The following is a 61,004-nucleotide window of genomic DNA, read 5'->3' as shown; positions in this document are numbered from 1 at the left end:
TCTCCTTCCAGCTCTCTCCTTCTCACAGGTGGACTACCGTGTGTATTCACACTGTGGCGAATCTTTTGGGCCCAGGCATAAGAAGTCGTCGAGGTAATGGATAATATGTGCCCCCTTAGAAACGTCCATGACGACCCATTTGAGGAAGCAACTAAACGCCTTAAATGGTGAGCAGGATATGGAGCACCCCATGGGCAAACAGCGATCTATATAGTATGCTCCTTCCCAGAAGCAGCCCAATAGGCGGACACTATTCGGAGGCACAGGTAGTAAGTAACCGGAACGCCCCCACAATTTTTTGACCCGCCTGATTGCCTTGTCAAAGGAGGTACAGTATATACTACTGTACTAGGTTGTCGGTTATTGACCAGCCCCTTGGATATGACAAATGGTGGATTAGTCCGAATGTATTGGGTTCCGTTTTTGGCACGACTCCCAACGGGGATACCAGTACGTCTTGTAAGGAAAGTGTTCTGAATGGAACCATCATTCTACCTAAACATATTTCTTTTTTTTAATTTTCTTGTCACGACGTCTGGGTGTTGGTGGTCTGATTTTAGATTTTTACTCAAGCCTTTCTTGATTTTAGAAGGGCATGACATGCCTATATCTGTGTTTCCTCCTCCACCTCTTTTCGCATGACTATATGTACTTGTCACTTTTCCATGTGTTAGTTGTGTCTTCTGAGCAGTTTGTCAGCTTTTGGACACCTTTGAAGGTGTTTTCTATATGTTTCTATGTGTTTTTGTTTGCCTGCCATTCATTTTAACAGTGTTCGACGAACCGAACCGAACACTACGGGGGTGGTTCAACACTAGTCAGGACTCCTGGGACAAGTTGTTCCTCAGAGGTTCCAGTATGGTGCCGGCACATCCGTTCATCCAGGCCACCGGTATAGATTGCTATAATCATTTTACTTACTTGAGGTGAATTTGTGGTATGAGTTGCATTGCTGGCCATGCTCACCGTGTCCGCATTGGTGGATGTTTTTCTGGGACTGCTGGGACATGTTGTCCTTTAGTGTTTCCATCGCAGAGTCGGTGTATTTGTATGTAGTATTATGTGCCCCAAAAACGCACATGATACTACATGTTCAAATATGGTTCAAAGATGTTTTGGGGTTGTTTTGCAGCCTCTGGCACTAGGTGCCTTGACTATGTGCAGGGCATCATGAAATCTGAAGATTAGCAAAGGATTTTTAGGGCACAATGTAGTGCCTAGTGTCAGAAAGCTGGGCTGCCGTCCTAGGTCATCGGTCTTCCAGCATGACCCCAAACATACTTCAAGAAGCACCCAGAAAAGGATGGAAACAAAGTGCTGGAGATTTCTGACCCTCAATGAATCAGGATCTAAATCCCATTGAACACCTGTGGAGAGATCTTAAAACTGCTGTTTGGAGAAAAATATTAAAATTTGAGAGTCCTCAGTGGTTGATACCATCCTTTCAGTTAGCCATTAAAAGGTAAGAAATTTCAAGCTTTTGAGACTACTCAAGTCTGTTCATCAGGCATAGTATAACACAAAATCTGAAGAGTCACATATTTATACACAACAGGGCACAGGAATAATGCAATAGATAAGACAAGTGATGTGAAGCAGAACTATCAGTATGGGAAAGGGAGAAGCGGTTGTGGCCGTAAATATTGAAAAAGTTCAAAGATAAGGAGTATGACAGTTTTATCGTCCTGTGATTGAGGTCTGGTCCATGATTGTGATGCCCTCAAACGGTCTGAGGAGCACATTCCTTAGTTGATGTAAAAAGACATAAATCCATGAGACACATTCATTCCTGCTCTGAGTGTGTCAAATGTGTCATAACTTTGTCTCTCTCAGATTTGAAGTTACCTTTTAATACAAGTAATTTCATGTCCATGATGCTGTGATCAAGGATACAAAAATGTTAGGCCACAAGTAGATCTATTATTTTTTTCTTTTATTGTGTGGCGATGAGAATTCATCCTTGTTCTAAGTTTTTGCCTTGTCTCCCCTACATACCGACCCCAGTTGGACATTTGGTACATATAATTAAGTAACAATGAAAAAACAAGGGGAAAGGGAAAACGTATGTCAGCTCACCATGTAATAGCCAGACTCATCCAGTCCCAACGAAGTCTTGCAGCGGAGACGCCCAGGTCACGGGCTACCAAGGTTCAAGTAATGAGAAAGCAAGCAAAGAGGTCTCCAGCAGGACCAGGGTTGTATGTATCTTGTTAAAACTTCACTTTAAATTTCAAATTGTAAAAGCCAAGGATGAGTTACAGAATGAGCAATGTAGCGGCTCTTAGGTACAGCACATTCCAACGCGTTTCGGCTAAACCTTATTCATGGAATAATGTGAGAACTAAGCCTACTAGCTGAAGTTAAATAAAAAACACTTCTTGGTGATTGCTTCAGGTGTTGGACCACAGCCCAGAGGAGAATTAACCCATTATTGGCAGTTAAAATTAACTACAGCAAAAAAGCACAAAAACTACATAAAATTGGACATGAGATAGAATGGAATACAAAATTAGTGGAAATACAAAATGAGTGAGAGATACATGCAGAAACAAAAACAAAAAGATCTTTTATGCCGTGGGGCAGTAAAACACATAATAATGATCATAATAATCACTAAGCATCCTTTATGTCTGGTGAGCATGACTGTTTAAACACCATTAGAGTATAAATATAGTTAGTATATGTAGTCCCATAAAAAAAAAAAAAATATATCTTTGAGAAAAAAAAAATATATTTTTTTTTCTCCTTTTCTTTCCCTTTTATGGAAAAAGGATGCAAACGTCATAAATATAAGCATTGAACAATAAAGCAGTTAAACAGACAGTGCATTCTATTATGACCACAAAGGAAATATATTATCAAAGTACTGTCGAACATGAATACGTGAGACTAAGTGTATTGTAAAATGAGATCCTGTCTCACATTCAAACCTTGCGGAAATCTGGTACACAAGAGAAAAATCCAGAATGATTCTCGGTTCAGGATTTTTCTCCTGTGGTCACCACCTCTCTCCGGCTTAAAGACTGTTTCTATTGCTTTAAATCTGAAGTTATTTAGATCTCCATGGTGGACATTTGCAAAGTGTTTTGAAACTGCCGATTTGTTTAGGCCGTTAGGATTACATGCATCCGACATATGACGACGGATGCGTATTTTTAAAGGTCCTGTGGTACAGCCTACATACTGTAGCTTACAAGCAATACATTCTGCAAGGTATATAACCCCTTCGGAATTGCAGTTTAAGAAGGTGCTGATTTTGTATATTTTTTTGGTGATTTCAGACTGAAAGGAAACACTTTTGTGTGCGTATTTGCAAGAAATGCACCTACTATGGCCACAATTATAAAACCCTTTTAAAGTGAGCCAGGTTTCTGATGGAAAATGAGAATTTTTTGTACAAAAAAGACTCGGAGAAACCAGTGAACCTATAGTGGGAGCTTTTTTAGCTATATATTTTACGGAACAATTGTCCATGATTTTCACTAAAGTAGGGTCCTGATTTAGCATGGGTATATATTTTTTTATGATATTGACAATACTGTTGAACTGTGGGCTAAATTGTGTAGTAAACACAACCGTATTTTTCGTATTTTTAAATCTGCTTGGTTCTTTTTTGGATCGATTTTTCAATAAATCCTTTCTGTCTATATTAGCTACTATTTTTTCTGCTCTGTTTAGAATGCCTTTAGAGTATCCTCTTAAAGCTAGTCTGTTTTTAGTGCTGGAGGCTGCCTCTTGATAACTCTATTTTGTTGAGGAGTTTCTCTTTAACCTGATCATTTCTCCCACTGGGATATTTTTAATATTGTGGGGAGGATGGCAAGAAGTCTTTAAGCCGGAGAGAGGTGGTGACCACAGGAGAAAAATCCTGAACCGAGAATCATTCTGGATTTTTCTCTTGTGTACCAGATTTCCGCAAGGTTTGAATGTGAGACAGGATCTCATTTTACAATACACTTAGTCTCACGTATTCATGTTCGACAGTACTTTGATAATATATTTCCTTTGTGGTCATAATAGAATGCACTGTCTGTTTAACTGCTTTATTGTCCAATGCTTATATTTATGACTTTTGCATCCTTTTTCCATAAAAGGGAAAGAAAAGGAGAAAAATATATATATATTTTTTTTTTTCTCAAAGATATATTTTTTTTTCTCAAAGATATATATATATTTTTTTATGGGACTACATATACTAACTATATTTATACTCTAATGGTGTTTAAACAGTCATGCTCACCAGACATAAAGGATGCTTAGTGATTATTATGTGTTTTACTGCCCCACGGCATAAAAGATCTTTTTGTTTCTGCATGTATCTCTCACTCATTTTGTATTTCCACTAATTTTGTATTCCATTCTCTCTCATGTCCAATTTTATGTAGTTTTTGTGCTTTTTTGCTGTAGTTAATTTTAGCTGCCAATAATGGGTTAATTCTCCTCTGGGCTGTGGTCCAACACCTGAAGCAATCACCAAGAAGTGTTTTTTATTTAACTTCAGCTAGTAGGCTTAGTTCTCACATTATTCCATGAATAAGGTTTAGCCGAAACGCGTTGGAATGTGCTGTACCTAAGAGCCGCTACATTGCTCATTCTGTAACTCATCCTTGGCTTTTACAATTTGAAATTAAAAGTGAAGTTTTAACAAGATACATACAACCCTGGTCCTGCTGGAGACATCTTTGCTTGCTTTCTCATATAATTAAGTACACTACATTAGATGTGATGCAGCTGAAAGTCCCTGGGATCTTGTGGTCCTGATGTGAGTATCTTGTCCTGGTCATTATAAACGGACAGGTTTACATTTACAGTTGGTGAGGATGAATGTTGTAAGTTTCCCTACAAAGGTGAAACTATCCTCCCGGGCAGTTTGCTTTCCCTCACAGTACCTTTTAATTCTAACAATGTTAGGTTTCTGGGAGATTATACTTGTTCCTTTTATTTTTGCTTCTCCTTAGCTTGCCTTCTTTGCCCTATATGAATGTGTTTTTGTTTCTCATTCAGGTTTTTCGTATAATACTTCATACTTTCCTTTCCCCTTGTTGACAGTGTGTTGCGGCCTCCCCTCTGGTTCCTCAGGAGGCATGAGAAACTCCTCAACGGCCTATTTAGGAGTTAGGTCCATGGTGGCATTTTTAGTTGTGCAGCTAGAGCCTTTTTAGTTGGTACAGAGACAAGTTGGGTGTAGTTGCGGAATTCTCCCCTATGTGGGTTCTCTGGTGGCTATCAAGATGCGCTTTCTGGTTAAAACATTTCCCACATTTTGAATATGAAAAAAGTATTTCCCCCTGTGTGAAATCTCTTATGTTTATTAAGATGTTATTTCTGTACAAAACATTTCCCACAATCTGAACATGAAAAAGGCATCTCCTCTGTGTGGGTTCTCTGGTGCTTAACAAAATCTGATTTCTGGTTAAAACATTTCCCACATTCTGAACATGAAAATGGCTTCTCACTTGTGAGAGTTCTCTGATATTTGATAAGATTTGATTTCTCTGTAAAACATTTCCCATATTCTGAACAGGAAAATGGCTTCTCTCCTGTATGAGTTCTCTGGTGCCTAACAAGATCTGATTTCTGATTAAAACATCTCCAACACTTGGAACAAGAAAATCTATTCTCTGCTGTGTGAATTTTTTAATGTTTAAGAAAATACTTTTTGAGGGGAAAACTATTTGTATATTGTGGGAGATTATACTTGTTCCTTTTATTTTTGGTTAGCTTGCCTTCTTTGCCCTATATGAATGTTTTTTTTTCTCATTCAGGGTTTTCATATTTTACTTCATACTTTCCTTTCCCCTTGTTGACAGTGTGTTGCAGCCTCCCCTGTGGTTCCTCAGGAGGTACGAGAAACTCCTCAACGGCCTATTAGGGAGTTAGGTCCGTGGTGGCATTTTTAGTTGTGCAGCTAGGGCCTTTTTAGTCTGTACAGAGACTAGTTGGGTGAGGTTGCAGCATTCTCCCCTATGTGGGTTCTCCTGTGGCTATCAAGATGCGCTTTCTGGATAAAACATTTCCCACATTCTGAACATGAAAAAGGCTTCTCCCCTGTGTGAGTTCTCTGATGTGCGATAAGAGTTGATTTCATTGTAAAACATTTCCCACATTCTGAACATGAAAAAGGCTTCTCCCCTGTGTGAGTTCTCTGATGTGCGATAAGAGTTGATTTCACTGTAAAACACTTTCCACATTCTGAACATGAAAAAAGCTTCTCACCTGTGTGAGTTCTCTGATGTTTGATAAGAGTTGATTTCACTGTAAAACATTTCCCACATTCTGAACATGAAAAAGGCTTCTCCCCTGTGTGAGTTCTCTGATGTACGATAAGAGTTGATTTCTTTGTAAAATATTTCCCACATTCTGAACAGGAAAATGGCTTCTCTCCTGTGTGAGTTCCCTGTTGTCTAACAAGATTTGATTTCTGATTAAAACATTTCCCACACTTGGAACAAGAAAATCTATTCTCTGCTGTGTGAATTTTTTGATGTTTAAGGAAATACTTTTTGAGGGGAAAACTATTTGTATATTGTGAATGTGAAAATGGCTTCTTTGCTTTAGGAGCAATTTGCTTTTTAATGCTCATTTTGTGACCTTGATTTTCCTTAGTAGTCGGTAATGAATCAGAACAAAGGACGTGTATCAAAGGATCAGATGACAGATCTTTGCTGTGAAGGGTTGATGGTTTATCTGGAGTAATATAATTCACTTCAACTGTATCCTGTGTGATCTCAAAATCATCTGATTTAAAAATTGAAGATGTCAGCTGTTCCTCTGATCTCCTGGTACAGTCATCTGCCAAGAAGAAAAACAATTATTATTTTTTAATAAAAAAATCAATGAATTTTATATTTTTGAACATTTCTGCTTAAACTGTCTGTAAAAAAGGCAAGTTATATAAAAAAAATTAAATTATTCACCAGGACAATGACCATCTAATAGAAAACCTCATATAATGAACCAGTAGAGCGTGGTGTCCAACTGTTTGTTCATTCTCCCTCCCAAATATGGAATAAAAAGCCACCAATGTTATGTAGGCGAAAATAATACCAATAAAAACTTCTACTCATTTCACAAAAAACAAGTCCCCACTCAGGTCCGTCATCTGTCAGTGGAAAAACAGAGGTTTCCACATTATTAGTGGCTCAAAGGCTTTTGAAAAGCAACATGGCTTCCATAAACCAATCCAGCAATATCCACTCTCCCAAAGTCAGATCTCCCCCTCGCTTCTGCGCCTTGCAGTGCGCCCAAACCACATTCAGCATCCATGTATTTGACATTACTATAGTGAGAAGGACCCACTTAATTTACGGTGTGTGTCTCCTGGAGCACAATCTGGACACTATGTTTTGGGCAATAAAATGGTTCAGACCTCTGTGCTCAGCTCCCGGCTTGTGTATTTGTTTCCTGTTGTGACCCCGGCCCGTTTACTGATTACTCTTGTGTCTTCTGATTTTGTATTTTCTTTGACCTCCTGGTTCTGACCCGGCTACCTGACTATTCTTCTTCCCATCTCACTCCACAGAACAGCAGGTAACACCGTGGCCCAAGCCTAGGGGTCTCTGTGTAAGTCCAGATCCATGTAGAGGGGTTAAACGGTTATCACCACATAAAGTGATTTGAAAAATGGGGCCGGTTTAGAAACACAAAACTGTCTGCGGGAAGGGGTTAAATCAGAGGATTACTGAAGTCAAAAACTGACTATACACAATAAAACATCTACTGAAATGATCAAACTCAACAGTCTCCATCAGTAATAAATGAGTAACTAGTGGTGAAACCTCTCTGGGGTAATTAGAGTATGGGGCTCGGTGGCTCTTGGCAATCTAAACTATCGTAAGGGACAATATATTCTGTCAGATGAGTTTCAAGAAGAAATATTAGACATTTAAAGAGAACTTTTTTTTATAATACTGCAGAGATGAGGAGTCTTAAATTTAGATCTCGAGCATTTGGAAGAGGAAATGGAGATCTTTTTGAAAGACTATCAGGGAGTTACAGAGTCACATAAGTGAGGCCGGCCGATCCCACCACAATGAAACTATCATAGAGAGTGAACCTGTAAAAAAAAAAAAAAAAAAAAAAAAAGAATATTAAAACATGTAACATCTCCAACAACAACGTATGTATGAGGGGAGAAATCCAACACTAAACTGGAGTCGCACTCATTTATGGTGGAGCTTTGGAGCAACTATGAGTCCTGACCAGGAGAGTAGAGAAAGTATTAGCGCCCTCATTTCAGGAGAGATTGTGCAGTAATCTGAATTCCTTAGGATTGAAAACATAATGGAATTTATGACGTGGCGTGAATCCATGAAACCAGGGCTGGAGCCAACACATCTCCTGCAGACGTGAATAAATGTATATTACAGCCATCAGCCACGCACAGCTTAGAGATATATCGTGGCACAGGTGAAATGTTTTCTGTATAGTTTATCACAATCCTGTTTGAAGTTAGTTGGTTTTAAAAGAAATTGAAAAGTCAGGATAAAGGGAAACTCTGCTGTTATTGTACAGAAATTCACACTTGGTCTCACTGCACATTTAATGTTGTCGATCATAAAAGTGAAGTTTGGCCAGAAAGACTGGACCTGGTCTTGTAGGGACCATATGAGCACATTCAGCAGCACAGAAGGGAGAGAAGGGAGATTCATCCAATAAGATATCAGGGATCTAGGAAGCCAACAGCATCATTACCCTCCACTTTCTCTTACAGGCCCATCATAATATTTTTCTTCAAGTGATTTTCTCACTTGTCAGCACATTCTACGTACGCTGTCATTTGGCTTTGTAATTTACAGATCTGGGCAGGTAACGGTCAGCATCTTCTAATCCCAGGGGGTAGGTGGATCCTCCAGGTTGTAAGTTCTATAGAAAAGGGCTTTCACAATTTCCCAAAGTAAATTGAACATTTTCGGACGGAGGAGAATGTTGTGATCTAGCGGCAAAATGGTGATCACACGATTGTGATACAGCCGGTCTACACCACTGATAAAGCCACCACAGCCAGTGACTGAGAAGAATCTGTCACTTCTCTGCATTTAGTGGTTACTACTCACCTGGGTAGTCATATGTAGGAATCTCCTCTTTACACCACTCATCACCCCTCACATATGTCTCTATAGTATTAATATGGGTCAGATCTTCACCCTGAAACAAATATTGTAAAAGTCACAGACAGATGGAGAAGTCACATCTATGATCGGCTCTAATCCTGCCATCTCCACCGTTCTCATTACACAAATATAAAACATATAATACTGGTGGATAAAACAAGACTGAGCACAAGACCTTCACAGCCGTCTACACATCATAGGGGAGATCTCATGACACCTTCTCTCCATCTACCTGATGATCCTGAGGAACATTGGGATCTTCTTGTTTACAGTCCTGTGGAAGAAGAGGACGGGGACATCTCTCTGGTGTTGTCCTCTTACTGGATAGATCTGGAGGAAACACATACAGGGACTGAATTCATTCTTTACATACAGATAATTATAGTCCGTGTGTTTTTAGTCCTGTCTATTACCTGGTGATGTGAGGGGCTGGGGAACCTCCATCATGACGTCTTTGTACAGATCTTTGTGTCCTTCTAAATACTCCCACTCCTCCATGGAGAAATAGACAGCGAAATCCTGACACCGTATAGGAACCTGACAATTACAGTGATACAGTCATCCCCCCGATCCCTTCATAGTGTTACTGTAAAATGTCCCAGCATTCCCAGCAGTGTCACCTCTCCAGTCAGAAGCTCAATCATCTTGTAGGCGAGTTCTAGGATCTGGTCATTGATGTCCTCATGTATCAGGGGGTGAGGTGGAGGCCCCGTGATTAATCTCTGGTTATGGAGAGACACATTAATAAATCTCACTACAGACATTTCCAGAGTCCTCACCTCTCCAGTTCTGTCCATCTGTTATTCCCATAGATAAGAATGATGTAATGTGACGTCATCAGAATCTCTCACCTCTCCAGTAAGCCGGAAGAGGATCTCTAGGGTGAGGTGGAATATCCTCTCTGCCATCTTGTCTCTGTCCATATCCATCCTTGATGGATAAATCAGGAAAATTCTCTTATATAGAAGATCTTCACTGAGAGGATCTGATATTGTAGGAATCTGAATGAGAAGATGAGCTCATGTAACATCATAAAAATCCTGTGTAATAATACAATTACTGGAGATAATAAGGGAAAACATATGAGGATATTTATTATTTTACAGTATTTAGTTTTCTTCTTTACATCTAGTAATAAAACCTATATATCTTAGGCCATAGATAACAAGCAACTTCTTCCTTGGAGTCTGCAGCTGAATACGTTTCTCAGACTCAATGTCAGGGAAATATTGAGAAAATATTAACTATTTCTCCCAAACCCCTCCCCCCTTATCCACCATTTGGACTAACTGTTTCCACGCAATTAAACACACACAGCAGAAGTCACTTGTAGACAAATGCAGCACAAAAGGTGCTACTGACCCACTTAACATACGAATGCATCTCCTCTTAGCACAGACTTGGGATAGATTGACACCTTTCAGCAGGGGCAGAGATTGAAGGAAAACTGACTTAGGCTTTAAAGGGATTTAACACAAACTCCAAGATGTCTGGAGCTAATACAAAATAAGGAATATTGGAAGTTCCATAACTCCGCTAATAATGGGACCCATATTTTTAGTGGCAGGGTCAGCCAAGGAATAATATGCTTATTTGTTCGTAGCTGTGAGCAACTGCGGGTAGCTGGGGTGTAAAAATAACAAAATAACATACTGAAACTATGTCATGTGTGGTCTCTAAATGAAGGTAAATTCATAACGGAAAAAACAGTATTACTTCCGGGCTTCTGCAATCAACAAACAATAAGTTATCGCAAAAAACAGATATTCCAATAAAAATATGGAGGCTGGAGACCAGCCCACACAATGTCATCCTAGTTGCTGTGTGGGCATGTCTCCCCTTAGGCATAAAAGAATCCACGGAGGATGGATGAATATTCATTGCCAAGGGGGTATAGAGACTATAATAAACGGATCTTGTTCAATAACAGTCAAATCAATAAGTGGGGTGCCCCCCTCCAGCTAAATGGAATTGTCTTCTTTAATCCTGTTTATATTGTGTAACTGTATATTCTGTACTGTATTCTCCGCTTTGTAAAATCCTTGTATATTTTTCATAACACTGCCTTCCTTTTGGATTAAATATAAAATGTAATAGTCCTGTTTCTTTTGCTCTGCAATCGTTCCCTCCCCAGAAGCTATATACGCTGCCAGAACGCAGGCGTCCGACCAGGCCTGTATTATATTTCAAATCTGGACGGTGGTGGCAGCAAATAATAATAATTTTGTTATCGTGAAGCTGACAGTGACCGTACGGGGGCGTATACACATAGCCCGACAGAGTGACGGCAACGGTGAGAGATTGTGTGATCTCCCCGGTGTCGTCTCTTTGTGAGTTCCTGACACTCACCTTCCATAACGCTAATTCTCGTCTCATTTTCCGACACTGGAATTGGCATTAGCAATACTGCAGGAGATATTCATTACAAGTGACATGAGAACTAACTACTTCGTGATGAGGAAACATCTTCTACTACGTCTCTAAAACCATATTTGGCCAGAGTCCGTCACTGACTACTGCACCACTGGCCGTCTATATAAATGTTTCCCGTCTTCCCCAGACTGTAATCTTTTATCAAGTTAGATCTCATGTCTGATTCACACACAGAAGTTTGAGGCTTTTATAAAAGCTGTTTAGTTTGCACAAACACCGCAGACAGAAATGATTTGATATTAAAGTCTACATGTACAGTGTATTATGGGGTTTACTTCTGGCCTTAGGCTTTCCTATATTACAAGAAAAAACCCCAGAAAAAAAAGCAGATATTAAAATGTTTAAAAAGAAAATTGGCCCCAACAATTCTTGTAAAAAAACAACAACAACATGCAAAAAGCAGAAGACACATTGTCATTTTTTAACATGTTAAACACTTGTGTTTGTTCTTATATGAACTCTTTTGGGCACCAGAACATAGATGTACACTGCAAGGCTGGCACAGTTGCGGCTGCCATAAAATCCCTGGCAGTTTAACCACTTGCTACTGCAAAAAGCAAACATGGCATCTAAGAAGGTTTGACAGAGTTCGGCTGAATGCCCTTCCTCCCCCAAGTGCTCAATAGTATGGGGCTGCCTAGTTCCTACAATACTAATGCCTAATAATGGTGTCTGGGCCTGCAATGTACGACAGTCTATTAGGCCGGGCCAAAGGAAGCATTCAATAAGTTATCTTTTAATGGCCCCAGACACATTAGACTAAAGCTGTATGAAAGCACTGATTTCAGGGGGTTTGGTCAACTATATAATGTATTTGGGGGCCTCCTGGCAGATAATGTCAGGGCAGAGAAGGATCTGGGATCCTGAATTTCGGAGGCTAAAATGTTTGTTCTTCCTGTAGATAATCCTCCGCTAGAGAAGTCTGGAGAAGACTCTCTCATACAGATCACAGGAAAGCTGGAATATTTGTGTGTATGGGGGAGTCGAGAGAGATAGCCGTCTGCCAAATGACCGTTCAGTCAACACTTATCTCATGTTTATGGGGCAGTTAGTATTACACTAACAGGCAGTGATAGTACACGGCACTACAGTAGTACAGTGCATCAGCGGAGCGATCAGAGGCTTCTGTGTTGTATGATCGCACTAATGGGAGTTGTTTAAAAAGGTTTATAAAAAAGGTTTAAAAAAGTTTGAAAGTGAAAATATCACAGTTTTAGCAAAAATAAATATTCATCACTATAGAGAAAACATGCATATAATGGGAAAATGGAGAGGGAGGTCAGCTCACTGTTTATTCAATGTATCTTATCTGACGATCACCGCATGGAGCCGCCCTGGTCAGGGACATTTCAAGGTTCAAGTAGAGAAATGAGGAGAGCTGGATTCTCCAGCATTGTCTATATTGTTAAAACCTCACATTTATTGTGAATTCATAAAAACTGTTGTGATGGCATACCACCAAGTGCCCACATACCAAACCAATGCTTATTCCTGATTTACAACATGTGAGTCTCCGTGATACTTTTATATCCTTCCCTTTCCTGGGTGTCCATTGATTACTGAGCACTTCTCAGACAATTTAACCCTGTATTGTATGGAAGAAAAAGATAATACACAAATACAACTCATGCATGAGACATTCAATAAAATCACTGGAAATCAAAAGCAAATACAATTAATTGTACTGTAATATTAATCCTGTCTGATGTTCATTCCCTGTGGGGCTCTAGTGTGTAATTTAAATATCCAATATGACTTTCTATTTAAGATTTTTCTTTTCACATCTCCACCTCTTAATAATTTATAAACCTTTTCTATTCCTAATATCTGAAGGATCTGATATCCCCTTTATGTTTTTGTGAAAAGCGTCTTGAAACCACAGACAGGTTTAATGCTGTGGTATGGATTGCGTCAGATAAATGTCTTCTAATACATGTTTATAGCGGATCTGACGTCCATCCCACATATTGTAGTTAACTCTCTATACAATCTATTAAATAGATGACCGCTATAGTGTTACAACTGATGAAATTGTGTATTGCAAATTGTTGTCCAGTTAGGTTTTCTTCAAATGTGTCGGTTTTATTAACATAGTTGCATGCTTTACAGGGTGTATCTCCACATTTATATATATACTAGCTATTGAACCCGTTCTACGCCCGGGTGGCGAGCATTTTTATTGGTATATGGTCTCCCATGCTGGTATAGTGCTGCCCCTATCCTGGTATTTGTGCTGCCCCCATCCCAATCCTGGTATGCATGGCACCCCTCACCCCCAATCCGGGTATGCATGGCACCCCTCACTCCCAATCCGGCTATGCATGGCACCCCTCACTCCCAATCCGGCTATGCATGGCACCCCTCACCCCCAATCCAGCTATGCATGGCACCCCTCACCCCCAATCCGGGTATGCATGGCACCCCTCACCCCCAATCCGGGTATCATGGCACCCCTCACCCCCAATCCGGCTATGCATGGCACCCCTCACCCCCAATCCAGCTATGCATGGCACCCCTCACCCCCAATCCTGGTATGTATGGCACCCCTCACCCCCAATCCTGGTATGCATGGCTCTCCTCACCCCCAATCCTGGTACAGTACAGACCAAAAGTTTGGACACACCTTCTCATTTAAAGATTTTTCTGTATTTTCATGACTATAAAAATTGTACATTCACATTGAAGGCATCAAAACTATGAATTAACACATGTGGAATTATATACTTAACAAAAAAGTGTGAAACAACTGAAAATATGTCTTATATTCTAGGTTCTTCAAAGTAGCCACCTTTTGCTTTGATGACTGCTTTGCACACTCTTGGCATTCTCTTGATGAGCTTCAAGAGGTAGTCACCGGAAATGGTCTTCCAACAATCTTGAAGGAGTTCCCAGAGATGCTTAGTACTTGTTGGCCCTTTTGCCTTCACTCTGCGGTCCAGCTCACCCCAAACCATCTCGATTGGGTTCAGGTCTGGTGACTGTGGAGGCCAGGTCATCTGGCGTAGCACCCCATCACTCTCCTTCTTGGTCAAATAGCCGTTACACAGCCTGGAGGTGTGTTTGGGGTCATTGTCCTGTTGAAAAATAAATGATGGTCCAACTAAACGCAAACCGGATGGAATAGCGTGCCGCTGCAAGATGCTGTGGTAGTCATGCTGGTTCAGTAGGTCTTCAATTTTGGATAAATCCCCAACAGTGTCACCAGCAAAGCATCCTCACACCATCACACCTCCTCCTCCATACTTCACGGTGGGAACCAGGCATGTAGAGTCCATCCGTTCACCTTTTCTGCGTCGCACAAAGACACGGTGGTTGGAACCAAAGATCTCAAATTTGGACTCATCAGACCAAAGCACAGATTTCCACTGGTCTAATGTCCATTCCTTGTGTTCTTTAGCCCAAACAAGTCTCTTCTGCTTGTTGCCTGTCCTTAGCAGTGGTTTCCTAGCAGCTATTTTACCATGAAGGCCTGCTGCACAAAGTCTCCTCTTAACAGTTGTTGAAGCGATGTGTCTGCTGCTAGAACTCTGTGTGGCATTGACCTGGTCTCTAATCTGAGCTGCTGTTAAACTGCGATTTCTAAGGCTAGTTACTCGGATAAACTTATCCTCAGAAGCAGAGGTGACTCTTTGTCTTCCTTTCCTGGGGCGGTCCTTATGTGAGCCAGTTTCTTTGTAGATATTGATGGTTTTTGCAACTGCACTTGGGGACACTTTCAAAGTTTTCCCAATTTTTCACATTGACAGACCTTCATTTCTTAAAGTAATGATGGCCACTCATTTTTCTTTACTTAGCTGCTTTTTTCCTGCCATAATACAAATTCTAACAGTTTATTCAGTAGGACTATCAGCTGTGTATCCACCTGACTTCTGCACAACACAACTGATGGTCCCAACCCCATTTATAAGGCAAGAAATCTCACTTATTAAACCTGACAGTGAAGTGAAAACCATTTCCGGTGACTATGTCTTCAAGCTCATCAAGAGAATGCCAAGAGTGTGCAAAGCAGTCATCAAAGCAAAAGGTGGCTACTTTGAAGAACCTAGAATATCAGACATATTTTCAGTTGTTTCACACTTTTTTGTTAAGTATATAATTCCACGTGTTAATTCATAGTTTTGATGCCTTCAGTGTGAATGTACAATTTTCATAGTCATGAAAATACAGAAAATCTTTCAATGAGATGTGTCCAAACTTTTGGTCTGTACTGTATGCATGGCACCCCTCATCCCAATCCTGGTATGTATGGCACCCAATCTCTCATCCTGGTATGCATGGCACCCCTCATCCCCAATCCTGGTATGCATGGCACCCCTCATCCCCAATCCTGGTATGCATGGCACCCCTCATCCCCAATCCTGGTATGCATGGCACCCCTCATCCCCAATCCTGGTATGCATGGCACCCCTCACCCCCAATCCTGGTATGCATGGCACCCCTCACCCCCAATCCTGGTATGCATGGCACCCCTCACCCCCAATCCTGGTATGCATGGCACCCCTCATCCCCAATCCTGGTATGCATGACACCCCTCATCCCCAAACCTGGTATGTATGGCACCCCATTGCTCATCCTGGTATGCATGATACCCCTCACCCCCAATCCTGGTATGCATGGCACCCCTCATCCCCGAACCTGGTATGCATGGCACCCCTCATCCCCAATCCTGGTATGCATGGCACCCCTCATTCAAAATCTGGCATACATGGCACTCCTCATCCCAATCGTGGTATGCATGGCTCCCTCATCCCTAATCCTGGTATGTATGGCTCCTCATCCCAATCCTGGTATGCATGGCTTCCTCATCCCCAAACCCGGTATGCATGACTTCCTCATCCCCAAACCTGGTATGCATGGCACTCCTCATCCCTATCCTGGTATGTATGGTACCCCTCATCCTGGTATGCATTGCACCCCATCCCTCAACCTGGTATGCATGGCTCCCTCATCCCCAATCCGGGTATGTAAGGCTCCTCATCCCTATCCTGGTATACATGGCACCACATATTCCTATTCTGGTATGCATGGTGCCCCTCATCCCTATTCTGGTATGCATGGTACCCCTCATCCTGGTATACATGGCACCCCTCATCCCCAATGCTGGTATGCATGGCACCCCTCATCCCCAATGCTGGTATGCACGGCACCCCTCATCCCCAATGCTGGTATGCACGGCACCCCTCATCCCCTAATCCTGGTATGCGTGGTCCCCTCACCTCCCAATCCTGGTATGCATGGTCCCCTCACCTCCCAATCCTGGTATGCGTGGTCCCCTCACCCCCCAATCCTGGTATGCGTGGTCCCCTCACCCCCCAATCCTGGTATGCGTGGTCCCCTCACCCCCCAATCCTGGTATGCGTGGCCTCCTCACCCCCCAATCCTGGTATGCGTGGCCTCCTCACTCCCCAATCCTGGTATGCGTGGCCCCCTCACCCCCAATCCTGGTATGCATGGCCTCCTCACCCCCCAATCCTAGTATGTGTGGCTCCCTCATCCCTTTCATGCTGCACACATACAAAAAAAAAAACAAAACACAAACTCACCTTTCTTCCCTATGCTCCAGCGCTGTGGTGTCCTGTTCTGCCGGGGGAGGAGTGTGGCGCCGGAGTACGCACGTGCCCATACCGTGCTGTCCGGTGCCATTTTGCTGAAGACACACTGCAAAGGTGTCTTCAGTAAAATGGCACCTGATAGCGCTATGCACATGCGCCGATTCCGACGCCTTCACTACTGCCCCAGTCTCCGGCGAGAAGAGAGGCGCTGTGGCAACGCTCCTCCCGGTCAGGTAAGTATGGCGCCGGAGATCACGGTATGTGTTCAGTGCCTACACACTCCTCTTACCTGTAAGAGCCAGACTGTGCAGGCGTTTCGCGCTTGCGCAGTCTATAGAGGATTCAGACAGAGGGACGCTTGTACGATTATATTATAGATATATTCTTTATTTTTATACAGCGCTAACATATTCCGCAGCGCTTTAAATACATTATCATCACTGTCCTCATTGGGGCTCACAATCTAAATTAAAAAAAAAACTAACCAAGGATAACCAAGTCGCATTGCGTTTGATATTTATTTCTTAAAAAAACTAGGTGAAAGTTTTCTGCCAAGTGTAGAAGCCTTTTTGAATACAAAACTCAAACAAAATATGTAAAAGAATTTACAAAGTCTGGAGGATGGATCTCCGACATCAAAAAAACTAAGTTTGAAAGAGATATCAAAGACAACGAGTCAAATTCAATTTACACATGGAAATGAAACAAACCAAGAGCTACTGTTCTGAAATACAAGTCACACAATAAATTCAAAGGAAATAGAGGAGAGCGGAGGTCAGCTTCACAAATCCTAATGTGTCCATGGGTTCCTCTAATTATAATTCTCTGAGGACTTATCTGATGCATCAGTGGGATCAACTAAAGACAGATGGAACAAAAATAAATTCTCAGGTACTCTCCACAATTCAGCACAAAACAACAGGCTGGAAGAAAGCTCAAACGTGCCCGGACATGTGCGTTCCATGCCGGAGTGCATCACGGTCTCCTATCTGCGAATGCTCATGTCCGGAAGCATGCGTTCCACGCCGGATCGCATAATGGTTTTGGATTGCATACCACCAACATAGGATTTTCTGTCTCTGAGATCAGCGTCATGGGAGACTAAAAACAAGTATTGCACATCCTCCCATCATGCAATAGGCATGTAGATCTACTTTATCACTACATAAGATATGGGGTGATGGCCCACAGTATATTCCTAAATGGTCAAATTTGACCTCTATTGCACAATTCGAGATACATAAGGATCACCACACTTGTTAATTACAAAATAGTATAAGTGGAATAATTGATAAGAAATAATTCTGATATAGAAGCTCAGATATCTCGATGAAGTACAACAATATGTGAACCTCATTCACAGGGAACTGAGTAGCAATGGGTAGAGTATACAATCCAAAAATGTAATCCAGAATGGGGCTGTATTCACTCAAAATAGGCATAAGAAATTTGCTCATTGAGTCCCTTAGGGGCCAGTGAATCCAGTTTGGAAATCCACTGACTTTCTTTTTTGAGGATACATCTATTGTGATCACCTCCTCTCACATTGGGTTTAACCATCTCAATGATACAAAAGGAGATGTCTCCGGTTTGATCTCAATGTATACTGTACATGTGTCTCGCTAATGGCGTGTCTCAACCATGGCGTATACTGCCCAAATGCCGTTGACCCAACTTGCCCCCCACTCTGACCGAATGGAGATCCAGCTTTCCGATCACCCTGACTGGTTCGGGGTACATTTTCCCCCACCTCTAACAGGCTATGGGTACCTTCCTCCCATACTCCTGACAGACAGGGGGACACACCTTTCTTTTACCTTGCCCAGTTGTGGGCTCTACCCTTCCTGCCATCATTTTTACCTTGGGAGCCATGCTCACTAGGGGGCAGCTACGACCGGCCATGTCACAGTCCGTCGTGACACTGGTCAGCGGCACGGAACCACTTTCCCTATGATCCCCATATTTCTCCCCATCCCTGCTCATCACCTCTGGAGCTGTGCTAGTCAAGGGACAGCTACCATTGACCATGTCACTATCTGGAGTGACACTGGTCACCCGCACGGGATAACCTGCTTCCTGGTGTGTCCGTGCCTGCTCCCCTTGCCTATAGCACTTATGCTGGCTCGCTTTAGGGGATCCTCAGCAGCATCACCCCACAGGGTGAGGTGGCTGAATTCCCTTTAACACAACATACATTTTTATTATGCATGAAATTGACATTATTGTCATTACCGTCAATTGACATTATTGACAGTGGCAATACATGACATATCAGATCTGGGAGGGTGGTCAGGGATGTATCGGGCAATCAACCGTCCCAGATCAGTTCCCAATAGCACATTAGTGGGGAGAATCTCCAACACCCCCACTTCCCTTAACCCCCTCCCCGCACCCAAGTCCAGAAAAACTCGGGCTATCGGCAAACACCCCCAAACCCGGTGACAGTCAGGGTCTTCCCAGCAATGAGTTCCTCTGGTAACACGAACTAAGGGTGGATGATGGTACATTCTGCGCCAGTGTTCTTAAGGTCAACAGTAACGGTGTTGTCCACAGTAACAGGTTTTAAGTTTTCCCGGGCGCTGCCAACCGCCCCACTCACAAAAAGAATGGCTGCAGTAGGTCCTGGGGCCTCAGGTGTGGTGTTCATCTTCTGCCTCTCCGGGCAGACAAGGCTTGTGTGACCCGTTTGGTCACAAACATAACACTTATGGGAGTCAAATGCAGGCCAGGTGCTGGAAGATGGGGCAGAACCCGCTGAGGGCCAGCTGGCTGGAACACTGGGGGTGGTTGAGGGCTTACCCCCTTTCCAGCTGGCGGCGGCTGACTTCCGCACCTCTGGTGTGCGGTTGGCCTTATAGGCATCTGTGATCTGGGCGGCTTTGGCAGCCTCCTTTGGCTCCCGGTCAAGCTCAAACTGTCGAATTTGCACTGGGCAAAGAAGAACAAACTGGTCGTTCGCCATCAGATCCTTCAGGTCCTCGAAGGTGGTAAATGACAGTCCTTGGACCCACTGCTCAAAGTTGGTCCTGAGCCCATCCACCACGTCACTGTAGCTGTCATGTGTTCCACGTTGGAGGGCTCTGAACTTTTTCCAGTAAACCTCCAGAGTCAGCTGGTACTTTTTTTATCCCAGCCTGCTTGACGGCCTCAGTCTCAATCTTGTTTTCGAATTAGAGAAGCAAACACCTCCAGAGCTTTTCCTTGGCGCCCTGGGGTTAAATACCTGGCCCACTGGGCTTCAGGCAGCTGGTACTGTCTGCAGGCTTTTTCAAATCCTCGGAGAAATGTGTTCAAGTCCCCGTCCTTTTCCATTACAGGAAAATGCTCCGGACGGGGTTTAAAGCAGTTCGTGTTGCCGGTCTCATTGCCCGATGCGGTGGATTTCGGCAGCTGGATTCGGGCTAACTCCAGCTGGTAGCGCTGCTCATCTTGCCACTTTCGCTCAACAGCTTCTCGTTCAGCTTGGGCCTGTCGCTCAGCAGCCTCTCGGTCAGCTTGGGCCTGTCGCTCAGCTCTCTCAGCCTCAGCCTGTCGCTCAGCAGCGTCTCGATCAGCTTGGGCCTGTCGCTCAGCTCTCTCAGCCTAAGCCTGTAGCTCAGCAGCCTCTCGGTCAGCTTGGGCCTGTTGCTCAGCAGCCTCTCAGTCAGCTTGGGCTCGTTGGTCTGCTCGCTCCTGGAATTTCAGAACCAGCTGCAGTTGTCCATCACGATTGTCTGCGGTGAGCAGCTCCAAGGCCATCTGCAGGTGGGGGTCCACACTACCCTGGCTGCGGGTCTGGCTGGCAATCACAGGTGGGAACCCTGCAGCAGCACTATCCGAGTCTTGGCTGGCCACCCCATCATCCGAGCTCTGCAGCACCTTGCAACAGTTCAGCAATCATTTGGTGCCTGGCTTTGCCCGTGGGGTCAATCTGTCTCAGCTCACAGAGAGCAGTGAGAGTCTCCTTTGACTGCTGGTGATACCAGGTCTCTTCACGTGTAGCCATCATTGCCAAATAAAAGTTAAAGAAAAACAAGAGAAGGGGAGGGGATGCAACTGCTATACGTACAGTAATGTCACAAATAAAAAAATATTAAAACACTGACTCTTATTTCTTAAAAATCTGCACAGTATTCTCGCAAGAACCGTGCAAGTTTTCAGTGACAGGAATGATTGCTCAATCCAGCCACTGATGTTCTGTAATATCCCACCGCTTCCCACCAATTTGTCAGGGTTCAGCAGCGACGACACCGGGGAGATCACACAATATCTCACCGTTGCCGTCACTCTGTCCGGATTTCGTCAGGGAGTGGGGGCTACATAGGTATCGGCAAGCGACCAGTGAGCGTATGGCATCACATCTCCGGATTCCAACGCATGGAATATGTGTATAAGCCCCTGTACGGTCACTGTCAGCTTCACAATAGCCCAATTAATATTATTCGCTGCCACCACCCTCCAGATTTGAAATATAATACAGGCCTGGGGGGACACCTGCGTTCTGGTAGCGTATGGCTTCGTGGGAGGGAACAATTACAGCACAAAAGAAACAGCACTATTAAATTTTATATTTAAACCAAAAGGGAGGCAGTGTTATGAAAAATATCCAAGATTTTACAAAAGGGGACAATACAACACATAAGCAGTTACACAAAATAAACAGGATTAAAGAAGACTTACTATAACGATCACTGAGATGATTCAATATAGGTGGAGGGGAGACACTCAGCAGAATCTGTTGCTATAATAAATATATACTCCCGCAATGAATACTACTCTAACCTCAGCAGATTATTTTATGCTGCTGAAGGGAAAGACCTGCCCACACACCCCTTGGATGACATCATGGGGGCTGGTCTCCAGCCTTCATATCTTTATTAGATATCTGATTTTTGTGATAACTTATCGTCGGTTGATCATAGAGACCTGAAAGTGATACAATTTTTTCCGTTATGATTTTACCTTTCTCCAGAGACCTCACACGGTATAGCTGCGATCTGTTATTTTGGGACTTTTGCACCACAGCCCCCCAGAGGGGCTTACAGAGACAGGAAAATATCCATATCGTTCCCTAGCTGACCCGGTCACTAAAAATATGGGTCCCATCATTATCAAAATTATGAAACTTTAGTTATTTCACATTTCGTTTTGACTCCGAAGATCCTGCAGTTTTCCGTGACCACCCGCTTGCCTAGAGACTCCTATCCTGCTGTCACTAGCTGTGACCACCTGCCTGTCTAGAGACTCTTTCCCTGCTGTCACTTGCCGTGACCACCCGCCTGTCTAGAGACTGTCCCCGTCACTTGACGTGACCTCCTGCCCTTCTACCCAGAGACTGTCCCTGTCACTTGCCGTGACTACCTGCTCGCCTTCCCTGGGAGCCACCCGCTTCCTTACAAGGACTGCCCCTTTGTATAGTTGCTCAGAGGTTCCACCTCCCAGACCCGTTACAGTTTGCTCGGGCCATGGAACCCGGTGGCACCCAAGCTCCCTCGCTCTCGGACCTATGTGATGAACTTTCCCGTCAGAGGTCCCAACAGGAGTCCATCCTGAGTCACCTGCGTAGTGTTAACTCCCGCCTGGACACACTGACTGCCTCATCGGGAGCTGCCTCCACTCGCACACTTACTACCCCGGCTCCGCTGCTGCCCATCAATACCATGGCATCTCTCCCCGGTCCCCGCCTCGCCTCGTTTTGGCGGAGATCCCATCCAGGCACGGGGCTTCATTAACCAGTGCACTCTGCATTTTGAACTGTTGGCACACCAGTTTTCCACCGACCGAGCCAAGGTAGACTTCATCAGGTCCCATCTCACAGGGGAGGCACTGGCTTGGCTAAATCCTCTATGGGAGAGAGGAGACCCCCTGGTGTCCAACCTGCCAGCCTTTCTCACGGCTTTCCGGAAAGTCTTCGACGAACCAGGACGGAAGACTTCATCCGCCTCATCTCTGCTACGCCTCCGTCAAGGAGGTCTCACCGTGGGCCAATATGCCATACGGTTCCGTACCCTTGCTTCAGAGCTTGCCTGGGATAACGACGCCCTGGTGTCCGTCTTCTGGGAGGGTCTGTCCGGCTGTATTAAAGATGAACTCGCCGGTCGGGACATTCCTACCACTCTCGACGATTTAATAACACTTGCCACCCGGATTGACATCCGGTTCCAGGAGGGCACCAAAGAGGTCACCCGTGAGAGGAGGTTTCCACGCCTTACCCCTACCTTCCAGAGACCCGTCACTTCCTCCGTTACTCCCCAGGCGCACTCACCTGAGCCTATGCAGGTCGACCAGACCAAGATGGTCAAAAACCGTCAAGAATTACGCCGTGCCGAGGGGAGCTGCTTCTACTGTGGCAGTAAGGAGCACCGGATCCGTTCACGCCTAGGATCGCTCAGATAGGTCGCCCTAGACAAAAGTAAACCCTCTCCATCTCTGATGCTGTCGGTCTCTATCATCTGCGGAGAGAACCGTTATTTTGAACTGGCTCAACTTGACTCTGGAGCTGCTGGAAACCTCATTTCTCAATCCCTGGTAGAAAAATACCGCATTCCCACCAAACCTCTGGCTGTACCCTTATCGGTCGCCGCCGTGGATGGGGTCTCTTACCACATCCCATCCAACTCATCACCGAATCTCTAACTCTACAGGTGGGAATGCTACACTCTGAGAGCATCTTCTTCCATGTTCTGCCTGGACTCTCTCACGCCCTCTTCCTAGGCCTACCTTGGCTCCAGAAACATGCACCCGTGCTTGATTGGCAGACCGGAGAAGTCCTTCGCTGGGGACAGGACTGCCATAAGACTTGTTTAGTTCCCGTTCATCCTGCCCGTCCTTCTCCTACCCCAGCCAATCTACCCGGTCTACCGGTTCCCTATTGGTCTTATGCGGATGTCTTTAATAAAAAAAGAAGCAGAGACATTACCCCCTCATAGACCATATGACTGCCCAATCGACCTGATAACCGGCGCTACTCCTCCCCGTGGGCGTATTTACCCTTTGTCCGCTGCTGAGACCCGGTCCATGTCTGAATATATTGAGGAGAATCTGGCCCGGGGATTTATCCGGAAATCTACCTCCCCGGCGGGAACAGGCTTCTTCTTCGTCAAAAAGAAGGACGGCTCACTCCGTCCTTGTATAGACTATAGAGGCCTTAACCAGATCACAGTGAAAAATAAATACCCCCTTCCGCTCATTCCTGAATTATTTGACCGTCTGAGGGGGGCTAGAATCTTCACCAAACTGGACCTCCGTGGGGCGTATAACCTGGTCCGTATCCGTCAGGGGGATGAGCGGAAGACGGCATTCAACACCCAGGACGGCCACTATGAGTACCTTGTAATGCCCTTCGGTCTCTGTAACGCTCCCGCCGTCTTTCAAGAGTTGGTCAATGACATCTTCCGTGACCTTCTCTACTCCTGCGTGGTGGTGTACCTGGACGACATCTTGGTCTTCTCTCCGGATCTCCCCACTCACCGGAGGGACGTTCGTCAGGTCCTGCTCAGGCTCAGGCAGAACCACCTCTACGCTAAATATGAGAAGTGCCTCTTTGAGCAAACCTCACTTCCGTTTCTGGGCTACATAATCTCTCAGACCGGCCTACGAATGGATCCTGAGAAACTGTCTGCCATCCAGAAGTGGCCCCGACCAGAGGGGTTGAAGGCTATTCAGCGGTTCCTGGGCTTCGCCAACTACTACCGCCTCTTCATACCGCACTTCTCTTCCCGGACTGCCCCTATCTCTGCGCTCACCCGTAAGGGCGCTAATCCCAGAGAATGGCCGCAAGAAGCAGAGGAAGCCTTTCTTTCCTTAAAACAGGCTTTCTCCTCCGCCCCGATGCTGCATCGTCCGGACAGCAACAAACAATTCTTCCTAGAAGTTGACGCTTCCTCCTCTGGAGCCGGAGCGGTACCTACCCAAAAGTCGTCTTCCGGAAGAATGGTAACCTGCGGCTTCTTCTCCAAACTCTTCTCCTCTTCTGAGTGCAATTATTCTATAGGAGACCGAGAATTATTGGCCATTAAGCTGGCACTGGAGGAGTGGCGTTACCTGCTTGAGGGGGCTCTTCACCCGGTAATAATTTACACGGACCACAAGAACTTGGCTTACCTCCAGAGCGCACAGAGACTTAACCCGCGCCAAGCCCGGTGGTCCTTGTTTTTTGCCCGCTTTGATTTCATTCTTCATTTTCGCCCGGCAGACAAAAACATTAAAGCTGATGCCTTATCCCGATCCTTTCTGGTCTCTGACCTAGAGGAGGAGCCTAAGCACATCATCGACCCCACCAGAATAATGCAGGTGGCCCCAGTAAATCTAAATCGTCTTCCTCCCGGTAAGACGTTCGTAACAGTACCTGATCGTGAGAAGGTCCTACACTGGGGTCACTCGTCTAAGCTAGCTGGCCACGCTGGTCAGAAAAAGACCCTCCAGCTTATTACCCGGCATTACTGGTGGCCTACCCTGCACAAGGACGTAATAAACTTTGTTTCAGCCTGTGTGACCTGCGCCCGTAACAAGGTTCCGAGACACCTGCCAGCCGGTCGCCTTCTTCCTCTTTCTGTACCTGCTGCCCTGTGGCAGCATATAGCTATGGACTTTATAACGGATCTCCCTGTCTCTGCCGGTTGTACGGTCATTTGGGTGGTCGCTGACCGCTTTTCCAAGATGGCTCACTTCATTCCTCTGCCGGGTCTCCCGTCTGCATCAGAGTTAGCTAAAGACTTTATCCATCATGTTTTCCGTCTTCATGGTCTTCCTCTCCACATTGTATCCGACCGAGGGGTCCAATTCACCTCTCGCTTTTGGCGAGCCATGTGTAAATTGCTGGGGGTCACCTTGGACTTTTCTTCTGCCTATCACCCACAGTCCAATGGCCAAGTAGAGCGGATCAACCACATTTTAACCAGTTTCCTCCGGCACTTTGTAAATGCTCACCATTCCGACTGGGTGGATCTTTTACCGTGGGCCGAATTTTCTTACAATAATCACGAGAGCGAATCTTCCTCCAAATCACCGCTTTTTGTAGTCTTCGGTCAGAATCCTCAGATCCTGTTTCCCGTCTCCACCTCGGTGGACAATCCGGCTGCGGAATCTCCACCATTTGGGAGAGTACCCGATCCGCACTTCTTCGGTCATCCGAGCGGATGAAAAAACAGGCTGACAAAAGACGTCTGGATCCACCACAATTCCGTCCTGGAGATAAAGTCTGGCTCTCGTCCAAATATGTCCAGCTCAAGATTCCTTCCTACAAGTTAGGGCCTCGGTTCATCGGCCCACTGGAGGTTATAAAACAAATTAACCCGGTGGCCTATAAATTGAAACTCCCGGCCAACATGCGGATTCCTAACTCCTTCCATGTATCTCTACTCAAACCCGTGGTACTTAACTCTTTTTCCAAGTCTACAGGTACGCCTCCTGCTCCGGTTTCCGCTGAAAACGAGTTTGAGGTAGAGAACATTCTGGCCACCAAAAGGGTAAGAGGAAAGATCTTTTTTCTTGTGGATTGGAAGGAGTTTGGTCCTGAGGAGAGAACGTGGGAGCCCCGGGAGAACATCCATGCCCCTCTCATCCTTGATAAAATTTCTCTCTGGCCTAAAAAAGGGGGGGCCTAAAGGGGGGGTACTGTAGCGTCGGCGTCCCTGCCTCCTGCTAGGCAGGGACGCCGTTCCTCTCCGCTCCGTGCCCGGCGTCTTCCTCCCGCTCTGCTGGCAGCGCGCGCTGCTTCCCGGCCACTGTGCTTAGGGCGCGCGCGCGCTCCCCCTCTCTTAAAGGGGCCGCGCGCGCCGTCCTAAGGAGTCCCCGGCCAATGGCCGGAGGATCTCACCATATATAAGGCACCTCCTCCAAAATGGAGGTGCCCGAGCAATGTTGTTGCAAAGCCTCTCAACTCTGCTTCAGCCCTCAGGTCCCTTTACCAGATACCTGCCAGTTACCTGCCAGATTCCTATCTATCTGTGTGCTTTCCACCTCCCAGACGCGTTACATAATGGGGGCATTGCACTGTGTGGGGGCATCATACATACTGCATGAGGGGCATAATGGGGGCATTAAACTGTGTGGGGGACAGCATACATCCTGTATAAGGGGCATAATGGGGGCATCATACATACTGACTAAGGGGCATAATGGGGGCATTAAACTGTGTGGGTGACAGCATACATCCTGCATAAGGGGCATAATCGGGGCATTACACTGTGTGGGGCATCATACATACTGCCTCTTGATAAAGCTTCTCTGCGAAACGTGCGTCGAGGCTCGTTTGGTCTTATCTTGGGCTGCCTCTGCTGTGCTCCCTGACCCCTTTCTTAGTGGCCTCCAGTGGCTTTGATTGGTGAGTGTATCTTTTTATTTTAGTCTTCATTCACCATGCCCTCATTTGGGCGAATAATGGGACTTACATCCATTGCCATCTTATGTATGTTTTTTCTTTATAGAGGCCTCTCCCTCTCTGTTTATTTATGCATATGATGTTCTTGGGCTGCCCTGTTTTCTTTTCCCTCCCCTTCCCTCTTCTTTGTATCTACTTTATACTATTTTATCTAGTGCCCCCTTGTGGCTCGGATGGGTCAGTGCATCACGAACTATGGTCTCTATTTATTCTGCCCCGACGTGGGCGAATAATGGGACACATGTCCATTATTACTTCTTTTTCGAGACCTTGTCATAGATGCATCCCCTCCCTTGCCATTGCCTGCACATGTGATCTCGGACTGCTCCTCCTTTCTTTCTTTTTATTTTTTATACTCTTTTCTTTTGTATAACTATGACTAGCTGCTACATGCCCCCGTCGCTCTGTACTACCTCCCTTGTATTTATTCATTCATTGGTATGATAATACTGTACACTTTTATCTTTACTAATAAAGGTTCTTTTTATATGCTATATACTCAGTTGCTCTTGTGTTTTTACATCTATCTTTTGAGTTAAGCAATTTTCTTTTCACGACTATGGGGTGTGAGTTGTGGTTCCTCCACACCCCCTACTCGTGATCATTTTTATGTTGGCCGAAGTGTTTTCTTATACTGCATAAGGGGTATAATGGGGGCATTGCACTGTGTGGGGGCATCATACATACTGCATAAGGGGCATAATGGGGGCATTAAACTGTGTGGGGGACAGCATACATCCTGTATAAGGGGAATAATGGGGGCATTACACTGTGGGGGCATCATACATACTGCCTAAGGGGCATAATGGGGGCATAACACTGTGTGGGGGCATCATACATACTGCATAAGGGGCATAATGGGGGCAGAACACTGTGTGGGGGCATCATACATACTGCATCAGGGGCATAATGGGGGCATTACACTGTGTGGGGCATCATACATCCTGCATAAGGGGCATAATAGGGGCATTACACAGTGTGGGGGCATCAAACATCCTGCATAAGGGGCATAATGGGGGGATTACACTGTGTGGGGGGCATCATACATACTGCCTAAGGGGCATAAAGGGGGCATCATACATACTGCATAAGGGGCATAATGGGGGCATCATACATACTGCATAAGGGGCACAATGGGGGAATAACACTGTGTGGGGGCATCATACTTACTGCATAAGGGGCATAATGAGGCATTACACAGTGTGGAGGCATCATACATACAGCATAAGGGGCATAATGGGGGCATTACACTGTGTGGGGACATCATACATACTGCATAAGGGACATAATGGGGACATCATACATACTGCATAAGGAGCACAATAGGGGCATTACACTGTGTGTGGGCATCATACATACTGCACAAAGGGCATAAAGGGGGCATTATACATCCTGCATATGGAGCATAATGGGGGCATTACACTGTGTGGGGGCATCATACATACTGCATAAGGGGCATAATGGGGGCATTACAATGTGTGGGGGCGTCATACATACTGCATAAGGGGCATAATGGGGGCATTACACAGTGTGGAGGCATCATACATCCTGCATAAGGGGCATAATGGGGGCATTACACAGTGTGGAGGCATCATACATACTGCATAAGGGGCATAATGTGGCATTACACTGTGTGGAGGCATCATGCATACTGCATAAGGGGCATAATGGGGGCATCATACATCCTGCATAAGGGGAATAATGAGGGCATTACACTGTGTGGGGGCATCACACATACTGCATAAGGAGCATAATGGGGGCATTACACTGTGTGGGGGCATAAAACATACTGCATAGGGGGCATAATGGGGGCATTACACTGTGTGGGGGCATCATACATACTGCATAAGGGGCATAACACTGTGTGGGGGCATCATACATTCAGCATAAGGGGCATAATGGGGGCATTACACTGTGTGGGGGCATCATATATCCTGCATAAGGGGCATAATGGGGGCATTACACTGTGAGGGGGCATCATACATACTGCATAAGGGGCATAATGAGGACACTACACTGTGTGGGGCATCATACATACTGCATAAGGGGCATAATGGGGACATTACACTGTGTGGGGCATCATACATACTGCATAAGGGGCATAATGGGGGCATTATACTGTGGGGGCATCATACATACTGCATAAGGGGCATTACATTGTGTGGGGGCATCATACATCCTGCATAAGGGGCATTACACTGTGTGGGGGTATCATACATACTACATAAGGGGCATAATGGGGGCATTACACTGTGTGGGGGCATCATACATACTGCATAAGGGGCATAATGGGGGCATCATACATACTGCATAAAGGGTATAATGAGGAAACTACACTGTGTGGGGCATCATACATACTGCATAAGGGGCATAATGGGACATTACACTGTGTGGGGCATCATACATACTGCATAAGGGGCATAATGGGGGCATTACACTGTGTGGGGCATCATACATACTGCATAAGGGGCATAATGGGGGCATTACACTGTGTGGGGGTATCATACATACTACATAAGGGGCATAATGGGGGCATTACACTGTGTGGGGCATCATACATCCTGCATAAGGGGCATAATGGGGGCATTACACTGTGTGGGGGCATCATGCATACTGCATAAGGGGCATAATGGGGGCATTACACTGTGTGGGGGCATCCTACATACTGCATAAGGGGCATAATGGGGGCATTACACTGTGTGGGGGCATCCTACATACTGTATAAGGGGCATAATGGGGTATTACACTGTGTGTGGGGCATCATACATACTGCATAAGGGGCATAATGGGGGCATTACACTGTATGGGGGCATCATACTGCATAAGGGGCATAATGGGGGCATTACACTGTGTGGGGGCATTATATATCCTGCATAAGGGGCATAATGGGGGCATTACACTGTGTGGGGGCATCATACATCCTGCATAAGAGGCATAATGGGGGCATCATACATCCTGCATAAGAGGCATAATGGGGGCATTACACTGTGTGGGGGCATCATACATCCTGCATAAGGGGCATAATGGGGGCATTACACTGTGTGGGGGCATCATACATCCTGCATAAGGGACATAATGGGGGCATTACACTGTGGGGCAGTAAAGGGGTCCTGTACTATGAGAACAATACGTTTCCTCCTTCCTGTCTCCATAGTTGGGTCGTATGTATCTATTACAGGAAACAGAACAAAAACCTTATGATTCTTATAAAGGGGCAACACAAGACCCCAAAAGAGTCTCCGTGCTGAAGGGGTTAATGCCCCCTGCGCCCAGTAATGGGGGGTCTCCACATACCTCCACCTGCAGAGCCGCCACCACATATATGGCTGCTCTGTGCGCACAGGAGCTGTGATGAGGTCACAGGAGGGGAGGAGTCAGGGGTCACATGATCAGTGGCCTCAGTGGATGCAGGACTCTGCTGTGTTGGTTGTCATGGTGCTGGATGAGCTGAAGTTTATGTGTGGGGTCAGGAGGGGTTTACAGTGTGGATGTAGCAGAGCCGCGTGTGTACGAGGTGTACGGAGCAGAGCCGCGTGTGTACGAGGTGTACGGAGCAGAGCCGCGTGTGTACGGGGTGTACGGAGCAGAGCCGCGTGTGTACGAGGTGTACGGAGCAGAGCCGCGTGTGTACGAGGTGTACGGAGCAGAGCCGCGTGTGTACGAGGTGTACGGAGCGGAGCCGCGTGTGTACGAGGTGAGCGGAGCCGCGCGTGTACGAGGTGTTCGGAGCAGAGCCGCGTGTGTACGAGGTGTGCGGAGCGGAGCCGCGTGTGTACGAGGCGTACGGAGCAGAGCCGCGTGTGTACGAGGTGTATGGAGCAGAGCCGCGTGTGTACGAGGTGTACGGAGCGGAGCCGCGTGTGTACGAGGTGAGCGGAGCCGCGCGTGTACGAGGTGTTCGGAGCAGAGCCGCGTGTGTACGAGGTGTGCGGAGCGGAGCCGCGCGTGTACGAGGTGTACGGAGCGGAGCCGCGCGTGTACGAGGTGTTCGGAGCGGAGCCGCGCGTGTACGAGGTGTACGGAGCGGAGCCGCGCGTGTAGGAGGTGTTCGGAGCAGAGCCGCGCGTGTAGGAGGTGTACGGAGCGGAGCCGCGCGTGTAGGAGGTGTACGGAGCGGAGCCGCGCGTGTACGAGGTGTACGGAGCGGAGCCGCGCGTGTACGAGGTGTTCGGAGCGGAGCCGCGCGTGTACGAGGTGTACGGAGCAGAGCCGCGCGTGTACTAGGTGTACGGAGCAGAGCCGCGCGTGTACTAGGTGTACGGAGCAGAGCCGCGCGTTTACGAGGTGTACGGAGCAGAGCCGCGTGTTTACGAGGTGTACGGAGCAGAGCCGCGTGTGTACGAGGTGTACGGAGCGGAGCCGCGCGTGTACGAGGTGTTCGGAGCGGAGCCGCGCGTGTACGAGGTGTACGGAGCAGAGCCGTGTGTGTACTAGGTGTACGGAGCAGAGCCGCGTGTTTACGAGGTGTACGGAGCAGAGCCGCGTGTTTACGAGGTGTACGGAGCAGAGCCGCGTGTGTACGAGGTGTACGGAGCGGAGCTGCGTGTACGAGGTGTACGGAGCGGAGCCGCGCATGTACGAGGTGTACGGAGCGGAGCCGCGCTTGTACGAGTCGTGCGGAGCCGCGCTTGTACGAGTCGTGCGGAGCCGCGCGTGTGCGAGGCGTGCGGAGCGGAGCCGCGCGTGTACGAGGTATACAGAGCGGAGCCGTGTGTGTACGAGGTATACGGAGCGGAGCCGTGTGTGTACGAGGTGTACGGAGCGGAGCCGCGTGTGTACGAGGTGTACGGAGAGGAGCCGCGTGTGTACGAAGCGTACGGAGCGGAGCCGGGCGTGTACGAGGCGTGCGGAGTGGATGCTGCCCCTCTCCAGGAGCGATCACAGCAGCACGGCATGAGACATTCTTGTACTACACGGACTGTCCTGACAGAACACAGCTCGTCAGGACGTAGCCCCGACCTCCAGCGACAGCCGGACAGTCCCATTGGATCGGGGACGGTTGGGAGGTTTCTGTATATAAGTTGTGTGTAATAATTGTAGAATTATTAATGTCTTACATAAAAGGATGTGCCTGAGTGTTTGTGCCGGGGTCCACATTCATGGAGGGGTTGAGGCGGTGCTGGCTGTATTATGCAGACGGCATCTGCCTGTAACAGTAGTAACCAGAAACTACTAGAAACTCTGCACCAAAATGAAGCAAATCCTTATTCTGGGACCTTCGCCTTGTACGTAACACCCCCGGATCCGGTACAAGCCGGGCAGATGTTCTCATTCATGTCATTTTCTGCTTAAGGTTCTGCGGTTTATAAAAAAGAAAAAGCGTAAAACAATATTTGTTTCTGCTGCATTGACATAAGTACAATCTTTCATTATATATAAATCTATTAGGGTATGTGCACACGATGCAGAAATGAAGCAGAAAATTTCTGCATCATTTCTGCATCTCCCTGGCAGAAAAAACGCATGCAGATTGTGCATGCGTTTTTCCTGCAGAATACATGCGGATCCACATGCATGTTGCAGATTCACATGCGTTTCCCCATGCAGATTGACAAGCGCTTTCCAGGCGATTTTAGCATCACCTGGAAAGTGCTTGACAACTAGGTCACACTATATAAATCCATGCAAACAGCATGGATTTATATAGTGTGACCCGAGAGAGTGTATATACTTACCTCCGATGGCCCGCGCTGTCCTGCTTTACAAAGTTCCCGGCTGCCGGCAACTTTGAATTGAAAGACCTGCCGACGTCAGCGTCACGTGACCCGTCACATGACTCTGACGTCAGCGCAGGTCCTACAACTCACTGCAAGTGCCGGGAACCAAGCGGGAGCGCTGCGCGGGCCGCCCGAAGGTGAGAATACATTTATTTTTTATTTTATTCTTTTTTTACAGCTTTTTTAATGGTACCTGGGTGTGGATGAGACTCTCCTCTCCTCCACACTCGGGTACCATCCGCATATTAGAACGCGCCAATAGCGCAAGTACAGATGCTGTCTTGCGGAATTGGCGTGTTCTAATGCAAGTCAATGGCGGCGAAATCGCCGCGTTTCCGCAAAATTAATTGACATGCTGCGGATTTTTGACCGCAGCGTTCACGCTGCGGAAAAATCCGCATCATGGGCACAGCACATGCGGATTTCCATTGGGTAACATTGCTGCCCTTCTATCATGCGTTTCCGCGGCGTTTACGCAACTGCAAAAACGCCGCGGAAACGCATGAAATACGCATCATGTGAACTCAGCCTTACACGTCGGGTCAATGCTGTAAAGGACAGTAAAGTGCCATGGTTGTGTTTGTGGTTTTTGGGTGACTCTACTTCCCTCCCAAAAATGCAATCAGAAACTTGTAACTACTGATCTCTCCACAAGAAAAAGCCGACAACTCCATCAATGAAATCATTTTATAAAATTAGGTCTTCGCAAGATGAAAATGGTCTCACAAACCACATTTTTTTTAAATGTTCATAAAAAACAAACAAACAAAAATAATAACCTTACTTTGATTTTTCCCCCATTTTTCAATACTTTATGTGCTAAATTGAATGTTGTCATTCCAAACAACAACTAGTCCCACAAAACACAAGCCCTCCGTCTATGTGAATGAAAAAACAAAGTTATATTTTTTGGGAAAAAGGGGAGGAAAAAAACCAAAAATTGGTCTTGTCAGAATAATGTAATTGCTATATATATATATATTTATTTAAAATTGAATAACTTTACCCCAAAATTGTGATCTGTTATAATATTCTCATTCTTCATGCGAGATTAATCATTAGTCTGTAAATAAATCCAAACATCTGGAAGATGTAGAACAATATATCTGTGATTCTCTTCTGCCAGGATAAGCGCCTCCTTTCTGTCCTTTCTGTGATTGAGAAAACGCTTGAAAGATTCAGAAAGTCCGATGAGTTTTTGGAGCTTATTGTAAAGGGCCTTAATGACGACCTGGGAAAGAAACCACCAGAAACAAAGGATCCAACCAGGTAAGGTCTAATGATCCCATCTGATAAAATGATCAGCTTTATTTCCATGGGATTGTTCTGTAGAAGAGATGGGACCTGCAGCATTTTGATCCTGAACTTCACTATGTATAGATGTAGCAAAGCTTAATGTGACAATTCACACACTGCATTGATAAATTGTCTCAGAAGGTTAGCTCTCATAACAGAATTAACATCACTTATAGTGGAACTAAATTTACAATTGTTTTCAGAATTGTGAAAATTATGGCACTTTGCAAAGCACTTCATTAGTTTCTTTGGTGTCATATCCATAAAATGATGATATTAAAGTGGCCTCCAGACCCTGCTTTTCCCCAGTGCAGGAGCGTTGCTGGGGTCCTAAGAGATCAGGGACCCCAGCCCCAAAGTACATGTTTCCCCATATAACCCCCCTGCCACTTAAAAGAGGATTTATACATATACAATTACAGTATACCACTGTTACTAATCTAAAATACACTATACAAAGACCAATATTCCCAAAATTACTACTATACAAGGCCAAAATGATCCTGCTACACAATGTCCTCTACCATCACCACCACACAGTGAATCCATATATGAAAGAAAACCCCGCAGGGTAAAAGACCATCAAAGGAGTCCAGGGAGTATAAAATCTATCATATTTATTCACAATAGAAAAATAGGATGATGGGGGAAGGGACACAACATATATGTGATTGTTAGACATGTAAGCGAAAAAAGGAAGGCACGCAAGGAAGGGGCCATTCCAGGTATAATGGCTGTCTATAGTATCATCATGGGTATACTAAAATATCCCAAAATAGACACCGCATATATTCCACTGGGGGCAACAGTCATCATATGCAGGTGCATCTCACTAAATTAGAATATCATCAAAAAGTTATTTTATTTGAGTTCTTCAATACAAAAAGTGAAACTCCTATATTATATAGAGTCATTACAAACAGAGAGATCTATTTCACATGTTTATTTCTGTTAATGTTGATGGTTATGGCTTACAGCCAATGAAAACACAAAAGTCATTATCTCAGTAAATTAGAATAATTAACAAAAAACACATGCAACGGCTTCCTAAGTGTTTAAAAATGTACCATAGTCTGTTTCAGTAGGCTCCACAATCATGGGGAAGACTGCTGACTTGACAAATGCCAAGAAGGCAGTCATTGACACCATCCACAAGGTCCCAGAGTTCCAATTTTCCTTTGGAAATCAAGGTCCCAGAGTCTGGAGGAAGAGTGGAGAGGCCACAATCCAAGCTGCTTGAGGTCTAGTGTGAAGTCTCCACAATCAGTGATGGTTTGGGGACCATGTCATCTGCTGGTGTAGGTCCACTGTGTTTTATCAACACCAAAGTCAGGGCAGCCGTCTACCAGGACATTTTACAGCACTTCATGCTTCCCTCTGCCGACAAGCTTTTTGGAGATGGAAATTTCATTCTCCAGCAGGACTTGGCACCTGTCCACACTGCCAAAAGTACCAATAACTGGTTTACAAACAACAGTATCACTCTGCTTAATTGGTCAGCAAACTCGCCTGATCTTAACCCCATAGAGAATCTATTATAGAGAATCTATGGGGTATTGTCAAGAGGAAGATGAGAGACACCAAACCCAACAATGCAGACGAGCTGAAGGCTGCTATCAAAGCAACCTGGGCCTCCATAACACCTCAGCAGGGCCACAGGCTGATCGCCTCCATGCCACACCGCATTGATGCAGTAATTGATGCAAAAGGAGCCCCGACCAAGTATTGAGGGCATTTACTGAACATACATTTCAGTAGGACAACATTTTGGATTTTAAAACCATTTTTCAAGCTGATGTTATAAAGTATTTTAATTTACTGAGATAATGACTTTTGTGATTTCATTGGCTGTAAGCCATAATCAGTGGCGTACCGCCAATGGTGACAGGCCACACCACTGCTATGGGGCCCGTGAGCCTCGGGGGAGCGAGGAGGATAGGTGAGTATTGGGGGGGTGGGAGGTTGCGGCGGCGGAGGAGCGGGCACACGCAGTAGCGGCTGCTGTAGCTACCACGTGTGCCCGCTGCTAAAGGGAGGGACATGAATATTCCCTCTTCTCCACTTCCATGGGCGTGGAGAAGAGGGAATATTCATTCTCTTTAGTAGCGGGCACGGAGGAGCGCTGAGCCGTGGCTCCTGCTTACAGTGCCCGCTACTAAAGAGAATGCATATTCACGCTTGTCAACGCTCATAGTCCCGGCGTGGAGAGGAATGAATATGCCGGCAGCAGCAGCTCACCTCGGCAACTGAGAGCGCGTCCTGCTCAGATACCAACATGAGCTGCTGGCAGACAGAACACAGCAGCTCTGGAGCAGAGGTGAGGAAGGAAGGTGAGTATAAGTGTTTATTTTTTGTGTGTGCAGTGATGGGGCCACACATACGAGGATTGGGGGGTGAGGAGGCCATACATACCAGGATTGGGGGATGAGGGGGCCATGCATACCAGGATTGGAGGATGAGGGGGCCACACACACCTGGATTGGGGGATGAGAAGGCCACACATACCATTCTTGACCCCATTTCTGGCGATTGGATATTTCCCTGGATCTCGCTGATTGCTGAGGGTGTTCACTGCCAGACCCCCGACTATCAACTGATCGCCTGCGAGTCCTGATTTGGGGACAGGAGTTGTTCACACTTGGCATATTTTGTGATTCATGAGGGGAGGACAGTAGCCGGATATAGACTTTTTCTATAAAGTCAGATTAAAGGGGTTTTCAGGAATGTTTTTATGTAATATATAGGAGGTTCCCAGTGGTAGAGAAAACACAGAGCTTTACTTTCTCCTGCTGCTTCAGCTCTGGATCTTCAGCGCTTCCTGTGGTCTATTTTGACAGGCTGCAGGGGTAATGGCTCAACTTCAGCACACATCATTGCTGCAGCCAATCACTGAGCTTAGAAGCTCTGTCAGCATGGGCCACTGAGCCAAGTGATTGGCTGCAGAACTGCAGTCATGATGTCACCCTTGAAGCCAGTGACTAAAGATCAGTGGCAGCGGTGAAGTGCTGGAGCTGGAGCAGGAGGTAGTAAAGCTTCATCTGTTCTACTTAAGTGACGATTTATAGGATTTATATTTAAGTGATGAAAAAAAATTCAGAAATTTGTAAAAAAAAAAAATAAAAATAATTTGCTTGTGTCACCACTTTCCGAGATCCGAAAGCCGTGGCGTTTCCATTTTTCGGGAATGGGGTTGCGTGAGGGCTATTTTTTTGCACCACAAACTGATGGTTATATTGATATCATTTTGGGGTATATACAATGTTTTGATTGTCTGTTATTATATATTTTTTTCTTGTTGCAACGACTGAAAATCTGTAATTCTGGCATTTTATTTAATGTTCTAATTACGCCGTTTACTAAATGGATTAATTTATTTTATATTTTGATGGATCTGACTTTTACAAGCGCAGCGATACCAAATATGTGTATTTTTTAAATGTTTTATATTTCTTAATTTTTAATGGGGGGAAAACTGGGATGATTTGACCTTTTATACTTTTTTCATTTTTTTTTTTAGTTTTCACTGTATTTGTTAGTCTCTTTAGGGGGCTTGAACCTGCAATCACCTGATTGCTTGTGCTATATACAGCATTGCTATATATAGCAGAAATCACGATCTCCTATGAACACTAGCAACAGGCTGGCTGTCACAGGAATACAGTGATGACAGACAGTGTGCAGTGATGGGGCCACACATACCAGGATTGGGGGGTGAGGAGGCCCCACATACCAGGATTGGGGAATGAGGGGGCCATGCATACCAGGATTGGGGGTTGAGGGGTCCACACATACCAGGATTGGGGGATGAGAAGGCCACACATACCAGGATTGGGGGATGAGGAAGCCACAGATACCAAGGTTGGGGGATGAGGAGGCCATACATACCAAGATTGGGGGATGAGGAGGCCACACATACCAAGATTGGGGGATGAGGAGGCCACAGATACCAAGATTGGGGGATGAGGAGGCCACACATACCAGGATTGGGGGGTGAGGAGGCCACACATACCAGGATTGGGGGATGAGGGGGCCACGCATACCATGATTGGGGGATAAGGGCGGCACGCATACCAGGATTGGGGGATGAGGGGTGCCATGCATGCCAGGATTGAGGGGGACCATATATACCAGCAATGGGGGATGAAGAGGCCATGCATGTCAGGATTGGGGGATGAGGGGGCCATGCATACCAGGATAATAATAATAATATTTTTTATTTACAGAGCGCCAACATATTCGGCAGCACTTTACAGGATTGGGGGATGAGGGGGCCACACATACCAGGATTGGGGGGTGAGGAGGCCATACATACCAGGATTGGGGGATGAAGGGGCTATGCATACCAGGATTGGGGGATGAGGGGGCCACACATACCAGGATTGGGGGATGAGAAGGCCACACATACCATTCCTGACCCCATTTTTGGCAATCGAATATTTCCCTGGATCTCGTGTATCCTGCTGCATATTGCTGTATATAACATAGGCTTACGTCATGTGAACAATGGCCAAATAGCTGTTGGCTGAGAACTCGTCCTGTCTGATAAAATCTGCAATGGAGGTTCCTAATACAGCTTCCAACGAAGATGTGACATCATCCAAATGTGTATAAGAACTAGCGAGTGATAAAGGAGACAATGGCTGGTAGGTAATAAGTCATTACCTGTCTGCCAATATCTTCTTCTGGAAGACTTCAAGATATCATGTATTACATATTACATATTATTGTGAAAGAGCACCATGTAATACCACATGTGTCCTGGAGAGGCCACTACGTCCAGCAAAACACAGCTGATTGCTGAGGGTGTTCACTGCCAGACCCCCGACTATCAACTGATCGCCTGCAAGTCCTCATTTGGGGACAGGAGTTGTTCACACTTGGCATATTTTGTGATTCATGAGGGGGGGACAGTAGCCGGATATAGACTTTTTCTATAAAGTCAGGTTAAAGGGGTTTTCAGGAATGTTTTTATGTAATATATAGGAGGTTCCCAGTGGTAGAGAAAACACACAGAGCTTTACTTTCTCCTGCTGCTCCAGCTCTGGATCTTCAGCGCTTCCTGTGCTCTATTGTGACTGGCTGCAGGGGTGATGGCTCAACTTCAGCACACATCATTGCTGCAGCCAATCACTGAGCTTAGAAGCTCTGTCAGCATGGCCCACTGAGCCAAGTGATTGGCTGCAGAGCTGCAGTCATGATGTCACCCTTGAAGCCAGTGACTAAAGATCAGCGGCAGCGGTGAAGTGCTGGAACTGGAGCAGGAGGTAGTAAAGCTTCATCTCTTCTACTTAAGTGACGATTTATAGGATTTATATTTAAGTGATGAAAAAAAAATTCAGAAATTTGTAAAAATAATTTGCTTGTGTCGCCACTTTCCGAGATCCGAAAGCCGCGGCGTTTCCATGTTTCGGGAATGGGGCTGCGTGAAGGCTAGTTTCTTGCACCACAAACTGATGGTTATAGTGATATCATTTTGGGGTATATACAATGTTTTGATTGCCTGTTATTATATATTTTTTTCTTGTTGCAGCAAATGAAAATCTGTAATTCTGGCATTTTATTTAATGTTCTAGTTACGCCGTTTACTAAATGGATTAATTTATTTTATATTTTGATGGATCTGACTTTTACAAACGCAGCGATACCAAATATGTGTATTTTTTAAATGTTTTATATTTCTTAATTTTTAATGGAGGGAAAACTGGGATGATTTGAACTTTTATACTTTTTTCATTTTTTTTCTTTTACTTTTCACTGTATTTGTTAGTCTCTTTAGGGGGCTTGAACCTGCAATCATCTGATTGCTTGTGCTATATACAGCATTGCTATATATAGCAGAAATCACGATCTCCTATGAATACTAGCAACAGGCTGGCTGTCACAGGAATACAGTGATGACAGACAGTGTGCAGTGATGGGGCCACATATACCAGGATTGGGGGGTGAGGAGGCCCCACATACCAGGATTGGGGGATGAGGGGGGCATGCATACCAGGATTGGGGGTTGAGGGTGCCACATATAGCAGGATTGGGGGATGAGAAGGCCACACATACCAAGATTGGGGGATGAGGAGGCCATACATACCAGGATTGGGGGATGAGGAGGCCACACATACCAGGATTGGGGGATGAGGAGGCCACACATACCAGGATTGGGGGATGAGGGGGCTACGCATACCAGGATTGGGGGATGAGGGGGGCCACTCATACCAGGATTGGTGGGGGATGAGGGGGGGCACGCATACCAGGATTGGGGGATGAGGGGTGCCATGCATACCAGGATTGGGGATGAGGGGGGCCATATATACCAGGAATGGGAGATGAAGAGGCCATGCATGCCAGGATTGGGGGATGAAGAGGCCATGCATGCCAGGATTGGGGGATGAAGAGGCCATACATACCAGGATTGGGGGATGAGGAGACCATTCATATTAGGATTGGGGGATGAGGAGACCATGCATATCAGGATTGGGGGATGAGGGGGGCATGCATGCCAGGATTGGGGGATGAGGGGTGCTATGCATACCAGGATTGGTGGATGAGGGGTGGCCATGCATACCAGGATTGGGGGATGAGGGGGGGGCTCATGCATACCAGGATTGGGGGATGAGGGGTACCATATGTTCCAAGATTGGGGGATGAGGGGTGCCATACATACCAGGATTGGTGATGAGGGAACCATACATACCAGGATGGTGAAATTTTCCAGTAGCTGCTGCATTTTCCACCCTAGGCTTATACTCAACTCAATGCGTTTTCTCAGTTTTTTTGTGGTAAAATTAGGGGCCTCGGCTTATACTCGGGTCGTCTTATTTAAAACATACAGTATTTTAAAATCAGTGAGTACGTGGTGCACATAATACTGCAGGACTGTGTGGTGCATTATACTATATGGGGGCTGCATTTTACCCTTTGGGGTGTGAAATATACTGTATGGAGGACTATGGGGAGTGCATTAAATTCTATCGAGGACCATGGGAAGTTCATTATACTATATGGAGGATTATGGGGGGTGCATTATACTATATGGAGGATTTTGGAGGGTGCATTATACTATATGGAGGATTATGGGTGGCATATTATACTATATGGAAGTCTATGTGGGGCCATTATGATATTTTGAGGGCTATGTGGGGGACTGTTATACTGTATGAAAGCAATTATACGGTGTGAAGGTTTGTGTGGGGTCCATCATACTGTTTGGAGGGCTGTGTGGGGCCATTATACTGTTTGGAGGGCTAGTGTGGGCCATTATACTGTATGTAGGCCCATTATACTGTACTAGATGGTGGCCCGATTCTAACGCATCAGGTATTCTAGAATAGGTATGCGGCCGACCGGGCGCAATCAGCAGAGCGGTATTTAAATTTGGCGCCAAAATCGCTGATTGGTCGAGGCCGGCAACCGCGACCAATTAGCAAAGCGGTGTTAAAATTTGGCGCCTATATCGCAGATTGGTCACGGCGGGCGGTCGCGACTAATCAGCAGAGCGCGGTTTAAATTTGGCGCCAATAATGCTGATTGGTCACGGCCAGCGAACGCGACCAATCAGCAGAGCGTTATTTAAATTTGGCGCCAATAATGGTGATTGGTCACGGCCGCGACTAATCAGCAGAGCGGTGTTTAAATTTGTCGCCAATAATGCTGGTTATTCGTGACTGGTAACCGCGACCAATGAGCAGAGCGGTGTTTAAATATGGCGCCAATATCGCTGATTGGTCGCGGCCGGCCACCACGACCAATCAGCGAAGTGGTGTTTAAATTTGGCGCCAATATCGATGATTGGTCACGGCCGGTGGTTGCGACTAATCAGCAGAGCGAGGTTTAAATTTGGCGCCAATACTGCTGATTGGTCGCGGCCGGCGACTGCGACCAATCAGCAGAGCGGTGTTTAAATTTGGCGCCAATATTGCTGATTGGTCACGGCCGGCCACCGCGACCAATGAGCAGAGCGGAGTTTACATTTGGCGCCAAAATTGCTGATTGGTTGCACCCGGCGGTCGCGACCAATCAGCAGAGCGTTGTTTAAATTTGGCGCCAATCTCGCTGATTGGCCGCGGCTGACAGCTGCGACCAATCAGCAGAGCGTTGTTTAAATTTGTCGCCAATAATGCTGGTTGTCGCCAATACTGCTGATTGGTCACGGCCGGCGACCGCGACCAATCAGCAGAGCGGTGTTTAAATTTGGCGCTAATATTGCTGATTGGTCGCGGCCGGCCACCGCGACCAATCAGCAGAGCGGAGTTTACATTTGGCGCCAAAATTGCTGATTGGTCGCGGCCGGCGGTCGCGACCAATCAGCAGAGCGGCGTTTAAATTTGCCGCCCATCTCGCTGATTGGTCGCGGTCGGCCGGCCGCCGCGACCAATCAGCAGAACGGCGTTTAAATTTGCCGCCTATCTCGCTGATTGGTCGCGGTCGGCCACCGCGACCAATCAGCGTCGTATTAGTGTGGGCCCGGGAGCGGCGCTGCTTGTGCGGCTCTGCATTAGCGAGGACCGGGGCGCGGCGCTGCGAGAAGCCGGGAGATGAGCGGCTGCTCGCAGCAGAAGCATCCCAACCGGCGGCGCCGCTCCCCGGTCCTCCGTTCACACTGGCTGTCGGGAGATCAGCGGGCAAAGCCGCTGATCTTCCGACGTTAGCCGCATGGAGGTCAGCGGCGCCGGTCGGGGTAGTTGTGCTGCTAGCACCGCTCATCTCCCCGCTGCATCGCCGCTGACCTCCGTCCGCCAGATGAGCCGCTAACGGCCGCCATCTTTTTTCAGAAATCCCGCGGCGCTGATTGGCCGCTGCCGGACCAATGAGCGACGCGGAATTTCCAGGACAGACAGAAAGACAGACAGACAGACGGGATAAGACAATTATATAGTAGATGGAGGGCTGTGTGGGAGTCACAGTTGGGGGAATCATACTGTGTTAGGGTCACCATACTTTGCCTTGGGAGTTGAAGTGGGGTACAATAAGGTCATTATACTGTTCATGTAGAGGCTAATGTGGAGGAATGCACCATGGGGGTATCATACTGTGTTTGGGGGGCACTTTTATTGGCATCATACTTCATGGGGGCAATGAAAGAGGGATCTAGGACTTCAGTTGGAGGAAAATTAGAAAAACGAAGTACACTGTGTTCCAAATTATTATGCAAATAATATTTTCTCAGATTTTCCCAAATTACCTATATGAATTGCAGTCATTGTAATTTTCCAGTCAAATAAATATTAGAGTACAGTTGAAAGGTTTTTGTACAAACTGCCTATGATAACAGTATATTTTTAAAAAAAATAAAAAACTCAAACTGCACTCAAAATGCATGTTCCAAATTATTATGCACAGCAGAGTTTTCAACCTTTTCATTTTAATAAAGAACATAGGACCCCATCTCATGCTGCACATAACACATCTGCATCTCTGGCTGCTATGGGCATAAAAGGGGACAAACTTATGGTGTGGCCCCCATGCTCCCCTGACCTCAACCACCCCATTGAGAACCTCTGGAGCATCATCAAAAGGAGTGTCTATGATGGCGGGAGGCAGTTCACATCTAAGCAACAGCTCTGGGAGGGTATTCTGTCCTCATGCAAAACAATTGAAGCAGAACACATCCAAAACCTGACAAATTCAATGGACGAGAGAGTTCAGAAGCTCTTTTCGAACAAGCGGTCCTATGTGCAAATGTAACATCACCTAGAATAAAGTTTTGAGTTGAAAACTGTTTGATTTCAGTTTGTAATAACCTGCTAATGATTATAATTTCAAAAATGACCATTTTTTTGTTGTTTATTAAAATGAAAAGGTTGAAAACTCTGCTGTGCATAATAATTTGGAACATGAATTTTGAGTGCAGTTTGAGTTTTTTATTTTTTTTAAATATACTGTTATCATAGGCAGTTTGTACAAAAACCTTTCAATTGTACTCTAATAGTTATTTGACTGGAAAATTACAATGACTGCAATTCATATAGGTAATTTGGGAAAATCTGAGAAAATATTATTTGCATAATAATTTGGAACACAGTGTAAAGGCTGGAAAGTTGTGAGATCGGCTCTTCTGTGACACAGACAAATATTTCTTTATTTTTTTGGTGGGGGGGTCCAATTAGAGCTTCTGCTATGGGGCCTCATGATTTCTATGTGCGCCCCTGGCCATAATCATCAACAATAATAGAAATAAACACGTGAAATAGATCACTTTGATTGTAATGACTTTATATAATATGAGTTTCATTTTCAGCATTGAAGAACTAAAATAAATAAACTTTTTGATGATATTCTAATTTAGTGAGATGCACCTGTATATATAAGGGGTGTGGGTGCCATCATACAATAAGGGGCTATGGGAGTCATCATGCTATATATAAGGGGCAGTGGGGCCATCATATTATATAAAATGGGGAGTAGGTGCCAGAATACAGTTTATAAGGGGCCGTGGGGCCATCATACAGTGTAAAGGGAGCTGTAGGGGCCATAATATAATGTACAAGTGGGTGTGGGGGCCATAATACAGTATATATTGAGCTGCGGGGGCCATCATACAGTACTGTATATATGGGGCTGTGAGGGCCATTATACAGGATATAGGGAGCTGTAGAGACCATCATAGAGTGCATAGGGAGCTGTGGAGACCATAATACAGTGCATAGGGCACTGTGGGGACCATCATACAGTGCGTAGGGAGCTGTGGAGACCATCATACAGTGCGTAGGGAGATGTGGGGACCATTATGCAGTGCATAGAGAGCTGTGGGGACCATTATGCAGTGCATAGGGAGATGAGGGGACCATCATACAGGGCATAGGGAGCTATGGGAACCATTATGCAGTGCGTAGGGAGCTGTGGGGACCATTATGCTGTGCATAGGGAGTTGTGGGGACCATCATACAGAGCGTAGGGAGCTGTGGGGACTATCATACAGTACATAAGGAGCTGTGGGGACCATCATACAGTGTATAAGGAGCCGTGGGGACCATCATACAGTGTATAAGGAGCCGTGGGGACCATCATACAGTGCATAAGGAGCTGCGGGACCATCATACAGTGCGTAGAGAGCTATGAGGACCATCATACAATGCATAGGGAGCTGTGGAGACCATCATACAATGCATAGGGAGCTGTGAAGACCATCATACAGTGCATAGGGCACTGTGGGGACCATCATGCAGAGCATAGGAAGCTGTGGGGACCATCATACAGAGCATAGGGAGTTGTGGGAACCATCATACAGTGTCTAGGGAGCTGTGGGGACCCTCATACAGTATCTAAGGAGCTGTGGGGACCATCATACAGTGTGTAGGGAGCTGTGGGGACCATCATACAGTGTATAGGGAAGTATGAGGACCATCATACAGTATCTAAGGAGCTGTGGGGACCATCATACAGTGCATAGTGAGCTGTGGGGACCATCATACAGAGCGTAGATAGCTGTGGGGACCATCATACAGTGCATAGTGAGCTGTGGGTTCCATCATGCAGAGTGTAGATAGCTGTGGGGACCATCATACAGAGCGTAGGGAGCTGTGGGGACCATGATACAGTGCATATGGAACTGTGGGTACCATCATACAGGGCATAGGGAGCTGTGGGGACCATTATGCAGAGCATACGGAGCTGTGGGGACCATCATACAGGGTATAGGGAGCTATGGGGGTCATCATACAGTGCATAGGGCGCTGTGGGGATCATCATACAGTGCGTAGGGAGCTGTGAGGACCATCATACAGTGTCTAGGGAGCTGTGGGGACCATCATGCAGTGTATAGGGATCTGTGGGGACCATCGTACAGTGCATAGGGAAATGTGGGGATCATCATACAGTGTGTAGTGAGCTGTGGGACTATCATACAATATATTGGGTGCTATGGGGGCACTCAGGACATTATTTCTTTTAAATGGGTGCATCATCAGAAATGTCTTCTTTCACCACCCCGAAATCATCGTCCATACCCTTGAAGAAGAACTTTGTAGTTGGGTGTAGTTTGATTGTGGCTTTAAGGGGGCATTATTACTTAAAGGATATACTCAACAGTATTTGTTGCTTGGAGGGAACACTTCAGATATTGAAACTTTCATACGAGCATATCTGGCATTATTACTTGCTAGGTAGCACAGTGGGGTCTTTACTACTTTCTATGGGACGCTATTATTTTTATAGGTCCACTCTATCTGGCACAGTCTTTGTAGCATTAATTGGTGGAGGGTAATCATAGTAATGACATAATTTTTTAAGTATTGAGGTTCCTATTCCACGTCGGAAGAGCAGGCAGCATGGGGAGGTTGTGCAGGGTGGGAATAGATGGGGACGGTGCTGGAAATGTGAGAAGTCAGATGGTCTTTGTACAGTGTGTTTTTTTATGTAGAGGTAATGGTCATATCATAATACTATGTACTCACTGTGTAGTGTTGATGGTAGAGGGCATTGTGTAGCGGGATTATTATTGCCTTGTACAGAAGTCATTTTGGGAATATTGGTCTTTCAGTTGTGTATTTTAGGTTAGCAACAATGGTGTACTGTAATTATATATGTATAGGTCGTCTTTTAAGTGGCTGGGAGGCTGTATGGGGAAACACCTACTTTGGGGCTTTGGCCCCTGATCTTTTAGGACCCTAGCAACGTCCCGGCATACAAGGGATATCGGGGGGCACAAAGTGTTCTGGCCATTTCCTTTACAGTATGAAGCATTTTCCACACAGTATCCTTTCTCTGTAATATCCTCCAGGACTGGTGAGGCGCACTGTCGCTCCCTATTTCACCATAACTCGGCCTCAGCACTGCAGTGCTGATCAGCAGGTCAGCTTACTTGTTCTTCGGTTTCGCGCACTATGTCTTCCACTACTGGTGCCCTTGAACCCTTGCACTCGTGACTCCCACTAGTACATCATATTCAGTGCTGCTTTGGGGTCCGTAACTTGGCGTCCAATCCAAGGACCCTTCTCTGTAAGGCCACTCTGTCTCATCGGTCCAAAAAGTCGGGCGCACTTCATGGCCGCCTCATATAGAATGAATGGAGCAGCATTTTAGCATGCGGACCACCGTTCCAATCTAAAGGGGATGAAGGTTCCTGTAGATTGGAGCTTGTTTTCCTTGGACAACCCCTTTAATTTTTCACACACTGTTTCTGCATTTAAGTCTATTTTTTGGTAAATATTCGGTGACCTGGTGTAATTTGTGATGTGTTGTTCTTCACCTGAGGTTGTATTGGCCTCATTTTATAACTTCTAAGGACCAGACTTTTTTAATGTATCCTGAATAGAACACAATAGAATTGTATGGAAAACATTATTGTGTTCTTCACAATTCAAGGCAACGTGTCCTTATGAGATCTTTTTCTTGAAGGTATATGGCCCTCAGGTTCTTTATCACCATGCAATCTGAAGAGCCAACTTAGACTAAGAGTGGCCTCCACTGGGCATACACCATGGTGCAGCAAGGGCTAGCAATCTGTCCCTCCAATTGTGTGGGTACTTATTGCTTAGGGAATGTCAGTCCAATTCTTCTTTTTAAGAGGGTTCACTGTCTGTGCATCTCTGTGCCCGAAGAATATTAACCTGGTGTTACTGTATTACTGCTGTTCCAAGTGGCAAGCACATGGTTCTCTTAGAGACAGTGCCCTTGTATAAACCCAAGTAGACTTGAATTGGAAAGGCCACTGGTCGGGACCAGGACTCTGGTTGTGGACGGTGATGGCGGCATGCACGGTTTCTATGTACGTGTCTGTGTGTAGTCAGAAAAGCATTTCAGTGGTGGCCTAATAACTGCAAGGACCGACGGAGGTGTTGGACAAAGGTAAACGAGTGGCTGCAGAACGGTTGGTAAATGTGGCCACTTCATGCGAATATTGGCCACTGATGACTGAGGCCTCCCTCCTGGTTTGGTCCTGGAGCCCCCCGGCCACTTGTTGAACATCTTTCCTGTTTTTTACTGTTACACAAGACCCTGTGTCTCCTGTATTCTGCGGCTGCGTCCCATTCTTCAGTCTTCTTTCTGTAGCATGGTGTGTACGACGTCCTGGATACAATGTTACTGCTCCATCACAGACTGAACCCCAGAACAATTGTCATGGAATTTGGTACCAGAGTTCTCTCTGTGTATGGAGCCCCGTATTTTGTGATTACTCTTATCATTCTCACTGTGTAAGGTGAAATCCAGGAAAAAAAACACACAAAACAATATATATATAATTAATTTTTTTATTGAAATAGCAATAAGCAACATTGTAATGAAAATATTACTGGTTCTTTAAGAAATTAAACTATGGTCACAGTCACTCTCAGATTGGCCCCGGTGGAGACCACAAAACGAGCTGCGGTCATTGGTGACCACCTGAGAATCATTGGGACCCAAAGATCCAGAAGAAGGCAAAGAAACCCCCCCAAAAGAATTCTGATTCAGGGGGGAAAAAAATTCCTTCCTGACCCCATTTCTGGCGATCGGATATTTCCCTGGATCTCGTGTATCCTGCTGTATATTGCTGTATATAACATAGGCTTACGTCATGTGAACAATGGCCAAATAGCTGTTGGCTGAGAACTCGTCCTGTATGATAAAATCTGCGATGGAGGTTCCTAATACGGCTTCCAACGAAGATGTGACATCATCCAAATGTGTATAAGAACTAGCGAGTGATAAAGGAGACAATGGCTGGTAGGTAATAAGTCATTACCTGTCTGCCAATATCTTCTTCTGGAAGACTTCAAGATATCATGTATTACATATTACATATTATTCTGAAAGCGAACCATGTAATACCACATGTGTCCTGAAGAGGCCGCTACGTCCAGCAAAACACAGCTGATTGCTGAGGGTGTTCACTGCCGGACCCCCGACTATAAACTGATCGCCTGCAAGTCCTCATTTGGGGACAGGAGTTGTTCACACTTGGCATATTTTGTGATTCATGAGGGGAGGACAGTAGCCGGATATAGACTTTTTCTATAAAGTCAGATTAAAGGGGTTTTCAGGAATGTTTTTATGTAATATATAGGAGGTTCCCAGTGGTAGAGAAAACACACAGAGCTTTACTTTCTCCTGCTGCTCCAGCTCTGGATCTTCAGCGCTTCCTGTGCTCTATTGTGACAGGCTGCAGGGGTGATGGCTCAACTTCAGCACACATCATTGCTGCAGCCAATCACTGAGCTTAGAAGCTCTGTCAGCATGGGCCACTGAGCCAAGTGATTGGCTACAGAGCTGCAGTCATGATGTCACCCTTGAAGCCAGTGACTAAAGATCAGCGGCAGCGGTGAAGTGCTGGAACTGGAGCAGGAGGTAGTAAAGCTTCATCTCTTCTACTTAAGTGACGATTTATAGGATTTATATTTAAGTGATGAAAAAAAATTCTGAAATTTGTAAAAATAATTTGCTTGTGTCGCCACTTTCCGAGATCTGAAAGCCGCGGCGTTTTCATGTTTCGGGAATGGGGCTGCGTGAGGGCTGTTTTTTTGCACCACAAACTGATGGTTATATTGATATCATTTTGGGGTATATACAATGTTTTGATTGTCTGTTATTATATATTTTTTTCTTGTTGCAACGACTGAAAATCTGTAATTCTGGCATTTTATTTAATGTTCTAGTTACGCCGTTTACTAAATGGATTAATTTATTTTATAGTTTGATGGATCTGACTTTTACAAACGCAGCGATACCAAATATGTGTATTTTTTAAATGTTTTATATTTCTTAATTTTTAATGGGGGGAAAACTGGGATGATTTGAACTTTTATACTTTTTTCATTTTTTTTTTACTTTTCACTGTATTTGTTCGTCTCTTTAGGGGACTTGAACCTGCGATCATCTGATTGCTTGTGCTATATACAGCATTGCTATATATAGCAGAAATCACGGTCTCCTATGAACACTAGCAACAGGCTGGCTGTCACAGGAATCCAGTGATGACAGACACAGGGATCTTCAGTGATCAAGTCACGGGTGCGCCAATGAAGAGATGGAATGGTGCACCCCCTGCTGGCGCACATTAAATGCCGCTGTCACACACTGATAGCAAGATTTAATAGGCTAACTCGTGGGCAGAGCTCCGCTCAACCTGCGACTGTTAGAGGCATATGATTGCTGAATAACACAGCCATCATCTGCCGAGAAAGATGCAGACTCGGCGTGTGAGCCTGCAAGAAATGCGGGGAGCAGAATTATGACGGATATAGTCCTTCATAAGTTAAGATGCATTTCTTAGTTAAAGAGTGACCGTCATTAACTGTATTTTCTAGACTATATGACTCACTTTTTAACAACAAAAAATCTTGCTCAGTATTGTGTGCGTCCTATAGACCAGAAGCAGCGTCCTATCAAGTATGCTTATCATGTGTCTGGCACCTGCCGGAGCAGAATTCAGCTGATCGTGGGGGTGCCAGATGTCAGACCCTCTGATCTCATACTGAGGAGCTATCTTACAGATAGGTCATCAATTCTTAAGTCCCAAATAACCCTTTAAGGGGACTGGGAATGAAATCACCACCAAGGCACCAACAGAATAATAAATATGTCCTTCTATAAACTGTTGGTTCATTATAAGCTCATTTTCTACACAATGCAGAAATGAATGATTTATACAGGGGCATCTTTATAAACTCATTACACAGTGGTATTTCACAATGGTGGTGGTTTAGGGGCCTGAAATGAAGTGATGGGTTACCTTTAATACATCCATGAACATTCACACACATACACACTCACCTCAACACACACATACATACACACAGACACAAATACACACTCACCTCTATACACATACAATAAACACACGTGCACACACCCCTTCAGTGCTGCAGTGCTCGGTACACAAACACACAGACCGTTAGTCCAGGGACACACAAACCATCACACATCCACCCCTTTATTGATGGGGTCACAGAGACACCCCTTCATTTCGGGGTCACAGACACACATCCCTTTGGTGCTGAGGTCATACAGACACAGACACACACCTTCAGTGCTGGGGCCACACACACAGCCCTTCAGGTGACATGTACACGTGTGCCAAACACATGTGCACACACCCCTTCAGTGCTACAGTGTTGAGGACACAAACACACACCCCATTAGTGCAGGGACACGCAAACCATTACACAGCAACCCCATTATTGATGGGGCCATAGAAACACAACCCCTGAATTGCTGGGGTCACAGACACACATCCCTTTGGTGCTGAGGTCACACAAACAGACACAGACACACACCTTCAGTGCTGGGGCCACACACACAGCTCTTCAGTGCTGCATTTCATGGGACATGTACACTTGTGCCAAACACACGTGCACACACCCCTTCAGTGCTGCAGTGTTGAGGACACAAGCACACACCCCATTAGTGCAGGGACACGCAAACCATCACACATCCACCCCTTTATTGATGGGGTCACATAGACACCCCTTCATTTCTGGGGTCACAGACACACATCCCTTTGATGCTGAGGTCACACAAACAGACACAGACACACACCTTCAGTGCTGGAGCCACACACACAGCCCTTCAGTGCTGCATTTCAGGCGAAATGTACACGTGTGCCAAACACACGTGCACACACCCCTTCAGTGTTGCAGTGATGAGGAAACAAGCACACACCCCATTAGTGCAGGGACACGCAAACCATCACACGGCCTCCCCGTTATTGATGGGGCCATAGAGACACACATCTTTATTGCTGGGGTCACAGACACACATCCCTTTGGTGCTGAGGTCACACAAACAGACACAGACACACACCTTCAGTGCTGGGGCCACACACACAGCCCTTCAGTGCTGCATTTCATGGGACATGTACACTTGTGCCAAACACACGTGTACACACCCCTTCAGTGCTGCAGTGTTGAGGACACAAACACCCACCCCATTAGTGCAGGAACACACAAACCGTCACACAACCACCCCTTTATTGATGGGGCCATAGAGACACACATCTTTATTGCTGGGGTCACAGACACACATCCCTTTGGTGCTGAGGTCACACAAACAGACACACACCTTCAGTGCTGGGGCCACACACACAGCCCTTCAGTGCTGCATTTCAGGGGACATGTACACTTGTGCCAAACACACGTGCACACACCCCTTCAGTGCTGCAGTGTTGAGGACACAAGCACACACCCCATTAGTGCAGGTACACACAAACCATCACACATCCACCCCTTTATTGATGGGGTCACAGAGACACCCCTTCATTTCTGGGGTCACAGACACACATCCCTTTGGTGCTGAGGTCACACAAACAGACAAAGACACACACTTTCAGTACTGGAGCCACACACACAGCCCTTCAGTGCTGTATTTCAGGGGACATGTACACGTGTGCCTGGGACATGTACACGTGTGCCAAACACACGTGCACACACCCCTCTGTGCTGCAGTGTTGAGGAAACAAGCACACACCCCATTAGTGCAGGGACACGCAAACCATCACACAGCCACCCCATTATTGATGGGGCCATAGAGACACAACCCCTTCATTGCTGGGGTCACAGACACACATCCCTTTGGTGCTGAGGTCACACAAACAGACTCAGACACACACCTTCAGTGCTGGAGCCACACACACAGCCCTTCAGTGCTGCATTTCAGAGGACATGTACACGTGTGCTAAACACACGTGCACACACCCCTTCAGTGTTGCAGTGTTGAGGAAACAAGCACACACCCCATTAGTGCAGGGACACGCAAACCATCACACTGCCTCCCCGTTATTGATGGGGCCATAGAGACACACATCTTTATTGCTGGGGTCACAGTCACACATCCCTCTGGTGCTGAGGTCACACAAACAGACACAGACACACACCTTCAGTGCTGGGGCCACACACACAGGCCTTCAGTGCTGCATTTCAGGGGACATGTACACGTGTGCCAAACACACGCGCATACACCCCTTCAGTGCTGCAGTGTTGAGGACACAAACACACACACCATTATTGCAGGGACACACAAACCATCACACACCCACCCCTTTATTGATGGGGTCACAGAGACACCCCTTCATTTCTGGGTCACAGACACACATCCCTTTGGTGCTGAGGTCACACAAACAGACACAGACACACACCTTCAGTGCTGGAGCCACACACACAGCCCTTCAGTGCTGCATTTCATGCGACATGTACATGTGTGCCAAACACACGTGCACACACCCCTTCAGTGTTGCAGTGTTGAGGAAACAAGCACACACCCCATTAGTGCAGGGACACGCAAACCATCACACTGCCTCCCCGTTATTGATGGGGCCATAGAGACACACATCTTTATTGCTGGGGTCACAGTCACACATCCCTCTGGTGCTGAGGTCACACAAACAGACACAGACACACACCTTCAGTGCTGGGGCCACACACACAGGCCTTCAGTGCTGCATTTCAGGGGACATGTACACGTGTGCCAAACACACGCGCATACACCCCTTCAGTGCTGCAGTGTTGAGGACACAAACACACACACCATTATTGCAGGGACACACAAACCATCACACACCCACCCCTTTATTGATGGGGTCACAGAGACACCCCTTCATTTCTGGGTCACAGACACACATCCCTTTGGTGCTGAGGTCACACAAACAGACACAGACACACACCTTCAGTGCTGGAGCCACACACACAGCCCTTCAGTGCTGCATTTCATGCGACATGTACATGTGTGCCAAACACACGTGCACACACCCCTTCAGTGTTGCAGTGATGAAGAAACAAGCACACACCCCATTAGTGTAGGGACATGCAAACCATCACACAGCCTCCCTGTTATTGATGGGGCCATAGAGACACACATCTTTATTGCTGGGGTCACAGACACACATCCCTTTGGTGCTGAGGTCACACAAACAAACACAGACACACACCTTCACTGCTGGGACCACACACACAGCCCTTCAGTGCTGCATTTCAGGGGACATGTACACTTGTGCCAAACACACGTGCACACACCCTTTCAGTGCTGCAGTGTTGAGGAAACAAGCACACACCCCATTAGTGCAGGGACACACAAACCATCACACAGCCACCCCTTTATTGGTGGGGTCACAGGCACACATCCCTTTATTGGTGGGGTCACAGACACACATCCCTTTATTGGTGGGGTCACAGACACACATCCCTTTAGATCTGGGGTCACACAAACCTTCAATGCTGTGCCTACACACACAGTCACATGCACGCACACCTACCTTCTTGCTGAATCCCAAAAAGTCTTCTCAGTTGATAATTACCGGACGTATGATAGTTACTCCACAGATCTCAGAACAGCCTTGAGGAAGGTCAGGAAGAAAGAAAACAATGCAGCTAATAATCATCTGGAAATATCATGGGGATGAGGACACAGTCCATACAGCGCACACTGCAGATCTCTTCCTGATCCTGCTCTGCTGTTTGTGCTGTGACACAATGCTGTTCAGCCAGATCTCCTCACTTTCCGATGTGACCCGATCCCCAGCGTTGAGTGATGAGCTACTTACCTGGACTGGTCCTCTTCAAGCTGTGACACAAGATGGCTCACGAATAGAACTTTGTACATTCTGTAGCAGTTATGATGTCATGTGAGGTCTATGATGTCATGTTCTCGGTGCTGTCATGTGCTTTGTGATGTCATCATAACGGACACTGCTGTTTTATGTATCAAGTTTACACTTCAGGAAATAAATTACTAAACAAAAAAGTCACAGACTGCAAATATCCCACAGCCCCATGTTATAATTCATGACAGCTATTTAAATGAACCTTTATTTTAATCCATATAACCTTCTGTTATATGAAAAAAAACTCAAGACCTGAACTGGAATATAAATTGTCGTGCATGCAGCATGTAAGAGCATGTTCACACATGGCCACTAACCAGAAAAAAAACTAAGACAGAAATACAATACACAAACACCCTGCAGTAAATAAATAAATCACAATAGTGCATGAAAATAATAAAGCATACTTAGTTAATAGAATTTTGATCGAAATAATGCGAAAGCCATCCTGCCTCGTCACAGCGACCCTTATGGGACAGTCCTAACTCTAATATTTAAAACTTTACCGTTTGTCAAGTGACGTACATGTGGATAAAGGAAGAGAGACTGAACCAAAACAGTGGACACGGAGACATGGGGAGCAAGATGAATAAGCTTTCCAGCTCAAAGAAAGCATCTTGCGCCCCATGTCTCTGTGTCCACATGACAAACGGTAAGGTGTTAAATATTAGAGTTAGGACTGTCCCATAAGGGTCGCTGTGATGAGCGGGATGGCTTTCACATTATTTTGATCACAATTCTGTTAACTAAGTCCCCTTTGTTATTTTCATGCACTATTGCGGTTTATTTACTGCAGGGGAATTGTGTATTGTGTTTCTGTCTTTGTCTTCTACTGCTATGTGAGTTACAGGAAAACACTGGACTAAAATCACTGACTGCGGTGGAATCCCCAATAATATGTACATTTTATTTCCGTAAATAACATTTTCCTATACACACCTTACCTAATAATCGTGACATTTTGTGGAGCGTGCCAAATATTACCCTCCATTTAAAGTCTGCCAGCTGTGTTTTGTTGAACCTATTCACACTTGGTCGCAGACCAATACCACACTACAAGGCCAGTGCCTAAAACCGTGGTCATCAGACGTGATCCCATATCACTGCCGTAAAAATCCTGAAATTTTTGGTAGCTGTCAAATATTATACTCCATTTAACCCCTTTAAAGCATGGGGCGTAATAGTACGCACCAGGCTATCACCCCCGGTTCAGTGAGGGCTCCGGCGCTGAGCCGCACTGAACTGGGCACATGTCAGCTGATTTATACAGCTGACATGTGACCCCAACAGCCGCGGGTGGAATCACGATCCACCCACGATTGTTAACATGTTAAATGCCACTATCAATCTCTGACAGCGGCATTTAACAGCGCCGCGCCGGATGTGCGTCACTTATCCCGCCCATCGGTGACCCCGTCACGTAATCGCGAGTCACTGATGGGTGGGCATGACAACCCTGGGTCTGCAGCAGACCCCAGTGATTGTCATGTACTGACGCTATGAGCGCCACCTAGTGGTCGGCGCTCATAGCACAGGAGCATTTCTGATACATAGAGCTGATCTGCTCATCACCTCTATGTAGCAGAGGTGATTGGACAGTTGCTGCTTCTAGCCTCCTAATGAGACTATAGAAGCAAGCAAAAAGTGTAAAAAAAAAAAAAGTTTTTAAAAATATAAAAAAATGTGAAAATATCTAAAAGTTTAAATCACCCCCCTTTCGTCCCATTCAAAATAAAATTCTAAAAATACCACCTACATACACATATTTGGTATTGCCGTGTTCAGAATCGCCCGATCTATCAATATAAAAAAAGAATTAATCCGATCGGTAAAAGGCGTAACGAGAAAAAAATTTCCAAACGCCAGAATTACGTTTTTTTTGTCACCGCAACATTGCAATTAAATGCAATAACGGGTGATCAAAACATCGGATCTACCCCAAAATGGTATCAATAAAAACTTCAGCTCGGCGTGCAAAAAATAAACCCGGTCCCAGATCCCGAAAAATGGAGACGCTACGGGTCTTGTAAAATGGCGCCATTTTATTTTATTTTTTTTAGCAAACTTTTAGATTTTTTTTTCACCACTTAAATAAAAAAGAACCTGTACATGTTTGGTATCTGCAAACTCGTAATGACCTGGAGAATAATAATGGCAGGTCAGTTTTAGCATTCAGTGAACGTGGTAAAAAAAATAAAAAATAAAAACATCTGTGGTATTGCACTTTTTTTGCAATTTCACCGTACTTGGAATATTTTTCCCGGTTTCCGTACATGATATGGTAAAACCAGTAATTTTGTTCAAAAGTACAACTCATCCCGCAAAAAATAAGCCCTCACATGACCATATTGACCAACAAATAAAAACGCTATGGCTCTGGGAACAAGGGGAGCAAAAAATGAAAATGCAAAAACGGAAAATCCCAGGGTCCTTAAGGGGTTAAAGTACAGCGTATATAGTGTGTGTGTGGTGCATACGGCGTATACAGTGTGTGTGGTGCGTACGGCGTATACAGTGTGTGTGTGGTGCGTACGGCGTATACAGTGTGTGTGTGGTGCGTACGCCGTATACTGTGTGTGGTGCATACAGTGTATACAGTGTGTGTGTGTTGCGTACGGCGTATACAGTGTGTGTGGTGCATACAGTGTGTGTATGGTGTGTACGCCGTATACAGTGTGTGTGTGGTGCGTACGCCGTATACTGTGTGGTGCATATGGCGTATTTGCATATAAAGGATGTGATGTGATGTTTTGTGTGTAACACAGACCTGTAGACGCGTCTTCACGTGAATCAGCTGTTGTCGGCTTTTTTCTTCCCCGCTCTCCCTGCTCGCCGGACTTTTTATCCTCAGGGAATAAAGATACTGCTTTTAAGGACTGGTGAGTGCAGCTCATTTTTCTTTCTTATGGTTATTTTGGAATTATTGACAAGTTTATTATGACATCATAAAGGTGAGTGCAACCAGCACTTATTTAATATATATTTGAATCTTGATATTGCACTTACAATCTGCGCTCTCTCCCCTCTACTTATTTTATAGTATGTTTTTGGAGTGTGGGAGGAAACTGGAGAACCCAGAGGAAACCCACACAAACACGGGGAGAACATACAAACTCCTTGCAGATGTTGTCCTTGGTGGGATTTGAACCCAGGACCCTAACCACTGAGCCACCGTGCTACCCTACCTTTCCACCCCTCTTTGTTACTTCGGGAGCCGGGCTAACTATGGGGCAGCCGCCACTGGCTGTTGAGCACTGGTCAGCTGCCCATATATTGATAGATTGGATGATTCTAAATGCAGCGACACCAAATATCTGTATATTTTATTTTTTTTGTTATTGTTTTGAATGTGGTGAAAGGGGGCGATTTAAACTTATATTTTTTAAATATTTTTATAAACATTTTTTTTTACTTTTCACTTCCTTCAATAGTCTCTATGGGAGAGTAGAAGCTGCGATCATCAGATCACCTGTGTGTAGCAGAAATGCTCACTGGCTATAAGCGCCGACCGCTAGGCGGCGTTCATAGCGTCCTGGCAATGACAACCGCAGGGGTCTCCTGCAGACCCCAGGTTGTCATGCCAACCCATTGGCGATTCACGGTCATGTGACCTGGTTTTGGCTCCCATTCTTGAGAAAGAATACTGACCAAAAACTGATAGTGGGGCCATAGCCTTAATTTGAGGGTATTCACATCCTAATTGAAGGGTTTAGGAATTACAGCTCTTTAATATGGAGCAGTATCTTTTTCATGGGACCAAAGTAATTGGACAATTATCTCAAAAGCTCTTTCATTGACTGCATGGGCTCTTCCCTCATTAATCCATCATCAATTAAGCAGGTAAAAGGTCTGGAGCTGATTCCAGGTGTGGCATTTGTATTTGGAAACTTTGCTGTGAACCCATAATGCGGAAAACAGCTCTCATGGAAGTGAAACAGACCATCATTATATTATATTAATATTAAAGTGTAAGAAATGCACAGTGGCATAAAGTAACCTCACCAGTCAAAAGGGAAAAACATACCCGACGCATGTTTTGCACCTGGCTTCGTCATGGGGAGATGGTGGACTGAACAACATGGCTATTTACATGTAGGACCCAATCAAAAAAGTTGTAACGCATGTGGATTCCTGCACATACAAAATGAATGGAACATCATCCAAGAAGCAGTAGTGACTTCAGACACTATCTTCAGATGGCCCGCCCACTGAAAACAAGGTGCCTGTGCGCATGATTGATGGTGCTGCTTTCATGTGATGCGACAAACACGTGAGAGGAAGCAGTCATCTCACCGGTGACGCGCCAATACTAGAAGTGCTGACGTAATCGGCACATAAAAAAAAATCACATGATAATGAATAATGTGGTGGCAGAACGGGAAGTGATGTACGATCACATCATTATAGTCACGGTCATGTGGCTGGGCGGAGAAGATCACATGGACAGCAGTCACATGATCAGTTCTTCACAATACAGATGGACAATGACCCAAAACATAGTGCAAAAGCAACCCTGGAGTTTTTTACTGTAAAGAAGTGAAATATTCTGTAATGGCGCAATGGTCACGTCAGTCACCAGATCTCGTCCCCATCGAGCTGCATTTCACAGGCTGAAGACAAAACATAAGGCAGAAAGACCCACAAACAAGCAACAACTGAAGTCACTGCAGTAAAGGCGGCAAAGCCTCACAAAGGAGGAAACCCGGCGCTTGGTGACGTCCATGGCTTCCAGACTTCAGGCCGTCATTGCTGCAAAGGATTCTCTACAAAGTATTAATGAGCATTTTATTTATGGTAAAGTTAATTTCTCCAATTACTTTTCAGCCCCTGAAATGAGGAGACTTCGTAGAAAAATGGTTGTAATCTCTAAACGTTTCACAGGAGATTTTTGTTTAATCCTTTTAATTAAACCTGAAAGTCTCCACTACAATTACATCTCAGTTGTTTCATATTAAATCCAGATTAGCGGCCTGCAGAGCTGAAATCACGAAGATTCACTGTCCAAATATTTCTGGACCGAACTGTATTCATATATTTTCACTATATGGACAAATATTGCATCTCTTGCCCCCAAAACAAAACCCAAAATGTTCTCCTGCCCCTTTTCCTAACTCCCAATCCCCAAATAGACTAGGACATTCGGAGTTTCCAATCCTCCCTCTTAGGCCACGGTCCCACTATCAGTATTTTTTCTCAGGAGTGGGAGCCAAAACCATGTGAGGAGCAATCAGAGAAAAGGTATAATAGAAACAAGTCACCAATTCTGCATTTATCACCCACTCCTGAGAAAAAATACTGACCGAATACTGATAGTGGGACTGGGGCCTTTTGTAGACAAAGCGTCTTCAGCCTCGGCTCTTTACCTCCTACAGACAAAATGGTGGGAAAACAAAACACTTTTTATTAATCCGTTATATTTTATTACAGTTTTTATTACAGGGAAATTACAATAAAATGTCTCCATTCTCTTTTTCCCTTCTCCCAATCCATAATGCTGGGGTAAGATTATCTCTACAGAGACCCCTGTACAGGAATATTAGGGCTCCAGCGACATCACATCTATTATACAGAGAATAGCGCCATCTCCATAGCTCTGTACACAAGGACATAGAGATCAGACAAGGTCCTCATATTCAGGCAGCTTCTATTCTACTCCAACCCTCTTTATAAGAACAAGATCAGAGTCTCATTATACCGAGCAGAGAAGCTCCAGGGACAAAGACCCCGTCTGGTCCTAACACGCTGGGGGTCCGGAGTATCCAGCCACGGGGCCCGGATTCTCTCATTTGTGGCCCCAGCGTTTCTTGTAGAATAAATCCCTTTCTCATCCAGTCCTGTAGTAATGACTTTGTTATCAGGTTTTGTAGGAGGGTTCGTCTGACTCCATCTTATGTCATCAATATCTGTGCGAGAAACAAGAGACATCCGAGTGCAGTTTTACCGAGTGTCCAGTGTCAGTTCTTCTACAGTCTGATAAAGAGCCGCGGTGGGACCGAACCTGGGAGTATACAGCTGTATACAGCATACACA

General features: G+C 45.7%; 1 pseudogene; it reads right to left on the bottom strand.

The window, feature by feature from the left end:
* Positions 1-4,323: 4,323 nt before the first annotated feature.
* Positions 4,324-30,837, bottom strand: LOC141182902 (uncharacterized; annotated as a pseudogene).
* Positions 30,838-61,004: the final 30,167 nt, after the last annotated feature.

Source organism: Phyllobates terribilis, unplaced genomic scaffold (genome assembly GCF_046119375.1).
Source record: "Phyllobates terribilis strain yellow unplaced genomic scaffold, ASM4611937v1 Scaffold_36__1_contigs__length_13169755, whole genome shotgun sequence".
Lineage (NCBI taxonomy): Eukaryota > Metazoa > Chordata > Amphibia > Anura > Dendrobatidae > Phyllobates > Phyllobates terribilis.
The sequence above is the reverse complement of the archived record's forward strand: the minus strand, read 5'-3'. Positions and strand labels throughout refer to the sequence as shown.